General features: G+C 44.2%; 2 protein-coding genes across 2 annotated transcripts; one reads left to right on the forward strand and one right to left on the reverse strand.

Annotated features, from left to right (window-relative positions):
- Window positions 1-24751: 24751 nt before the first annotated feature.
- Window positions 24752-25373, forward strand: LOC123075313 (defensin Tk-AMP-D3). The gene is made up of 2 exons (XM_044497950.1): window positions 24752-24910; window positions 25033-25373. The coding sequence occupies exons 1-2, from the start codon at window positions 24856-24858 to the stop codon at window positions 25203-25205; spliced, it is 228 nt and encodes a 75-aa protein (XP_044353885.1). The 5' UTR covers window positions 24752-24855; the 3' UTR covers window positions 25206-25373.
- A 3505-nt stretch (window positions 25374-28878) lies between these two features.
- LOC123075314 (glutaminyl-peptide cyclotransferase) lies at window positions 28879-32046 on the reverse strand. The gene is made up of 11 exons (XM_044497951.1): window positions 31738-32046; window positions 31587-31643; window positions 31255-31290; window positions 31095-31159; window positions 30914-30977; window positions 30561-30678; window positions 30382-30479; window positions 29791-29861; window positions 29626-29653; window positions 29466-29520; window positions 28879-29379 (listed from the first exon to the last, which is right to left on the reverse strand). The coding sequence occupies exons 1-11, from the start codon at window positions 32023-32025 to the stop codon at window positions 29270-29272; spliced, it is 990 nt and encodes a 329-aa protein (XP_044353886.1). The 5' UTR covers window positions 32026-32046; the 3' UTR covers window positions 28879-29269.
- Window positions 32047-72089: the final 40043 nt, after the last annotated feature.

Raw genomic sequence — 72089 nt, forward strand, 5'->3', positions numbered from 1 at the left:
GTAATGCCAGGCCTTGTGTTTGATTGCAAAGTTGAGCTTGGAATGTTGTGGCATGCGGCATCACGAGCTGTTCACCGTGCCTCCTGAGAATAATGCTTCGTATTGTTTTGCATGTCGATCTAATGCCAGTGATTTGCTTGTTAAGGAGATCATCCTCTTCTGTTGTTTCCGTGCTTAAGAAGTTCATCGTCTGATGTTTCATTCATAGCCTATACGACAAGTCGGGTAGGTTAGACGTGAAACCATATGATCTTCCAACCAACTCATGATATTAGGCCGTGATTGGATCGTCGTTTTCCAACCAAAACCGCTTCTAAAACTGACGCTTGTAAATTAAAGCAGATGGTCACGGGCGAAGGCGCTTGATTGGTCGATTTCGACTAGTAAAATATCGGAAGTACTTCACACACGATAAAAACGCTGAACAACACTCGGACGATTGCTAATCCAGTCGTTAGCTGCTGTTTCAGCCTTGCCCATGGATGGCATGATACGCACATCGTGCATGTATCGTCTGGTAATGTCGTCCATATAGCAGTGCTCATAAAATATACACTGGTCTCTCAAATTACACGCGTAACCCGCCGGTTTTACTTACAGACCTCGGGCCCTCGGTTTCATTATGCCAGTATTTTACGCGTTGTTTCCGATGACGAGTAAATTACACTTGTATGTTAATACATGTTTGAAATAAACCAGAGCTCCCAAGCGCGGCCTTACCGTTTCATGCCGTCTCAGTTTCTCGAAGGTGCTCATAGGTGTCCGATGATCCTGGCTTCCTGAATGAGCAGCGAGCGTTGTATCAGGCCATCCATCGGGCCCGCGAGGCCCTCTCCGTTGTCCTTCGAGTTGTTGCGCTCGCCGTGGCACCGAGCATTGTTAACATCGTCAACGAACATGAGGATTCAGGAGATGACTTTATTTTGACTGGATGACACTAGGGACCCACTAGGGCCATAGCCGTACGTACGCAAGTGCCTCCTTATTATGTACAACTATATTTTTTTTGCTTTCTCCTGGTTTCCTGACATCACGGTCCCACACCATTGTCAACCTATGTAGTCAATATAAACGAGAGAATTGCACAAGGTGCGGCCGACAGCTGGGACCAAGCAGCTCGATCAGTATTTGTGTTTTTGAGGCGCACTACACCACGGTCAAGTTTTGGCGACACAACTACCTGTTGGCATAGGGTACCTTTGCCGACACATAAATTGTAGCTAACACATCTGCTGACAGAAGATAAAACAGTCGGAGGACTTGCTGTGGGGAAAGGTATTGCCGACAGAAGTGCACTTGCCGACACTTTTTTTGTCAGCATACACCCTACCTACACCGACAGATAATCTGTCAATGTACACCCTACCTATATATGCCGACACATGATGAGTCGACGTACACCCTACCTATGCTGACACATGGTAAGTCAATGTACACCCTACCTATGCCGACACTTAGTCTGTCTAAAGGCATTTAGTATTGCTGACACATGGTTTGTCTAGTTAGGGGTATAGTTTTGCCGACACTTTCTGCGTTGGAATGTTTTTGCCGACATATAAATTGTTGGTAAGATGGTGCACAGCCAAAACAACAATTGGATACTGCTCTAATTCAAATGTTATATACAATGCTCAACTGTTATCCACAAACAGTATCAAGATGAACACATTGCACAATCATTAATAAAATGGTAACAAAATTACACACACACACACATATATATTGTTCGCAGGTTCAAGCACAAGTCAATCTTCACAAAAGCAAAGCTTGGCCATCTTGGCAACCATCCAGAAAACACAAGTCACATAAAAGGACCCCTATTCACTGGTCTAAAATAGTTCAAACACTAGATGGTCCAAATAATTGAGTAACATCCATGAGCACAAGATTTCTACTCCATAACACTTGAGCACCAAATGGTCCAGAAAACACATAAGATTCACGATTACAATTAAGTTGGCTGGTCCAAAATACTGTAGACAGCCAAATGCTCCAGAACACTTCAAAGTCATCACATCCATGCGTACTAGGTTGCTGATTACCTGAAAATACTCCACAAGAATTTGGTAGAAAGTGGAGTCAGCTCAAGTGCTTTGAAGCTCATAGGGAGATTGGCAGCCGAGAGAAGCACAAGAATTAACTATTTATGACATATATCCATAACACACATAACATAGTTCGGTCATACATGAGGTCAAATATTTATAAAATGCTGAAACGAATCATCATGCAGACATATCTACATATGCATAGAATAAGTATTTCGCCATGGCAAGCATATCTACAAATTTTATTCAACGTCTTACATGCAAGAAAATGTAGTAGGATAAGCCAATGTGAAGTTGTATTTGTTCTAATACGAAGTTAGCTGATGTGATCTTCAAAGTTTGAAAATAATGGTACAAATAAGTGTTAGTACGTTATCTGATGAAGTAGAACTAAAATGTACAAGTTCTGACCAAAAAAATTGTAATATGTGAAGTTCAGTTTATGCCATGTGATTTTCAGATTGTGACCACCAAAGGGATAACACCAAACTAATGTGTGTATGTTTAACTCATAAGCAATATATGTGCGCTTCAAATCATGTTGTGTCATTTTCATATTTTTAATTATAAACTGCAGTATGTGGAGTTTTATCAACAAGATACAAAACATATCTAGTAATGCTATAAGTTCAGGCAGAAATCTGGCTCTCTAGTCAAGGCTCAAAATGATCTATGTATATTTCTAAGAGAGAAATAATAAACTTAATGTATGTCGTATGTTTAGTACCTGCACCTGGTACATTAGTTGCCTTCTTGTCATCCTTGATCTACAACAATAACCGTGAAATAGCAGGTGCCTTCTTATCAGTTTGAGGCTACTTCTTCCACTGCAAATTGCTCTGACAAAATGTGTAGACATGTATCAACCATCCTGGAAAAAAGGAAAAATGTGTTCAATATAGATAACTCGACTTCCCATAAATCAAATCATAAAGTAAAGGCCAAAGGTCTGCAAGTTATGTACTTGGTTAGTATAATGAATGAACTTGTCAAAAGAACAAATATTATGCCATCAACCAGAATGAACATTAACATCTCATAAAAGTACATTGAAAGTCTGAATTCTGAAACTATCTAGCCACTGCACTAAGGCGGCCTCTAAGGTTTGAATGTGATCGGAACTTGCAACTCCCCTCTGGAAACCATATCCAGCTTCAAGTAGTTGAAGGTATGTGGATGCAGAGGAAGATGAGATTATATGTTGAACCTAAGGTTTGAATGCTAATGCCATATTCATGAAAAAGGAAAACTTCACCGTGCTCACATAAAAAAATTATATCAAACGAAGACACCGTTATTCATAAATATCCAGTGTATTCAAAAGTGATGGAGAATAAAATTGGAATGTGCCTCCTCAAACGCTGACTGGACTCAGGGTCCACCTCGGCGCCCTCCGCTCGCCCACCTCCCGTCCTCGTTGACAGGTAGTACCACGGACTTGCTGCCCTGTAGGCTCAACATCATGTACAACCGCTCCTGCAGCACCAAGCACGTCGACCCAAAATTAAACCATGTAGCATCAGAAACTACAAGATGTTACAGCACAAACAACATTCAGTTCTACAACAAAGTTGAAGCCAACTCAATGGTTTGCACTATATAACTTAGTAATATGTATTGACAATCAAAAGTGCTTCAAGTAAAAAAAACACAGAGGTTATGCACCTACTTCCGTTTGACCACGACAACTCACCCACAGAATTGGAAGTCACACAATGGGTCACGGCTTTAAATAACAAAATTGAACCACCTAGAAATCAGGAAGTCACACAATGCTAACACTTTGTAATTTAAAGGAGATAAAGAGTTCAGAATCGTATGATGAATAGAAAAATGAAAATCAGCTATGAGACATGGATGTCAGATGGCTTGCTATGTTTTGTAGCACCAATCTATGTGTAAAAATTGAGATGCTGAGAAATAGGAATAAGAATTGTACAATAAACAAATCTTAGCAGAAAATATGAAAGTATTACCCTAATTTTCAGAGTTCAGCAATGACATATGGTTTAATGTTCAGCAATGCACAAGCACGCATCATGCAACAGTACAGAAAAGGATATCTCAGGAGGAGCCGATGCCTACCTATTGGAAAAGACGAGTCTGTGTGGATATCTGCAGCAACAGACGACTGGCTTCGGGAGGGACGCAGCAGGATGGAGAGCTCGTGGATGGATCTCTATCGGCGGCAGCAGGAACGGGGAGCACGGATGGAGAGCTCATGGTAGGGCTGGGGCCCGGGGAGCGGCAGGGGAGAAGCGCGAGGGAGATGACAGACGAAGTTGGGGGCTGGAGGACGGGGATCAGGGGAGGGGGTGGATCCATGAGCGCGAGGACGGCGGATGGATCTCAGGCAGAGCGCGGAGGACGGCGGCTCGATCTCGGGCAGAGCGCGACGACGGTTGCTGCATCATGGGCGGAGCGTGAGGATGGCGGCTGGATCTCGGAGAGAGCGCGAGGACGGCGGCGACGGCAGCAGGACCGTGGTGGAGAGCGAATACGGCGGCGACGGCGGCAGGGCCGTGGGTTGAGCGCGAGGACGAGGGGATAGGGATAAGGTGCAAGGGCGGTGATTGGCAGCCTGGCACGGGTAGGTTACCGACTTGGTTCAATTTGGGGGATAAAAATTTCCTGTCTCGCGCCTAAATGGCGCGCCAACTTTCCAAGTTTCAGGATTTTGAAAAGAAAAAATTCCAAATTTCAGTGGCTTGACACGTGTGCACCTACGCCGACACTTATTCCGTGTCCATACACCCTACATACGGCGACATATTGGATGTCACTAAGCATGTACCTACGCCGACACATAAATTGTTAGGGCCCACACATATGCCGACACACAACGTGTTGTTAGCCAGTTGCCGACAGCTAAGTTGTTGTTTCGTACTTGCTAACACATAGTGTGTCCACAATGATGTATCTACACCGACACATTGTCCGGGGACAAAACTTCATAGCTACCCCGACAGTTTTTTCGTGGAGACTAGTGGACCTTTGCCCACAGAAGTGTGTCACGTAAGCTCTACCGTGGTGTAGTGGCGTGAGCACTGCAGATTTTTTCTTGGCGATGATTTCGTTGTTGTTCAGAGGAGAGCAGGGTATTAACTGGGCGGGCTGTGCCCCGTCTAGCCCAGGCCAGATATCCAGCCCAGATACTAATTTTTTCAAGATGAAAATGGCTAGCCCAGCTATACGTCTTTTTGAGGAATACCCAGGCAAGGTCAACTTGTTATTCTCCGCCCCGCTGGGCTGCAAATCTTTCCTATGAGGGATGCATTAGGCTTAACAGGAAAATGGGCTTTAAAAAATAATAAATGGGATGTAATTATAAAAACTGGGCAGTAACTATAAAAAATGCACCAAACACGAAATTAGTTAACAAAATATTATTTATGGATTTTTAAAATCTTAAATTTTCATTGTTGCGCGCGCAATGTTTCCTTGGATTTTTACGTAATACAAATTTATATTTAATCTGACTAGAAATTTCGGGATAAAAATATTTCGGATCCCATCAAAATGTGGGAAATTTTATTGAATTCTGTCTTCAACGGTTGGTTGAAATTATTAATCGTTGTCCTAGCTAGAAAATGGGCTGTACTTTGAACAAACTGTAAATGGGCTGTTGTAAATTCCATTAGAAATCAAAAATGGGTTGTACATTCTTACAAAACGCAAATGGGCTATAAGTTCTCTGCCACACACTTGTGGGCCTACTAAGTGACGCGTCCCCTAAAAAAATAAGTTGACGCGTATGCAAGGCTTTGTCAACTTATTATAGTCAACACAAGGTTCTAGCAGTAGTGGCCGTTGGATGTCTATCCAACGGATGTCGTGCTTCTTCTTCAATCTCGGATATTCTTAGCTTCGGCCGCCCAAAAAATGATTCCTCCCCCTAACATCTGGGGCGCACCGTTTCAGAGGCTGACCTGTGGGCCTACTAAGTTGGAGCGTACCAAGGGCCTTGTCAACTTAGTCAATATAAACGATTCTAGCTTCAGTGACCGTACGATGTCCATCCAACGGCCGTAGTGCTTCTTCAACCTCTGGTCTTCTTGGTCCAGCCGCCCAAAGCAGCGCCGGTCGTGCCGCCTGCTCCTGCCTCCCGTGGCCGGCTGTGCTGCCGCGGAGGCCTCACCGCCCCCATACTACTCCCACCGCTGGCCAGGTCATCCCTCCACTCACCCACACCCCCTGTTATTCTGCGGCGACGGCAGCCTCACACCGCAGCCGAACCAGTGAACCCTCGTACTCCTCTCCGCGCGGGCTTCCACTGCTGCGTCTTCCCCGGCTCCTCGTCGTCCCCTTCCTAGGCCTCGCCGTCGTCCACCGCCCTGGTGCTCTCGGCGCGGTGTGGTCAACGACCGACTTCCATCGGAAGAGTACTGTACATGGAGAGGCTGACAGCTGGGTCCACGGCGGCCGCAAGGAAGTGCCTCCTTATTACGTGCAAAATAATTATTCCTCCACCTCACAGCGGGGACCCACCGGACGGGCCACCAGTATTTTGCGAAAAAAATCATTTCCCCCTGACTGCTGGGACCCACCGGACGGGCCACCGTATTTTGCGAAAAAAACGTTCCCCCCGATGTCAGCTCGGACCCACCGGAAGTGCCTCCTTATTAGGCACAAAAAATGAATACTCCTCTGGCTAGCTGGGACCCACCTTGGTGGGAGGCTAACTTGTGGGCCTACTAAGTTGACGGGGACGAAGGGCTTTGTCAACTTAGTCAATATGAACGATTCTAGCTCCAGTGACCGTATGATGTTCATCCAACGGCCGTAGTGCTTCTTCAACCTCTGGTCTTCTTGATCCAGCCGCCCAAAGCAGCGTCGGTCATGCCGCATGCTCCTGCCTCCCGTGGCCGGCTGTGCTGCCGCAGAGGCCTCACCGCCCCCAACTATTCCCACCGCTGGCAAGGTCCTGCGGCGACGGCAGCCTCACACCGCAGCCGAACCAGTGAACCCTCGTACTCCTCTCCGCGCGGGCTTCCACTGCCGCGTCTTCCCCGGCTCCGCGTCGTCCCCTTCCTAGGCCTCGCCGTCGTCCATCGCCGTGGTGCTCTCCGCGCGGCGTGGTCAACGTGGTCAAGGAACGACTTCCATCGAAAGAGTACTGTACGTGGAGAGGCTGACAGCTGGGTCCACGGCCACAACCCAGTTTTTTTGTGATTTGTCAAGTAAGTCGCTTTGTCAGGCCTGTTGGGCTGCAAATCTTTCAAGACGAGGAGAGCTTTCATTCGGCTGGCCGAGAAAATGGCCCATCAGTAATGAGAAATGGGTTGTACATTTTTAAAACACATCAAACCGGCAATTAGTTTCAAATATTATTTTTTTCATTTTGAGATTTTAAATTACATTAATTTTTATGCATGGAGAATTTGTTGGATTTTATATTGATATACATTTATTTTTAAAATCAGTTTGAATGTGAGTCGAAATTTCAGGATTAAAAACAGTTCGGACCGCACCGAAATATGCAAAATTTCGTATAATTTTTTAACCGTGGCCACAATATGGGCTGTAATGCTAACAAAAAGAATATGGGATCCAAAAAAACCTTAATAATTAGTAAATGGGCTGTAAATTATTAGAAATAATGGCAGATGGGCTGTATGCTGTTTTCCACAGATTTGAGGCTTTCCTAAAAAAAGGTTGACGCACAAGCAGTGACTGTTGGATGGCCATCCAACGGCCGTCGTGCTTCTTCAATCTCAGCTCTTCCTGCTCCAGCCGCTCAAACAAGCGCCGGCGGGACTGCCTGCTCCCTCCTCCCTGCGGCCGGCTCTGCTGCCGCGTAGGCACCGCCCCACCGTACTCCCATCGCTGGCCTAGCCATCCCTCTACTCACCCACACCTGCTGTTATTCTCCGGCTACGGCAGACGAACCAGTAAACCCTCGTACAGTCGTACTCCCCTCCACGTGGGAAACAACTGCCGAGTCTTCCCTGCCTCCGTGTCGTTCCCTTCCTAGGCCTCGCCGTCGTCCACCGCCCTGGTGCTCTCGGCGCGGCCTGGTCAACATGGTCAACGACCGACATGCATCTGAAGTGGACTGTACGTGGAGAGGCCGACAGCTGGGTCCATGCCGCACGCAAGGAAATGCCTCCTTATTACGCGCAAAATAATGATTCCTCCACCTGACATCAGGGACCCACCGAAAGGGCCTCTGTATTTCACGAAAAAAACGTTACTGCCGCTAACAGCTCGGACCCACCAGCTATATCTTCGCACGCAAGGAAGTGCCTCCTTATTACGCACAAACAAAATGAATACTCCCCCTGCTAGCTGGGAGCCACCATGGTGGGAGGCTGACATGTGGGCCTACTAAGTTGACTGGGACGGGGGCCTTTGTCAACTTTAGTCAATATGAACGATTCTAGCTCCAGTGACCGCACGATGTCCATCCAACGGCCGTAGTGCTTCTTCAACCTCTGGTCTTCTTGCTCCAACCGCCCAAAGCAGCGCCGGTCGTGCTGCATGCTCCTGCCTCCCGTGGCCGGCTGTGCTACCGCGGAGGCCTCACCGCCCCCTACTATTCCCACCGCTGGCCATGCCCTGCGGCGACGGCAGCCTCACACCGCAGCTGAACCAGTGAACCCTCGTACTCCTCTCCGCGCGGGCTTCCACTGCCGCGTCTTCCCCGGCTCCCCATCGTCCCCTTCCTAGGCCTCGCCGTCGTCCACCGCCCTGGTGCTCTCGGCGCGGCGTGGTCAATGTGGTCAAGGAACGACTTCCATCGGACGTGGATTGTACGTGGAGAGGCTGACAGCTGGGTCCACGGCCGCAGCAAGGAAGTGCCTCCTTATTACGCGGAAAATAATGATTCCTCCACCTGACAGCTGGGACCCACCGGACGGGCCACTGTATTTCGCGAAAAAACGTTTCCCCCTGACTGCTGGGACCCACCAGCTACATCTTCGCATGCAAGGAAGTGCGTCCGGGCAAAAAAACGATTCGCCCCCTGACTGCTGGGACCCACCAGCTACATCTTCGCAGGCAAGGAAGTGCCTGACAGTCGGGACCCACCTGGTCGAAGCGTACATAGCATTGTCATTCTGGTCGCGAACGTGTACGTACATACTGGTCGATGTAGAGGCGCGCACATGTCGTAGTAGAGGCGCACACGTAGCATGTACACGTGCGTACAGCGGCCAGTGTGCAAGAAAGAATATATGGCCACGTACGTACATACGGGCAGGGTCTCGAACGCCTACTCGCGCATACGTACGGCCAGGGCTCGTGTACATGGCTGGGTCGGAACAGAGAAATAGCGTCATCGTCGTGTTCATGGGGAGCCAACCGGCTGGGTCAGAACGGAATGCGTTGTCGTGTTCATCGGGAGGGCTTGGACGGAACAGCCGATGGAAACGAGGCCTGGCGTACCGCAGAACGGAGGAAACGGCCTTGTGTTTGACCGGCCACGTTTGAAACGGGATCCTGTTCATTGGGAGGGGTCTGGCGTACCGCAAAACGGAGGAAACGGACCTCCTACGGTCAAAACGGTGGTCCTGTTGATCGGGAGGGGTGTGGCGTACCGCAAAACGGAGGAAACGGACTTGTGTTGGAGCGCTACGGTCGAAACGGGGGTCCTGTTCATCGGGAGGGGTGTGGCGTACCGCAAAACGGGACTCCACGGGGCACTGTTCATCTCCACCGTCGACCCCCTCCCACCTCCACGGGCTACTATTCATCCACGGTCGACCTCCTCCAGCCTCCACCTGCGACTGTTCATCCACGGGCTCCTGTTCATCCAGCCTCCACCACGCGCTACTCCACCGGCTACTGTTCAACCAGCCCTCTCCACGGGCTCCTGTTCAACCACCCCTCCACAAGCTACTGTTCATCCAGCCCTCCACGGGGTGGTCCTGTTCATCCTGCCCTCCACGGGGTCCTGTTCATCCAGCCCCAACCGGCTCGATTGATCGGGGTCCTGTTCATCCAGAGGCAACACCACGGGGTCCTGTTCATCCACCCCCATCGGGAACTATTCAACCAAACCCCCCCAGCAACGCTCACTGTTCATCCAGAGGCAGCATCGATCGGCTTCAGTTAGCAGCAGTAGCGAAGGAATCGCTTGATCGGGTTCAGTTAACAGCCATCGATCGATCGCTCGGGTTCAGTAACGCGTAGCCTGCAGTGCAATCGCTCGGGTTCAGTTAGAGCCCAACGCCTCGCTCGGGTTCAGTTAGAGCCAACGCCTCGCACACACGCGCGTACGTGTACGAGAGAAACGCGCATCGCTCGGCCCCCGACCTCCCACCGTAACCGGGAACTCCCCGAAATTTTCCTCGCCCTCGCTTCTACCACGGTTTTTTCCGTCATGGACGGCCCAAAGAATGTCATGCAGCTGCGTCTCCGGCCCGCCCAGGACGAAAAGCCCATTTTCTGTCATGATTTTTTGTCATAGAAGTAGGAGCCCACCACATCTATGATGATACCGGGTTTTGTCACAATTATCGTCATAGAAGTGTCATATGTATGACAGAAAAAAAATTCCGTTCGGCCCAAAATGTCACGGATGTGTCTTTTTTTGTAGTGAAATGATGTAGAATTTTCTGGAAAGCATAAAGGAGTGTTTGAAAGGAGTTTTTCAAAGAAAGACCTCGGTGAAGCTGCTTACATATTGGGCATCAAGATCTAGAGATAGATCAAGACGCTTGATAAGACTTTCGATGAGTACATACCTTGATAAGATTTTAAAGGAATTCAAAATGTATCAGCCAAAGAAGGAGTTTTTGCCTGAGTTGTAAGGTATGAAGTTGAGTAAGACTCAAAACCCGACCACGCCAGAAGATAGAGAGAGAATGAAAGTCATTCCCTATGCCACAGCCATAGGTTCTATAAAGTATGCCACGCTGTATACCAGACCTATTGTGTACCTTGCTATGAATTTGGCAAAGGGGTACAATAGTGATCCAGGAGTAGATCACTGGACAACAGTCAAAATTATCCTTAGAAGACTAAGGAGATATTTCTCGGGTATGGAGTAGATAAAAAGTTCGTCGTAAAGAGTTACGTCGATGCAAGCTTTGACACTGATCTGGATGACTCTGAGTCTCGTGGGTGCAATTGGCTAGAGTAGCTCTGTGCCGAGCATTGTAGACATAGAAATTTGCAAAATACATACGGATCTGAATGTGGAAGACCCATTGACTAAACTTCTCTCACAAGCAAAACATGATCACACCTTAGTACTCTTTGGGTGTTACATAGCGATGTGAACTAGATTATTGACTCTAGTAAACCCTTTGGGTGTTGATCACATGGCGATGTGAATTATGGGTGTTAATCACATAAAGATGTGAACTAATAGTATTAAATCACATGGCGATGTGAACTAGATTATTGACTCTAGTACAAGTGGGAGACTGAAGGAAATATGCCCTAGAGGCAATAATAAAGTTGTTATTTTATATTTCCTTATATCATGATAAATGTTTATTATTCATGCTAGAATTGTATTAACCGGAAACTTGATACATTTGTGGATACATAGACAAAACACAGTGTCCCTAGTAAGCCTCTACTAGACTAGCTCGTTAATCAAAGATGGTTAAGTTTCCTAACCATAGACATGTGTTGTCATTTGATGAACGGGATCACATCATTATGAGAATGATGTGATGGACAAGACCCATCTGTTAGCTTAGCATAATGATCGTTAAGTTTTATTGCTATTGCTTTCTTCATGACTTATACATATTCCTTTGACTATGAGATTATGCAACTCCCGGATACCGGAGGAATACCTTGTGTGCTATCAAATGTCACAACGTAACTGGGTGATTATAAAGATGCTCTACAGGTATCTCCGAAAGTATTTGTTGGGTTGGCATAGATCGAGATTAGGATTTGTCACTCCGAATATCGTAGAGGTATCTCTAGGCCCTCTCGGTAATGCAAATCATAATAAGCCTTGCAACCAATGTAACTAATGAGTTAGTTATGAGATGATGCATTACAGAACGAGTAAAGAGACTTGCCGGTAACGAGATTGAACTAGGTATGAAGGTACCAACGATCAAATCTCGGGCAAGTAACATACCGATGACAAAGGGAATAACGTATGTTGTCATAACGGTTCGACCGATAAAGATCTTCGTAGAATATTTGGGAGCCAATATGAGCATCCAGGTTCCGCTATTGGTTATTGACCGGAGATGTGTCTCGGTCATGTCTACATAGTTCTCGAACCCATAGGGTCCGCACGCTTAACGTTTGATGACTATTTGTATTATATGAGTTATGTGATTTGGTGACCGAATGTTGTTCGGAGTCCCGGATGAGACCATGGACATGACGAGGAGTCTCGAACTGGTCGAGAGGTAAAGATTCATATATAGGACGATAGTATTCTGACACCGGAAGTGTTATGGGGTTACCGGGTACGTATCGGGTCACCGGAAGGGGTTCCGGGCTACCCCCGGCAAACTATATGGGCCTTATGGGCCAAGAGGGGAAACACACCAGCCACAAAGGGGCTGGTGCGCCCCCCCCCCCCCACATATGGGCTGGGCAAATTGGAGAAGGAAAGGGGAAGGAGGAAAGGAAAAAGGGAATAGGATTCCCCCTTCCCCCCTCTTCCCTTCCTACTCCGAATAGGAATAGGAAAGGGGGGGGCGAATTGGGAGGTGCCCAAGTAGGATTCCTCCTACTTGGGGCTTCCCCTTTGCTGCCTCTCCTCCCCTCCAACCTATATATATGAGGGGGTGCACCGCTAGAACACACAACAAACATTGTTAGCCGTGTGCAGCGCCCCCCCTCCACAGTTTACGCCTCCGGTCATATTCACGTAGTGCTTAGGCGAAGCCCTGCGCGGATCACTGCACCATCACCGTCACCACGCCGTCGTGCTGATGGAACTCTCCCTCGACACTTTGCTGGATCAAGAGTTCGAGGGACGTCATCGAGCTGAACGTGTGCAGAAATTGGAGGTGTCGTACGTTCGGTGCTTGATCGGTCGGAACGAGAAGAAGTTCGACTACATCAACCGCGTTGTCAAACGCTTCCGCTTTCGGTCTACGAGGGTACGTGGACATACTCTCCCCCTCTCGTTGCTATGCATCCCCTAGATAGATCTTGCATGAGCGTATGAAATTTTTGAAATTGCATGCTACGTTACCCTACACTTCTTGGCAAGACCTCCTAGATAAGTTTCCAGTTCGTCTCTCTTCCGAGTGAGAACATCAACTTTGTCAGCCAAAGCCACCTTCTCCTCCTTCAGTTGCACATCCTCTTTCTTCGCTTTGTCAACAGCAGTTTTCAGCTTGGCGTTCTCCTCTTCCAACTTTCCGACTGAAGCCAGCTTCTTGTCAGCAAGTTCAGTCCTCTCTCGCGCCGTCTTCTGCGCCGCTGCAAGGTCAAGATCCTTCTGCTCCAGAGCCTGCTTCATTTTGTCTAAAGAAATAGTATTCCTCGGACGAGCTTGGAGTTGACGGTTTTCATTACGCACATCTGTTCGAGTGGAGTCACTCGGTTCAAAGGATGGAAAGGAAAAAATAACAAGGCATGCAGTCGACGAGTCGTTACCTCCCATGATTGCCACCTCATCTTGAGCCTTCTTCAAGTTCTCCCTGGCCAGATCTAGGTCGAGCTTGAGTTGGATTTTCTCCTGTTCCAAGGCAGCATATTGAGTCCCAAGCTCACAAGATTTCTGCAAACAACAACAAGACAAGTCAATCGACAGTTACTTCCAAATGGAAAAGTGCAAGATCAAATTGTACAGTAAAAGAGTTCTAAGATAGCTACCGAATCAAACATCCAACAGCAGTCTCGGGGACTACACCTAGTGGGTGCACTCAGCGTGCCCCCACTAGTTACATTTCCCACTTAGCATGGTTAGCCCAGCCCGAGTGGAAGGAATCAAAAAAAACATCATCATCATTAGCTCTCAGACCACCGCCGATTGCCCGCAGTCGACCGAGGTCTCGGGGACTACACCCAGTGGGTGCACTTAGCGTGCCCCCACTGGTTCAGTTCCCACTCGGCACGACCTGTCTAGACCGAGTGGAAGTACTACAAGCAGACATTTTGCAAAGACCCCCGCCGAATAAAACATTCGACGGCAGTCTCGGGGACGACACCCAGTGGGTGCACTCAGCGTGCCCCCACTGGACCAAGGTCTCACTCGACACGACCTGGTCGACTCAAGTGAAAGAGCTACGAAGCAAAAGAGAAACACCCAGTGGGTGAACGGTTGCAAGGTGCAAACTCATGATAGATGCACATAAGGTTTCAAAACGCTCATCTACAGACATCTTACGAATAATAAAGCAGCAGTTTGCAGCAAACATATCCTAACAGAACAAGGGTCAAGCTAGAAAAACCAATCGGAAATCAACTTACAGTCCCACTTACTCGAACATTGGCTCGGAGAGTAGAGCTGGCGTCATAGGGGGCCTTGCTGGTGTCATAGACCACCTTCAGTCGGTCCATCATCAGACCTGCCTGGATCATGGCTTCCTTGGCAACTCCTACTTGGTCCTCCGGGACGTGATGCATAGCAAATAGAAGAGATGATGGAACTGATGATGTGGCTGGTGGAGTAGAAGCCTGAAGTTGCGCAATCGGATCAGGAGCTTGAGCAATCGACGTTGAGGGTTGTTCAGTCGACAGAGGATTGGCAAAAGAGACCGAAGCCCATACTAGATCATCAAGTTGTTGGACCACTTCAGATGCCGAGCGAGGTGTTCGGGCTCCAGGAACCCTCTTGCTCAAAGTTCTGCCTCTCCTCCCGGTATTCTTCGGAGGCACATCCTCATCATCATCGTCAGGAAGCTGGATAACATCTGTTGGTGCTGCAAACACTCGACAGTGCAATTTCAGTTGACCAGAAAGTCAATTGACAGAACATAGACACGGCTATGGAACCATACCTGCCCGAGAGGTGGCCGCATCCGTGGTTTCCGCATCACCACGCTCCTCGTCAATGTCCATGGATGTTGCAGAGGTAGCAGCACTGAAAGTTCCAGAATTCATTCGGTCAAGCAAGGGAACGAATCCACAATAACACAAAAGAACAAAAGAAAGAAACCCTAACGTTGAAGCCACAGGCACAACCACCTTGATCCTAGGCAGGGCCTTCCGAGGTTTGGGCGGGGCAACTTTGGCCTGCTTCGCGGCCTTCTCTGATGGCTCAGGAGTCGATGTCTGAGTGCGCTTTGGAATCTTTGCACTCGGCGCGACAACTTTGCCACGTCCCCCTGCAGGGTCATGCGACTTCTTGAACGACGCTCCGAGTGGGGCGGTGAGTCGACCTCTTCACTGCTCCCCGAGTCTTCATTGTCATCTTCACTGTCATCTGCATACTTAAAATCGCCACTCTCGCCATCACTTTCAACTCCTTCTTGGTACTGCCCTCCATTCGGCATCAAGTACATCTTGGTGAAAATCTGCAAGGCACAAGTTACAAGTATCAGTCGGATTCAAAAACAATCGTGGATCTAAAGGAAAAAACTCTCGGTAAATTAAGCCTGACCTCATCTCGAGCATTGTTCGCGTCGAATGGCAGAATCCTCCTGGACCCGCTGGGGTTGTCCTTGTTGCCAGTAATGCTCCTGAGAAATTGGGCCACCGTCTCCTCGGCAACCTCCTCCGGGTGGGTTCAAGTGGTGTCTTCTGGACCCGAGTACATCCACATAGGATGGTCACGGGCCTGCAAGGGCTGGATGCGTCGACTGAGGAATACCTCCGATAGATCCATGCCTGTCACTCCGCCCTGAACCAATGCGACGACCGCGTCGACTAGCATTTTCACCTCCCCCTTCTCCTCTGGCGCTACAACTAGTGAACGAGGGGTGTGATAACCCACAAGTATAGGGGATCGCAACAGTTTTCGAGGGTAGAGTATTCAACCCAAATTTATTGATTCGACACAAGGGGAGCCAAAGAATATTCTCAAGTATTAGCAGTTGAGTTGTCAATTCAACCACACCTGGATAACTTAATATCTGCAGCAAAGTATTTAGTAGCAAATTAGTATGATAGTAGTGGTAACAAAGATAACAGTAGCAAAAGTAATATTTTTGGTGTTTTGTAGTAATTGTAACAGTAGCAACGGAAAAGTAAATAAGTGAAGAACAATATGTGAAAAGCTCGTAGGCATTGGATCGGTGATGGAGAATTATGCCGGATGCGGTTCATCATGTAACAATCAAAACATAGGGTGACACAGAACTAGCTCCAATTCATCAATGTAATGTAGGCATGTATTCTGAATATAGTCATACGTGCTTATGGAAAAGAACTTGCATGACATCTTTTGTCCTACCCTCCCGTGGCAGCGGGGTCCTGGCGGAAACTAAGGGATATTAAGGCCTCCTTTTAATAGAGTACCGAAACAAGGCATTAACACATAGTGAATACATGAACTCCTCAAACTATGGTCATCACCGGGAGTGGTCCCGATTATTGTCACTTCGGGGTTGCCGGATCATAACACATAGTAGGTGACTATAGACTTGCAAGATAGGATCAAGAACTCACATATATTCATGAAAACATAATAGGTTCAGATCTGAAATCATGGCACTCGGGCCCTAGTGACAAGCATTAAGCATAGCAAAGTCATAGCAACATCAATCTCAGAACATAGTGGATACTAGGGATCAAACCCTAACAAAACTAACTCGATTACATGATAGATCTCATCCAACCCATCACCGTCCAGCAAGCCTACGATGGAATTACTCACGCACGGCGGTGAGCATCATGAAATTGGTGATGGAGGATGGTTGATGATGATGATGGCGACGAATCCCCCTCTCCGGAGCCCCGAACGGACTCCAGATCAGCCCTCCCGAGAGGTTTTAGGGCTTGGCGGTGGCTCTGTATCGTAAAACGCGATGAATTCTTCTCTCTGATTTTTTTCTCCCCGAAAGCAAATATATATAGTTGGAGTTGAGGTCGGAGGAGCTCCAGGGGGCCCACGAGGTAGGGGCGCGCCCTAGGTGGGGCCCACCCTCGTGGACAGGGTGTGGCCCCCCTGGTCTTCATCTTTTGCAAGGATTTTTTATTATTTCCAAATAGACGTTCCGTGGAGTTTCAGGTCATTCCGAGAACTTCTGTTTCTGCACATAAATAACACCATGGAAATTCTCCTGAAAACAGCGTCAGTCCGGGTTAGTTCCATTCAAATCATGCAAGTTAGAGTCCAAAACAAGGGCAAAAGTGTTTGGAAAAGTAGATACGACGGAGACGTATCAGGGTGCAGAGTCTCTCCAGAGAGAAAGGAGGAAGGCCAGTCGACTGACCAGGAGTCAGAATATCTTTGCAGTAGAACCAAGTCGACTGCCACCCTCTAACTGACTTGGGAAAAGTCATGGGAGGAAAAGTACTTTTACCCCTCATCTGGATTCCTAAACCCCCACACATCTAGATCACGTGTGTCTTCTCGTCGTCTGGATTGGCTTTCTTTATCGACTGGGATTGACAAGTGAAAACGTGCTTGAACAAGCCCTAGTGCGGCTGACACCCAAGGAAGTTCTAGCACATGGAAACGAATGCAACGAGGTACGAGATAGTGTTGGGAGGTAAGTGATGGATCTGAGCACCAAAGAAATTCAAAAAAACCCGAAAGAACAGATGTGGAGGCAGGGAGAAACCTCGATCGACGTGGGTGGTGAGAAGGACGCACTCACCCTCGCGCGGCTGGGGCTCGGATTCATTCCCCGCAGCCTCCAAGACCCATGAGCAATCAGGTCGTCATGGGCAAGATTCTCCAAGTCCTCCTTCACGACGGTGGAGCGGATCCAGTCCCCCTGGATCCAACCAGGCGGCAGACCGGACCGTGACGACGACCCCCTCGCCGTCTTCTTGCCATTCGCCGCCGCCATCGCCTTCTTTGCGTGCTCCAGGGCCGCAGTCTTCTCCTTCACCATGGCAACGGAGCGCGAGCAAGCCGGGTGGAAGCGTCGAGAGCAGAGAGAAGCAAGGTGGAGAAGCAGAGAGAAAGGGAATCGAATGGGGCGCACAGTGCATTGCATCGGCCTCGGAGCCTTTTATGGGCCTGCTTCCGAGTGGCTGACCCATGGGCCCGAGCGATCCTATCACATCCCGTAACAGGAGCTTGCTCGACATGTGGCGAAAAAGGCGGCACGGAGATTGAGGCGTCTCTGTCTACTCGTTCCCTTTACTGCGCCACGCTCCATCCCGCGTGCTTCTCCAAAATTTTGAATCTCGCGAGATCCGGGAACCGCGGAGCAATCAATCGCATCAAAGATATCATACTCTAATTCACTCGATGATTTGCGGCATAATTCACCCGGCGATCTCAGAAACCAGAATCGATGAAGGCGACTGATGTAGGGTTAAAGTACCAGTGTGCTTTCCAGACCTCGATGTAATGCCTCCGAAGCATAAAATCGAATCAGAACCAACTTCAACCCTTCTTCACTCGAACCTCAATCCATTCGGGGGCTAATGACGATAACATGTACCTAGGGTAGGGTCTTTGGCCTGACCTAGACACCCTACCCAAGGACACTGCCCTAGAGTTGAAGGCATTCAAAGTCCAACAGAAGGCACCGACTGAAATCACCATGAAGTGCCATCCACTTGACAACAGATTCCAGTCGCATACCTCAATTCCACTCGACCACAGTAGCGTCACTCGACCATACGAAGAACCACTCGGAATACAGAAGATTTAAAGCCACCCCAGGATGGCAACGGTCAGGCGTTCACTCCGTAGTCATAAAGATCATTAATAGCTAGCGTTACCAGTAACGCCCCTGTCTTAACTCACATTGAACCCTGTGTAACCGAGGGCTGGAGGGACTTGGCGCACTCTATATAAGCCACCCCCCTCCTCTGACACAAGGGTTTGCACCCCTGTAACTCTCACGGATAATCCAGTCGACAAACCTCCGAGGCACCGAGACGTAGGGCTGTTACCTCCTCCGAGAGGGGCCTGAACTCGTAAACTTGCGTGTACAACCTTGCTGTAGTTAGGGCCTTGCCTCCTCCTACGTACCCCCTACACTTACTGCCAGACTCACTCCCACAAGAGGGCGGTCACCTCAAACTCTAATACTTGTGGTGCTTTAACCTTATAATATACTTCCTCCGTCCCAAAATAAGTATTTTTGATTTGGTACCACTTTGTACTAAATCTAAGACACTTATTTTAGGACGAAGGGAGTATATGAATAAAATAAAAATAAATATAAACAAAATTGAAGTTTTTAAGGGAGAATGAATTAGTGGCATTGATCTTACCCATAAAAACAAAGAATATATAAAATAAATAAATCAAATAAGGACAAATTTTGCACACAATTTATATAGAAATTGCTTCTTTTATATTATGCAGGAATAAGCATATAATTGTGTAAGTTTCATAAAAATAAATTCTCTAAATAAATAAAATAATAAAAATTAAATCAACTATTGACAAAATTTGCACACAATGTACATAAAATTTGTACTTTTTTAGAATCTAAAAATATATAATAATGATTTTTTGTAAAAATAAGTTTTCTAACATGGAATGAATTAGTGGAATGGTATTACCTTAAAAGAAGAAGAAAATGAAATAAAAAAACAAAAAAGTCAAAATAATGGAATTTTAGAAGGGAAAATGAACTACTGGCATTGGTATTACTCATAAAGAAGAATAAATAAATAAATAAATACTATAAAATAAAAATAAAGTTTAAAAGGTTGAATGAATTAGTGGCGTCGATGTTAGCCTTTAAGTAGAAGGAAAATGAAAATAATAAAACAAATAATGAAAAAATTTGCACACAATTTACACAAAAATACACTTTCATAATATGACGAATAAGGATATAATAGTAGAAATTTCATAAAAAATGAAAGATTCCTAAGAAGGAATGAATTGGTGGCATTGATATTACCATTAAAGAAGAAATAAATAAAATAAAAAACTAAAAAAAATCAAAATAATGATGTATTCCAAGAAAGATTGAATTAGTGGCTTTGGTATTACCCTTTAAGAGGGAAGAAACTGAAATAAAAACAAAAAACAATCAAAATAATTAGATTTTTTTAAGCAAGAATGAATTGCTGGCATTCGTATTACCCTTTAAGTAGAAAAAAATGAAAAAAATCTAAATAAACAATGACAAAATTTTCATAGAAATTGCACTTTTTAATAATATGCAAGAATAAGCATACAATAGTGGAATTTCAATAAAAAGAAGTTCCCTAAGAAAGAATGAATTAGTGGCATTGCCATTGGTAATATCTTTAAAGAAAAAACATAATGAAATAAAAACTAAAACATAATCATAATGGGGAAGTTTCTAATAAAGAATGCGTTACTAACGTTGGTATTACCCTTTAATAAGAAATAAAATGTAAATAGTAAAATAAACCATAACAAAATTTGGTTAGAATTTTCACAGAAATTGCGCTTTTTATAATATGCAAGAATAAGCATATAATAGTGGAATTTTCGCAAAAAAAAAAATTAGTTTCCTAAGAAGAAATGAATTTGTGGCATTGTTTTACCAATAAGGAAGAAACAAAACAAAATAAAAGCAATAACAAAATCAAAATAATGAAGTATTATAGGACAAATGAATTAGTGGCTTTGGTATAACCCTTTGAGAAGAAACAAAATGAAATAGTAACTGAAAAAAATCAAAATAATGAAGTATTATAAAAATGAATGAATTAGTGCCTTAGTATTACCCTTTATGAAGAAAGAAAATGAAATAACAACTAAACCAAAATCAAAATAATGAGTGTTTCTAAGAAAAAATAAATTGTTGCCATTAGTATTAGCCTTTTCGAAGAAAGAAAATGAAAAAAAATCCTAAAACAAACAATTACAAAATTGGCGCACAATATGCACAAATTGCACCTTTTAAATATATGTAAGAATAAGCAAACTATAGTGGAATTTATGCACACAAAAAATCCGACAATGAATGAATTAGTGGCATCAGTATTACCCTTAAAGAATAAAGAAAACGAAATAACAACTAAATCAAAATCAAAATAATAAAGTTTTATAAGGAACAATGAATTAGTGACATTGGTATTACTCTGTAAGGAAAAAAAAATGATTTTAGAAAATTGCACACAACTTAAAATTGCATTTTTGTGGTAGTATGCAAAGAACAATCATGTAATAGTGTAATTTTCACACACATAACATAGTATTTGTGTGTATATATTTACACTCGCCCAACATCCCAAAATACCTAAACATAAAAAATAAAAACCAACTAATAAAAAAACAGAAGGAGAAACACATAAAAACAGAAAAAACAAAGGGAGAGAGGGACTGCTGGGCGGCATAGGTAATGGGCTTCAGCCCAATAGCAAATTAAATGACCCAAATATGCGGTGATTCAAAAAACAGCCCAACCAGCTCACAAAACAGCACAGGAAAAAAGGTATGAATCTCAAAGCAAAGATCATGGCTGAAAATTTGACTGATCCAAAATCAATTTTCAGATGACTTACAAATTGCTAAAGTGTAAAAAAGATGAATCTATAATATATTTTTGAGGGGAAGGCCTTCATGGCTAGCTTTATTAACTTAAATCACACTTACATCGTCTGCTAAGAAAGAAAAAATAAAACTTGGTGGTGTATGCAACATCGGTGGATTAGACTTCCCAAAACTAGCTAGCTCATGGGCAACCATGTTTGACTCCCTATTACAATGTTCAATAAGGACCTTCTCGAAATTGGCAAGTAGACTTCGACATTCATTGAGGATCGGTGCAGCCACCAACGAGTAGCCCTCGTTTCCATTCAGTGAATCAACAATAGTCACGTTATCAGTTGGACCACAACCTTCTCACATCCCTGACTCTGAAGGAGCAAAAGTCCTTGAAGCAGCACTTCTGATTCAAATGAACCTATAATATTATGTACAAGCTCGTAGAAGAATCGAAGCTAACACTTTTTTACTTCTGAAAATGAGCGTGGGCTTAGAAGGGATTTGACGGAGGAAGATAAGCGACAGTTCAAATCGGCTTCTAATGGGCCTGGTTACGTGGATCACCAAAGATAAAGCTTCCTCCTTGTTCTCGTCGAGAAAAAGAACACTCCACATCTTCCTCATCGAGAGGGGCCACCTAATCACACATATCGTCGGCCGACCGGTCTCCTCCGCCAGCGATGAGTGAGTGCTTCTTCTCCATCCATCAATGTTTTCATTCGATTGTCAAGAGGATAGATGTTTTATTACTATTTTGTTGCATTTCTTAGTCTGAAGCATGCGCTTTGCATAATGTTTTTTAGTCTGAATCATGCACCTCTCTCCGCATTTGTTTTCATTCGAAGTCAAGAGAATATTACTATATTGCACTTTGCCCTCATAAGTGTTGAAAACTTTAGTACCCATTTTCTCGATATTGCATTTGTTTAGTCCCAATCATACGCTTTGTAGAGCCAAATGAAGTTGGCAGTTCTCTCAGTAGTTAGAAACACATGCAACACTCACTAAATATATTTTTCGACCACACTTGCTAAGTATCCTAAAGATGTTGTATTTTGCCACATTAGTTATAATTAAATTTTTAATAGCTCCATTCTAGGATATAAGGGCCATTTAACTAAATAGCAAGATTTGCCCGAAAAAGAGTGTCATTCGCGCATGAATAGCATCCTTCAAACAAGCAAAAACACCGATGATTTGGATGTGAAATATTCATGTTCTGACTGCTGGCTTCTTATGTACAGATGATTGCACTTATTTTCCATCCTGTTGTTCAGTTTTATTCCTGCCACAATGGGATCATCCACTTGCCACTTGCTCTTGTTACTGCTATTGATCTGTGTTTGTGAGTAGCTACCTCCCTTTTTAATTGCAAGCGTCCTTTGTTTAATGGTGTAGCTTTCTTTTGCTTGAGAATAACAATCCTCCATAGTCGTCAGGTAGCATCATATAGATCCCCTGCCTTTTTCTGTTCTGATTTTTTTTTAAATTGCAGAGGCAATCAATATGTGTTGTTCCATTGTTCGTTCAAGGAACAACTCAAGCAATGGGTGTGTGTTCGTGCGATGTAAGCTGCCATGGATTGCTGAGAGCTGGGGCAAACCGAGAGCAGAAGCTAGGGTTGTGTTTACATACTCTTAAATGTAGGAGGATGATTCTTCACAAAAAGGAGTGCTTTGACAAAATTGACAGTCCTAATCAAAGTGGAAAACAAAATTGAAACAGTTCAATAACTTCCGTCTCGATTATTATACATTACAAGTATGCTCCTTGAACCTGCGTATCACTTGATTGGAGAACACAAAATTGGATCTTTATTGACTGATGCCTCTTATTCTACAATTTTCCCCAAGGATAAGGTGTAAAAAGATGGTGAATATGGGGACATGAAAGAGGGTGTGGAATACATGGATGATGACCATGAGTTGACTCGACCTCCCGCAGATGTTGCTTTGAACTTTTATCTTCTTTATTGAGGTGTGTTATGATTACTGGTTCGCTGGCTCCTTTGATTGTTGACCTGTAAGTATGGAATAAAATAGCCACACCCCACATGAAGTTTTTTTTTAAACGAGGCAAAAGATTTGTCATTTTTATTGATTAAGATGGAAATTTTAGAGGTTAAGGCCCAAGGCCAAGGCGAGGTTACAACAATCATTCTTGCAGCAATATGTTACTGAGGTGTTTAGCCCGTGCAAGGCTCCAAAGCGAGGCCGCCTATTTAATTCTATCAAACAAGACTCCCGCCGAGTTGGTGACGTTGCAGTCATAATAGATTTCGAGCAATGTTGTTGTAGTGATGGTAGACGCAATCATCCATTTGGAGAGTTCCATTGCCATCATCGCATAGTTTGACATAGCCGCAAGGATGGCCTGAACTGGCATGATGACAGACTAGCCTTCCTGCACTGAAGTCACCACAACCTTTTGTTGACATATAGCTGAAGGTCAGACTTTTTTAAGCAAGAAAGCACAAGAGGCAACCCCAAAAAAATTTACAGGGAAAAGAGCAAATCCATGCGGCACAGAGAATTAATGATTTTTCCTGGGATAATCATGACAACGAATCAATGTTGCGGTGCTCTTTAAAAAAAAAGATTGTGATGGTGGTGTCGATCTCGAGCAGATGGCCGGATGATCAAACCAACATCATCAGCGCACAGAGAAGATGCCTAATAGCTTGCTGCGATGAAAGGCCGTAGCAGATCTCTCTCCTCCGCAAGTGAGAAAGGCTTTCCTAAAACATCCACGACAATAACAAATAATAGAGGGTAGAGGGGATCGCCTTGACCTTGACACAAACCATTCACATGTCTTGTCTGATGAGAACTTGAGAACATGAAGAGTGCAACAGCCTGCAAACCCAACAACACCATTCGACACCCAAACCATGACGAGAACTTGTAGGGCACTTGAATCCATCGTGTAACCTTAACCGAGTGTCTAGTACAGTGTACAGTGGCTGATATGTGGACAAGACGTGACCAATTTTTCCACTTTCACGTGTTCTTTTACAGCCTTTAATTGTGTGTTTCCACAAGTTTGTCACACTGCCATACAAAAATAGGTTTGCTCATCCTTTCTATCATCTATTTTGGAACGGAGGGAGTATGTCAGTTACACTATCATACAAAAATTGGTTTGCTTAGCATGTCCATTTTCACATTGTCAGTTACACTACCCGACAAAAATCTATTTGCTTAGCCTGGAAGCCTGGAAGCAGCACAAAATTAATGCTAAAAAATAGAAGCAATGTATGCTGCCACGAGGGAAATACTCCTATATAACAAGCCCCCCTCCCCTCTCCTCTACACCCATCTACCATAGAACTCAGCTCCTCACATTCTACCATACAATCCTCTTCATCCTTCACAAGGAACCGCCATGGGTCTGTCCGCGAAGGTCTTCGTGGTCCTCCTGCTGCTGCTCGTCGCCACGGGTATGTATACATGCCTACCTTTGAAAATATTTGACATAACTGATGATGCATCCTACATACTGCTGCTAAAATTGTGTGAGATGATGACTGATCCGCACGCTTTGTTGATTTTGGCGGTGCAGAGGAGCAGGGGGGATCGGTGCAGGTGGCTCTGGCGAGGGATTGCAAGTCGGATAGCCACAAGTTCCATGGGGCGTGCTTCAGCGACACCAACTGCGCGAACGTCTGCCAGACCGAGGGCTTCACCCGCGGCAAGTGCGACGGCATCCACTGCCACTGCATCAAGGACTGCTAGATGCCTAGATAGCCCTGGCTAGTTTGTTCTCGCGTACTAGATGCATGATTCCATGTGATATTAGCTGAACGATGGTAGATCTATTATATGTCTATGTGCGTATGCGTGCGTTGATCTGCGAGTGCTGGTCCTCGGAGATTGCATGAATGAATAAGGGGAATTGCATCATCTTGTGAGTGAGCTCTGTTCCATGCTTTGTGAGATCATCGATCAATAATTTTTAGAGACTTGCTTCGGTAGACCCCCCCTCACAAACCGTATAAAGGATGGTCATTTGACCATAACGTACACCCATCTTTCGTATGTGACACGTACTGTACGTTGACGTACACAGCCGATCCGCCACACACACCCCTCTTCCTGGGCGGCGCATGGAGTAAGATTTGAACACCAGACCTTATGGTTTATTTCCACCTACTATAACCAACTAGGACAACTCACTTGTTATAAATAAATACTTCTTTTACTCTTATTATTGTTTATTTTCTCAGACTACTAATGAGAAAGCTTTGGCTGGTTGGATTTGACTTGAGAACGTGGCTTTCCATAGATAGTTTGCACAAACAAATGGAATTGGTTCCAATTTGTTCCCTAAAACTGTCCAGCGGAAATTAAGTGTGCTCCTAAAATCATGCGAGTATAATTGAGAGTCTGTTTACGTTCAATGAAATTTTGTATGCCATACATGCTACTAAAATCAGACGGATGTTAAATTATCTTCCGCCGGCATCACCTTGTGCTTCCTTTAGTTAATCAAATTGCTTCAAATTTAAAATATGTTCGAACTTAACCAAAATATGTTAAATTATCTTCCGCCGGCATCATCTCGAACGGGGAATTTGCTTGCTTCCGATGCATACCAAATTTTCTTTGAGGCAACACGCGTTTTCAACACAATGAAATCATGTTTCGGTCAATTCGAGAATTTACTCCTGGTGCAACTAAAATATGCTTCTATTTTTTGCAAGGAACTAAAATATGCATCGACTTAACACAAAATGTTATCCATATAATTATTATTTTCGTCCATCATAGCTAAGTTAGAGAATTTGCTTCCATGAGATAGATACATGATTCCAGTGTAATATAATATTCTCGTTTCCAATCACAGTAAAAATTGGGCACTCTAATTGTACATTTTGCTTCCATCATGGTTCAGATTTTAGAAATTTGGGTCACTTCATGGATGTCCAAAAAACACCATGTTCAACGGAGGGTGGTTGGCTAGGACAGAAATCTTCATTTGAGAGCACATTTTTTTGGCATCCATGAAATGACGCCAATATTTATTTCCAGGAGCTTATATGACCAATTAAAGGCACCGTGCCAAGTTGTTTTAGTTTTCGACAAATTTTGCATTTTCTGGAGTTTTCTCGGGCAAAAAAGTTCATAAATGGCCGAACGTGTCACAACTTGCGTACGATTTTGGAAATCGTTCAAATCTGGCCTGGATGCCTACCATGGGCATTCCCACCTACTTGCAAGATTTGGGATCATTTGAAGGATGTACAAACATAGACCATGTCCAACGGAGGGTGTCCGGCTAGGCCAGAAGGCTTCGTCTGAGAGCACGATGTTTCCCGATATCCTTCAAATGACCCCATTTTTTTTCTATGCCTTGTATGACCAATTCAAGGCACCATGCCAAATTATTTTGGTTTTTGACAAATTTTGCATTTCCTGGAGTTTTCCCGGTCAAAAAATGGTCAGACATGTCGCAACTTGCATAAGGTGTCAAAATTCGTTCAAACCTGGCACGGATGCCTACCATAGCCATGCCCTTGCAAATTTGGGGTCAATTCAAGAATTTCTAAAACTAAACGATGTTTAACGGAGGGTGTCTAGGTATGCTAGAAGGCTTCATCTGAGAGCATGTTGTTTCTCCACATCCTTGAAATGGCCTCAATTTTTTTCATGACCTTCTATGATCAATTCAAGACATCATGCCAAGTTGTTTTGGTTTTCGATAATTTTTGCATTTTCTGGCGTTTTCTCGGTCAAAAAAGGTCGATAAAATGACAGGACGTGTCACAACTTGCATACTGAGTCGGAAATCGTTCAAACCTGACATGGATTCCTACCATGGGTATCCCCACCTTCTTGCAAAAGGTTGGTTCATTTCAAGAATATCCAATACTAGACCATGTTTAACATAGGGTGTCCGGATAGGCAGAAGGCTCCGGTTTTGGGAACCTTTCAGAAGGTTCCGAAATCGCTTTTCTGGCTGGTTTCCCTTTTAGTATTTTATTTTATTTTTTATTTTTCTTGTTTTTCATGTTTATTTTTTATCCGCACTGTAAAAAAATTGTTTGTAGTTTTTTAAAATGTTCGTGTTTTCTGTTTTGTTCCTATTTTTCGAAATGTTCTACTTTTCAAATTTTTTTCTTTCTAAAAAATATGTTTGAGATTCCCAAAAATCACGTTTTCACAAATGTTTTATTTTCTTGAATCACAAATTTGAAAATGTCGCATTTCCCAAAAGTTTTTCACAATTTCAAAAAATGTTGCCATTTTCAATTTTGTTCATTTCCTATTCCCCAAAAAACGTTCACATTTTCACAAAATATCTCAGTTTCTTTTAATCACAGATTTTAAATGATTGCGTGTCTAAAAAATCCAAAAAGTAAATGAGATCGGATTTTTAAAAAAAATATCACGGCTTATGGTTCATATAGACCAGGCTACCTTTTTGGACACCAAATCTCATTTAGTATAGTGGCTACCGAAATGGTAGACTTGCGCGAGGTCCCAAGTTTGTTCCCTGTCGCACACTTTGGTTTATCTTAATTTTCTCAGCTCATGTTTTAAGTTTTACCGGGACATTAAGTTTCTTAAACTTTCGCGTTGATAATTGAACACCAAAGGTTTGAAGCAATAGTGACTAGCACAGCGCACTCATCACATAGAGGATGCAGGTTCGAATCCAAACGTCATCCTTTTTTGTAATGAATTTTCTCCCTGCACCAATAAATGGGACGGCCCAGGTGAGCCGCCCTTGCGCAAAACATACCAACAATAGCTTGTATGGTACGCAGGCTATGTATAGGAGGTCTTCATGTAGAAGATGTACTTAAAAAAAAGACCATCCTGCCCTTTATTATGAAGGGGTATGGATAATCTCAGCCATCGATGTGTTTAAGGAGGGTTTACTGAAGCAGAAGTGTAATTTTTATGTGGCGTCCCTCTGATGATTGATGGCCAACAAGATGATGGAAGGAAGACTCCTCCATCGGTTCGGTTCTCAGTGAATTCGATCGATTTGCTTCAGCCTCTCTCAAGCTCCCTCTAGCTTGCGTCAACCCATTTCTTTTGGATGTTCTTGCATCCATCAACCCATCAGTCGTCGTCATCGTCGTTGCTGCGATTTTCAAACCGCTGCAACAGCAAAGCTAGAAACGGCATGACCAGGAGTTCGATTCAAGCTCTATATCTATATCTATCTCTATCTGTTCTATCTATATCTAGGTCACGTTCAACAAATTACGGGGGGCTCAGTCAGTCAGGTGACGCTCAATTAGGAATTAATTACCTGGCGGCCCAGCGGAGGCAGGGGCTGGCGGCAGCGGCACTGTATATCACAACGTGCTGTTTCTCCATAAATATTGCTCACTGAACAGAGGTTAAGTAACTACTGTCACACCTAGAGATGAAGAAATCTTACTGTAACAGGATATGGAGCATGTTTGCGCACTGACCATTATTATTTTTTCCTCCCGAAACATCCATTTACAAATGCTCGGCTACTTCCAACATACTGATAATATATTTGATTTAAATCTATGTCTACATCACTTGTACTAATGTCTCTAAAAACAACCAACGAACCATCTTTGCAAGATACTCCTACAAGGAACCATCACTTGTAATCATTCTTTTGGTATGTTCGCAGCATGATTATACATACAACTACACGCCTTCGGCATGGAACTGACGACCAGCTAGCTCCCGCCAGTTCACTACCAAGTCACGACAACAATAATCCTATCTTCAAACCGCCAATTGCCTCGAATCGGCCAGGAGGCACATAATACATGTACATATCCTCGCCGAGGAGTCGACGCTTGTCAGCGATAAAAGCTTGCCCTTGGGCACAGTTTCTCCACGGACCCATCCGGTGGCCCATCCACCGGACGCAACTTGATCTCGTAAAGCTTTGGCCACAGTTTCCCGGTCACTGTGAGCAGAGTGGAAGGGTTAGTTGGCCAAGAACCTTAGAGGCTTTGATCCACGGACCGAAACTGCAAGTGCAGAAGGACTTACCGAACAGTCTGTCATTTTCTTCGTCCCAAGCTATGCCGTTCAAAACATCAATTTCCTGGAACATGGACCGGATTTTTAGTGCCATGTCACTCCCGATACTGGATTTGGATTATGTACGTCTAACAATGCAATTAGCCAATGAACCATAGGGGCTGCTCACCGTGTTGCCAGAATTCCACAACTGCTGCCTGCAAAATTAAGGACACAAGGATCGATTATTACTTCAAATGCAGACATTACAGAAAAACAGAGCAATCTTATGAAGAAACTCAGTGGTCAGGAAATAGGTATAGAACAACAGCAGTGATTTCTACTCAGAGCATACCTCAGCTCATGAAGAAGGATCCAGCTCGCCACTTGGCCATCTTCATGCGAAACTCTAGCTATGCAATCTGTCTGCACATCATAACTTTCGATACTGAGAGGCGCACTTCACAACATTCTAGCAAATTGGTAGGCAGTTCACATTGTATATGATACTTGAATATGATCAAACTTTGCATGGAAAACACAGCTAAGACACAAATGATATTAGCTAGCCATGCTAAGACCTCGGTTACCTAATCGCCAAGTCAAATGGCGTTAGCTAGTCATGTCTTGTAGAAGACATAAAAAAATCAGACCAGTTAATTGTACATCAATTGCCTATTTCAGAGTATCAAGTGTAACAAAGGACGACTCGCAAAAAAAAAGTGTAATAAAGGACAACACAGGATAAAACTTGGATACACTTCAGTACAAATTGAGTCAAACCTCATAGTTAATTGTTAAACTTAAACCTCATAAACGACACCAGGGAGCACTTTAACATCAACACTAAGGTATTACTAATGAAAATGTTCTGGTCCTTGAGATCTTGATCAATATAATAAAACATGAAAGCAATATGGTCAAGGTAGTGCATAACAACTCTAACCTGCCAGACATTTGCCCATACTTCACCATTTATATATTCCAGTTCATTAATATAGGAAACGTCATTGTCTTGATATTTCACAGTTACTGTCTTCGTTACTGTATCAACAGAGACATCAAACAAAAGAAATTATGTCTCAAAGCTAACAGAATATCAAGTGCGTGATTAACTTAATATACCTTCAAGTGATATTGGATCCAGCTGGTACAACTTTGAAGTACCATCACTGCCAAATAGGATTTTTCCATCTGTAGCCAACCCCCACCCGTCACGCATTTTATGGGTAAAACTTTCACGCTGCAGCAGAGAGCACAATAACTTGTTACCTCAGACATCAACAAGAAATGACTGAACAACTTGAGAAATGACCAGTAAAATGCGAAGTGAATGGTTGTAAACCCATATTTCAGAAGACCAGCAGACAATAGATATTGACAGGTCAGGGTTTGGAGATAATTAGCCGAGACTTTAAACAGAAATATCTGAATCATCTGTAAATGCACTAACATAGAAACAGGAGCAGCAGCATTACTTTGCTAAAGTTATGTCGGTCGTATATGAATCCATCATTCTTCAACCAAGTAACTTGAAACAATCTACAAAAGATAATTTTAAAGCAAATGAAATGAGATTTAACAGGACCGCGGAAGCAAACAGAGCCATCATGTTCAAGAAAGCAATTCTAATGCCGGGTATAGTTGAGGTTTATCTACCTGTCGTCGAGAAGTGTTAGGCCTTCTCCAAACATATGTCCATCCATTTGGTGCTGATCTAAAACCTGATAAATGACAAAGCAGTAACTAGTAATTTAGTGTAGGGTAGGTGAACAATGCTGTGCAATGTTAAATAAGGAAAGTAGAGTATTTGACGTACTTTGCCAGTTTGAAGATCAACCTTTCGGACCGACGACTGTTCAGAAACAGAATTAGAAGCATTTAGTGCTTTAGAAAAACCGCTTGACAGAAAGCAAGCAAACGAAACAAATGCAACTTGCAAACTCAAGTAACACTAGATTTTCAACAGCTCATAACAGTGATAGCCAGTCTGCTTGTTTGCACTAGGGAGGCATGAATCCCAAGGTTCATAATTCAAGTGAAACTAGAGGTAATTTGTTGTGGAAAAACCAATGAAGTATCCCTTAGCATATCATAATTACATCACCGTAATCCACGAGAAGAGATCCACATTGCATTGCAGTACATTACCTGGTGATAAAGGCCAGTGGACTCGAAGAGAGTGTCGTTTCCCGCGTACAGGAGACCCTGCCAAAGAAAGAAACCACGCGATATGAGGAAAAAAAATTCCCCATGTGAGAGGAGAGGAGCGAATGAGATCAGGAGGGAGCGGAGTGCGTGCCTGGGTGAAGGCCTCGGGATCGTGGGGGTACTCGCGGACAAGGTCGAAGGAGTAGAACCTGGCGGCGGCGGGCGCGGGGCGGCGGAGGAGCGCGGCGGGGAGGTAGTCCGGGCGCCAGACGGCGGCGGCCGCCGCGAGGAGGAGGAGCGCCGCGAGCGCGGCGCCGGCGGCCGCGATGGCCGGGCGGCGGAGGCGCCGCGGCGCCGGGGAAGCGTTGGGGGCGGGTACGGACAGGGCGATAGGCGCCATTGAGGAGGTCGGCCGCCTCCGTCGGGAGCCGGCGGTCATTTGGGTCTAGATTAGTCGAAGGAGAAAAGGTCAAATGTAATTCTCACTTTGGCACCTACTTCTCCAGTGATTTGTAGGAGTATTTAAGGTTGTCTTCCAAATTTCTTGACTGAAAATGTGGACTTTGGAATGAATCTCTACTATGAAATCTTTTTGAATTTTTTTCATGCAACATCGTGATTTGATTTTGCGAAATGTGTCTTCGTGCCAATGTTTCGTCACTTAAGCCATCGTGTGAATATAAGAATGTGCGATGATTATATATTAAAACCAGCGGAGTAACCCGCGCATTTGCGTGGCTAGATTATGGCTTGTTATTTATTTTTTGGACGTGGCTAGCGGGCGCACGCGCGCCCAGCAGTCTAGCCGAGCGCACCTTCCTAATATAGAAGGGACCATTGCGCGTGCTGTCCGATCGCTGAAAAAGGAAAGAACCGGTCCCCCACTCTGCTGTTCCCCGCGTGATTAGAAAGATGCTCTGCCACGTCAGTTCGCATGCATTAATTTGAGTTTCAAAAAATTTAAAAAGCCATAACTTTTGATTCGAGTATCGAAATTCAGATCCGTTTTCACCACTGGGTTTCTTGCGACGAGTTCTTGAAAACTAGATCCCATATGGATAGGTTTCGATGAACTTTTTTTGAGCAACTCTGTGTGGTATATATGCAACTTTAGTGTTATCAGTAAGCAACTCTTCTTGTTTGTCTAATATGACTTCCTATCATCTTGGTTTGTGTAAAAACCAAGCAACTGACCTAACAAACCAAGCATCTGTCCTAGTAAACCAAGCAACTGTCCTAGTAAACCAAGCAACTGTCATAACAAAACCAATCGATTGTCCAAATAAATCAAGCAACTGTCCTAACAAAACTAAGCAACTATCCTAACAAAACCAAGCAACTGTCCTGGCAAATCCATGCAACTACATTATCAGAACACATAATGCATAATGTCTAAGCAAACCAAGCAACTGACCTAACAAACCAAGCAACCATCTTAACAAAAAACAAACAATTTCAATAACAAAACCAAGCAACTGTCCTGGCAAATCCATGCAATTATCCTATCAAAATATGTTGTCATCACCAAAGTTGGCTACCGAAGATGCTTAGTTGCCCATATACGGTCAAAAATATTATTTGCCGTGATTTCTAAGTGGTATATGACATACTTGCTTGATAAATTCATTAGTACATATAATTTAATAAAAGTTGCTTATGTTTAAAACTAAAGTTGCCTCGTTTAGGATCAAAGTTGCTTTTTTTTAAAATTATCAAAATGTGCTCATATGAGATCTAGTTTTGAAGATCTCGTCGCGAGAAACCTGACGGTGAAAACGGATCTTTGTTTCGACGCTCGGTTGAAAAGTTATTACTTTTTTTTAAATGAAACGGAATAAAGAGTGTGTCAGCACATGCATGCGCGTTAGTATCTTTTCCGTAATTATGGGACGCGGTCCCCTTAGCTGTCGCTATCATCAATAAATGTTGAATTATCATTTAGTGCATGCGAGTAAAATGTGCGACCGGTCGCGGCAAACGAGCTGCGCTGCGGTGCGTGCGCTCGCGCCAGCGAACCAGCGCAGCTGCACTAGAAAGTATTTAGGTTATTTTTTATATTTATACTTGTTTGACATCTAAAATATGTATTTAGATGTTAAATACACATTGTATATTAGGAAGCTTATTTAATCACATGTCAAGGAAACATGAGATTCAAAGATAAGTTAAATTTAAAATGTATACCATTATCTTATAAAAACTACCACATAGATATAGTACAATATAGGACCTATGATCTCTTTGTTTGCAACATAAGTCTACTATTTTTGTGTGTAACATATATCTTTCCTTTAATTGTAATTGTTAAAGTTAAGACGAATGGGACATATATTTTTGGACTGTTTTCCTCTAGTTATGGTTCTTTTTAGGTATTTCCTCGAGCTATGCATATGTACATGAGATTATTGTTTTTACAATATTACGTGACATTGGATTATTATGTGTAGCGTGCCTTGCTTTAATTGTTTTCTCCTAGTAGAATTTGAACCCGAATCAAACTTGCCGCGTCTTCTCATGCATGTGAATTTCTTTAGGCTTCTCATATGCACGTTATTTGTGATTGCGCTTTCCAATCATACATACATGTACGTGGCAAACTTTACATGGCAAAATAGCGCATACACATAATATTTGTATGTATCGTTTACATTTTAAATCTTAACCGTTTGTATCTAAAATTAATTGTTGAGAAATTTTTTTATCTGTCTGGACAAACGTGATGGCTTGTTTGCCTGTATATAGTAGTTAGATAGATAGATTGTTATGTTGTACATGACGGCAATTTTATGGTTTATGTCATGTCAACTTTTGTTCGTTTCATCGTGCTATGATATCATATCTTTCTTGGAACTTGCCAGGCTTTCATAAAGTTAGTAATGGTAACATTTTTATGGATGAAAATTTTATTCTACAAGTCATGGCAAACTATTTGTATTTTAGCTTTATACATTATTATTTTCTAGATGTCTGGCAATTTTATGTTCTATATCATGGTAATATTTGTGTGTGTGTTTTGCTTTTTTTAATGTGTATTTGATGTGGTTTATATCATGGCAATTTTATGCTTTATATCATGGCAAAATGTTGTACGTCTAAGCATGCTACGACCATACATCTACAAAATTCCATATTTTTTATATCATGGGCAATTTTCTCTGGTTTTTTTTTTCTAGTCTCAACAGGGTTTCAAATGTGTTTTTGTATCTAGTTGCCATGTCATAATAGTAAATTTAGATGTGTTTTTGTATCTACTCCCTCCGTTCCTAAATATAAGTCTTTGTAGAGATTTCAATATGAACCACATACGGATGTATATAGATGCATTTCAAGTTTAGATTCATTCATTTTGCTCCGTATGTCGTCCATTTAATGGAATATCTACAAAAACTTATATTTAGGAACGGAGGGAGTAGTTGCCATGTCATATGGTATTCTTGTAAAAAATGACAAAATCAAAGCTAATTCAAAAAACACTGTTTGGAGGAATGGTAAGGTCAGATTGTATTTTCCGAGCGAGCGAACGTTGCCCAACCTACCCAACCCATGTTTCTCCTCTATATGTGTATACTGGGGGGGGGGGGGGGGGGGGGGGGGGATGAATGTACACTAGGATACACACAAGAGTACCTTAAAAAACGGATACACGCAAGAGTGTTTGTTGTGCTGGTGTGGTGTGTTGAGACGAGATCATGGACAAGTGTCACCTCCTCCATGTATTTTTCCGTCTCTCTTTCTTGTTCTGTTGTGATTTCTGGATACAGTACCTTAATTAGCGGTGAGGTGTGTATCTTGTGGCAAAAATACAGGTGCAATAAGACAAGTGCAGGAAGGTGACATGAAGGTGACTCGGGAGACCAGGGCATTAAACAACACCGCCGATGCTGCAGAGGCTGACAAAGCAGTGCCTGTGAGGTGGCAGCGGCCGGCCGTAGGTATCCAAGGAGAGGGAGGTTGTTCTTCTTCAGTTTCAGTAACCTTGCTTTGCCTTGGTAATTTGATTTGGCTGCGTGCGTCTGGAAATGCATGCTTTGATAATTACCACGATTGTCTTGTCTAATGCAGACATTGGTGGTCAAATCTGCATTTCAGAAACAACTGTGCCCACTGCCCAGTGCCAGCCATTTCTCTAGGACGCAGCGCTGGCTGGCTAGTGCCTAGTGCAGAGTGCAGAGTGCAGAGTGCAGATGCAAGTCAGAGTGCAGATACAGCTATACAAGTGTACTTGCCCTTTTGAGTTTCGAGGATTCAAAAACCCCAAACCAACTGCAGCTCCGTCACTCAATGCGAGGGCACCAACTCAGAGCCAAGAGCACTTTATGAGCCATTTTTTTTTCACCTGGTGATTTGACCCATCATATACATTCTCCACCATGCATGGACACATTTTGTCACAGATTGTTCTTTCTTAGAGATGTCACAGGCACATACTCATCTGTCAAGGTGCTAGTAATACACATTGAGGTCACCCATGCATGGACACCCAGCCCAAACGCCAAAAATAGCATTACTTTTGTCAAGGTGCTAGTCATATGTACTCATCTGTATCTGTATTAACAAAGCAGAACAAAATCAAACCTTGTCTGATGATCACAACAAGAGACAAGATAGAGGCACCAACTTAAAAGAATCTCCTAACCTTCATGCGTGTCTTCCTATCACCGCACAATATATTCTTTGTCTCATCGTCTCTTCTCAGAAAACACGTTTAGTTGGCCTTCTCTTCTTATAAGCGCCCCACCACACACCCATCTCCAACCCTACCTCCTCTTCTCCTCCTAGCTCATTGTTCAAAGTTCAAACACATATTTTCTGTCTCTACTTCCTCATTGCCCGTAAGCTCCTGTGAATGGCGTGCCTGTCCCAGTCGCCGTCCGGCCGGCGCCTGTCGGAGCTGCTGGAGGAGAGGCAGGAGCCCTTCTTCCTCGACCTCCACCTCCTGGAGAAGGGCTGCTCGGGCCGGCTCCTCGACGGCTATGACACCGCCCTGTGCTGGCCAGCCGCAGCCGCCGGCAACGACGCGGCGTCCGTGCTCAAGCGACTCACCAGCAAGAAGAAGAAGAAGGCGGCAGCGAGCACCCGTGGGAAGAAGTGGCAGCAGCAGCCGGCGGCGGGCTCCGGGCTCCTCCGGCTGCTGCTCTCCAAGATCCTCCACGGCAAGGCGGCCAACCAGAAGCCCGCCGCCCTGCAGTGCTCCGAGTCCTTCAAGAGGGTCGCGCCGTCGCCGCTGCCTTGCTCCTCCAAGCATCTCGACGCCGTGAAGCTCAGGGCCGACGCAGGGGTCGGCGGCGGCCACGAGACGGAGTACTCCGACTCCGAATACGACAACGAGAAGCAGCAGAGCCCGGTCTCCGTTCTGGAGCACCCGTTCGACAGCTCTCCTGTCCACGGCCAGAGCAGGTTCTCCTGCGTGCAAGACTCGCCCAAGAACGCCATGGCCATCGTCCGGGAGCTCCTCATGGAGATGGAGACCGCGTACACGCCTGCGCTGCGCACCCAGTTGTTCGACAAGTCTGAGGACCTCGTCAATGACACCAACGATCTTGTCGACCACGACGGCGACGACGACTACTACTATCGCACGAGCCCTAAGAACTTCCATGAGGACGACGAGACCGCGGCCGCCGGCAGCCCCGCCACGAGCGCCGCCTACTGGGCGACGCACCGAGCGGAGCTGGCGAGGGTGTCCGAGCTAGTCTCCTCGGAGGTGCCAAGGTCGAGACTAGACGCCGCCAGCGTGCAGCCGGAGCGACGGGACGTCGGCGCCGACATAGAGACCGCCTTGCTCGATGCTTTGGTGCTGGAGCTCGTCATGGATCTCGGTGGCTGCTGATCGATGGCGCCCAATCCGCCGGTGTAGGTGCAGGAGGAAGAACATAGCGGCGACCTCTACGTTGCTCTGCTTTTGTTGGGTAGTTGCTCATAGGCCGGGCCCTAGTACTCAGTGCCAAGTGGAGGCTGTAGACTGATAAGCAGGAAGTAATTGAGAAAAATATACATTAATGAATTCCTTTGTTCTTTATGGCTTAACTAAACAGAGAGAACAAGCTCTGTACTTTTTTCCCTACATAAACTAGCTCTGGGTTTGCACACGAAGACGTCATCGTGTACGATCGACGTTGAGCGTGCTACGCAAGATATGTTGGAGGAGGAGCCTCGTCGGGAGCGCTATACGCAAGACACACCATGGAGATTTTTTGAAGACCCGAAGCCCCACACGCCGAGGAGTGCCGCGTCAATGCGAGCAGCGGCTATGGGCTGCCCCAGGTCGACCATAGAGCCTCAAGGTTCACTGTCGTCGAACACGAAGAACAACGAAGAACGAGAAAGAATAAACACAAAGGAGAGATAAATAAAAATGGTGAAGGTAAAAAGTGGTAGATTGTATGTGAGGCGGCTAGACTTGCCGTATAAGAAAATGACTACAATTCTTGTCCAAAGTGTCAAAAAAATCGACCTAACTCGGAATCACCCGCGGGCACCCGGTCGGATTGTCTAGCCAAAATTTGGCCGGATAGTCCAGCCATCTCGAGATCTGCAAACAACAGCACTGTTTGCGGGGTTTACAGGTCACATATGACCACAAATGACCCCCCCACCCACCCCAAAAAGTATTTGTCTCGATGAAATGAACAACTTTCGTATTGAATGTTCTAGGATTCAAGGTCATATTGAGAATGTTTCGTCTCGTTTTCTGACTAGTTGAGCTAAAAAAGCACGAAACCTTGTGAAAGTGCTCTAATCCCCAAGGTAAATCTTGATAATTCATGTAAACATATCTTGAAGAATTAATGAGACTTCCATGTATATTTCAGGAAAAATTCTTTTAGGTACAACATTGGAATGAAAGGTGACCCCTAAAAAAGCTTAAAGATAGGTGTTGGACAAGCCAGCGGAATCTATATTTTTATTTTACTCATCCAAGATGTGATTGAGTCCATAGGCATGTCGATACTATTAAAAGCGGATGAGGATTTGACAATGAGCCTTTTGCTCCATGTGCTTCAAGATGATCAAACTCCAAACCTCCTCAAAATCCTTCAAGATTTTTCAATATATCTACCTACTCTCGGTGTTGCCGAAGCACTTTCACTCAGAGCCACCGATACAACCAGATATAGTCATTGTTCCAAACCCTAGTTCAATCGGAGCCTCCAACGTTCCATTTGGAGTCACCAAAGCGACTTAGCAAACCTTCTATTCTCATGTCTAAATTTTCGGGCAAATTCAATCAACAATTTCGACGTTAACAGAGAGTGTGCCAATGCCAAGGTACCCACCTCAGGGCCACCGACTGAAATAAGTCATACCCACTGATGCATCTAAAAGTTGACACTATTGTTCAACTCGGGGCCACTCAGCACAACTAGTCGGAGCCTCCGAGCTGTGCATAAAGTGTCTAACGGTTAGATTTTTGGTCCAGTCTATTTATACCCCACATATCCCACCAGTTCAACTAGAGAGAGAACTCCACCTGCATGTGTTGATTTGAAAGGGAAATCCACCCCAAGCATCCAATCAACCATTTGAGATCTAACCCCCTCTTTCTTTCCATTCCTACCTTCTCCAAATCCATGACCAATTCTTGAGAGCGTTTTAGTCTTGAGGAGATTATCTTTAGCACAAGAGCAAGGGATCCACTATTAAGCAATCTCTATTCTGTTACTTTTGCAAGGTGTGTACCTCCTAGATAGCCTAGGTGTGCTTGGAAGTCTTCTAGTTTGTGAAGAAGCCGTGAACTTTGTATGTGCCCGGAGGTTGCCTACTCACTAGAAAACAAGGGACTTTTAGCGGCGGTAGACTTGTCTCACATAAAACCGTTTTTCGTCACCGCAAATGTTCTGTTTATGGTCACCCCCACCATCACTGAATCACCATCACGAAAGTAAATCTCGGCGGTACCACTTTTTTCGTCACCTAAGATCGCATCTTAAGAGACGGTTCATGTTACTGGGGGTGGAGAAAATTAGCACGACAATTAAAACAGTAGGCGGGAAGGAAAAAATACATTTGGTTGTATTTAGTTACCATTCAGATTTTCTTTGCATTTTTCATAAAAAAAGAATGCAACACAAATGTTGGTCAAAAAATGTGGAATTTCTTGAGTGGTCTTACTATAGGTGTATTAGTGAGGTGAACAAGTCTCGCAACCAATGGCAAGTGTTTGGTTGACCTTTGATTTGAAAAGGTTTGATCCACCACGATCTGTGTGTTACGCACAATTCAACAGGAGAGGATTACGATGAACAAAACTTGTCATTGTCCATGTTACATGGACAATAATGGGCATGGGTCATGTCATGTAGAATTGATGATCACAAGTTGAACCTCACATTTGAACTTGCCAACTGATGATGCTGACTCGTGTCTACTCTTTAAACATCTCAAATGTAGGATCTTCTTGAAGCACCTTGTGATATTAGCATTCCAACGCCGTGTACACTAGTTATACATGATGTAGGCAATACATTATAGATGATTTGCAGACTTATGTGTTATATCTCATCTAGTTTTATTTAGTCACCATTCGAGTTTCTTTGCATTTTTCATCAAAAATGAATCCAATACAAATGTTGGTAAAAAAGCGAAATTTGTAAGTGGTCTTACTATAGGCGTATGACTGAGGTGAAAAAGTCTCGCAACCAATGGCAACTGTTTGTTTGACTTTTTCTTTGAAAAGGTTTGATCCACCACCATGTGTTTGTTACACACAATTAAGCGGGAAAGCTTTACGAGTTAGTAAGGCTCCAGGGAAGATGATCAAACTCCAAACCTCCTCAAAATCCTTCAAAAAAATTCAATATATCTACCTACTCATTTCCATTCAGTGTTGCCGAAGCACTTTCACTCAGAGCCACCGATACAACCAGATATAGTCTTTGTTCCAAACCCTAGTTCAATCGGAGCCTCCAACGTTCCATTTGGAGTCACCAAAGCGACTTGGCAAACCTTCTATTCTAATGTTCGAATTTCCGGGCAAATTCAATAAAAAAAATTGACGTTAACAGAGAGTGTGCCAATTCCAAGATACCCACCTCAGAGCCACCGACTAAAATAAGTCATACCCACTGATGCATCTAAAAGTTGACACTATTGTTCAACTCGGGGCCACTCAGCACAACTAGTCGGAGCCTCCGAGCTGTGCATAAAGTGTCTAACAGTTAGATTTTTGGTCCAGTCTATTTATACCCCGCATATCCCACCAGTTCAACTAGAGAGAGAACTCCACCTCCATGTGTTGATTTGAAAGGGCAATCCACCCCAAGCATCCAATCAACCCTTTGAGATCTAACCCCCTCTTTCTTTCCACTCCTACCTTCTCCAAATCCATGACCAATTCTTGAGAGCGTTTTAGTCTCGAGGAGATTATCTTTTGAAGCACAAGAGCAAGGGATCCACTATTAAGCAATCTCTATCTTGTTACTTTTGCAGGGTGTGTGCCTCCTATAGAGCCTAGGTGTGCTTGAAAGTCTTCTAGTTTGTGAAGAAGCCATGAACTTTGTACGTGCCCGGAGGTTGCCTACTCACTAGAAACCAAGGGACTTTTAGTGGTGGTTGACTTGTCTCACGTAAAACCGTTTTTCATCACTGCAAATGTTCTGTTTATGGTCACCCCCACCATCACTGAATCACCATCGGGAAAGTAAATCTTGCGGTACCACTTTTCTCGTCACCTAAGATCACATCTTAGGAGACGGTTCATGTTACTGGGGGTGGAGAAAATTAGCACGACAATTAGAACAGTAGGCGGGAAGGAAAAAATACATTTGGTTGTATTTAGTTACCATTCGGACTTTCTTTGCATTTTTCATATAAAAAATGAATGCAACACAAATGTTGGTCAAAAACATGGAATTTCTTGAGTGGTCTTACTGTAGGTGTATTAGTGAGGTGAACAAGTCTCGCAACCAATGGCAAGTGTTTGGTTGACCTTTGATTTTAAAAGGTTTGATCCACCACGATCTGTGTGTCACGCACAATTCAACAGGAGAGGAGGATTATGATGAACAAAACTTGTCATTGTCCATGTTACATGGACAATAATGGGCATGGTCACAAGTTTAACCTCACATTTGAACTTGTCAACTGATGATGCTGACTCGTGTCTGCTCTTTGTACATCTCAAATGTAGGATCTTTTTGAAGCACCTTGTGATATTAGCATTCCAACGCCGTGTACACTAGTTATACATGATGTAGGCAATACATTATAGATGATTTGCAGACTTATGTGTTATATCTCATCTAGTTTTATTTAGTCACCATTCAAGTTTCTTTGCATTTTTCATCAAAAAAGAATCCAACACAAATGTTGGTAAAAAAAGTGAAATTTGTAAGTGGTCTTACTGTAGGCGTATGACTGAGTGAAAAAGTCTCGCAACCAATGGCAACTGTTTGTTTGACTTTTGCTTTGAAAAGGTTTGATCCACCACCATGTGTTTGTTACACACGATTCAGCGGGAAAGCTTTACGGGTTAGTAAGGCTCCAGGGAATCTGAAAATTGTCCTTTGGAAAATTGCACATGTCTGTCTTCCCACTGGTTTCCAACTGCAGTAGCGCCGTATTGTTAATTCAGATGGCTGTATTTTCTCTGGTTGGGTGGAGAGAGCGGAGCATCTACTTCTCTTTTTGCCCGTTTGCTCGTGATATCTCGAAGTTAGAGCTATCCCCTCCAAGTTTGCAGAAAGAAACTTGTCAATGCCAAACCGTGGATTTTTTTACTTTCTTGACCAAGGGTCGTCCCTTTTGGATAAGGATTGTCGCAACAATGATGTAACGGCTTGGCATATTTGAAAGGCTGGAAATGATGCTCGCAACAACGCTGTTGTGTTGCATTGATGTAGGATGGCTAAGAAGATTAAAGGTTATGTGAATATGATTGTGCAACATCTTTCCCAAACTGATTCGACCTCTAGATGTGATTCTTCTTCGTCAGTTGCTCAAAGGACTACACCGCCGAAAGGATCCGTCATTATTAATGTGGATGTTGCACTATTCTTGATCTGCCAAAGGATGGTGGTCGGCGTTGCGATCCGGAATCACAACAAGAATTGCTTGTTGGCATGTAACATGGATATTGAGGGGATCATGAAGCCTGAACTTGTTGAGGCTTTGGCTTGCCGCCATGCCCCGGCCCTCGACTGCGATGAAGGTTTTTCTAAGCTAATCCTAGCCTTTGGAAGTCTCTCTTTAGTTCATATACTCGATGTTGCATGCAAGAGTCGATCTAAGCATATTTGGCAAAGCGTGAACCAAATATTAGGAGGGGCCAAAATAAGTGTATGTAGTAAAAAAAGCCTAGGATGATCGAAGACACTAGAGAATTAGTAGAGAGATTAAGTGGAATCTAAGCATATGTGGTTTCCTCTGGGAAGGGGGGCCAAGGCTCGGTAATGTCCCGCCTACGCTCCGCCACTAATTGTAGGCACGGTGGTTGTTGGCATTAAGTCCCTGGTAGTAGGTTTTCAAGCTTAGTCTTTTATTGAGGTAAGACGTTTGTGAAGGAAATATGCCCTATAGGCAATAATAAAGTTATTATTTATTTCCTTATATCATGATAAATGTTTATTATTCATGCTAGAATTGTATTAACCGGAAACATAATACTTGTGTGAATACATAGACAAACAGAGTGTCACTAGTATGCCTCTACTTGACTAGCTCGTTGATCAAAGATGGTTATGTTTCCTAGCCATAGACATGAGTTGTCATTTGATTAACGGGATCACATCATTAGGAGAATGATGTGATTGACTTGACCCATTCCGTTAGCTTGGCACACGATCGTTTAGTATTCTGCTATTGCTTTCTTCATGACTTATACATGTTCCTATGACTATGAGATTATGCAACTCCCGTTTACCGAAGGAACACTTTGTGTGCTACCAAACGTCACAACGTAACTGGGTGATTATAAAGGTGCTCTACAGGTGTCTCCAAAGGTACTTGTTGGGTTGGCGTATTTCGAGATTAGGATTTGTCACTCCGATTGTCGGAGAGGTATCTCTGGGCCCACTCGGTAATGCACATCACTTAAGCCTTGCAAGCATTGCAACTAATGACTTAGTTGCGGGATGATGTATTACGGGACGAGTAAAGAGACTTGCCGGTAACGAGATTGAACTAGGTATTGAGATACCGACGATCGAATCTCGGGCAAGTAACATACCGATGACAAAGGGAACAACGTATGTTGTTATGCGGTTTGACCGATAAAGATCTTCGTAGAATATGTGGGAGCCAATATGAGCATCCAGGTTCCGCTATTGGTTATTGACCGGAGACATGTCTCGGTCATGTCTACATAGTTCTTGAACCCGTATGGTCCGCACGCTTAAAGTTTCGATGACAGTTATATTATGAGTTTATATGTTTTGATGTACCGAAGGTAGTTCGGAGTCCCGGATGTGATCACGGACATGACGAGGAGTCTCGAAATGGTCGAGACATGAATATTGATATATTGGACGACTATATTCGGACACCAGAATGGTTCCGGGGGTTATCGGATATATACCGGAGTACCGGGAGGTTACCGGAACCTCCCGGGGGTTTAATGGGCCTACATGGGCCTTAGTGGAGAAGAGGAGAGGCGGCTAGGGCAGGCCGCGCGCCCCCTCCCCCTCTAGTCCGAATTGGACAAGGAGGGGGGGGCGGCGCCCCCCTTTCCTTCCTCTCTCTCTCTCCGCTTTCCCCCTTCTCCTAATCCAACAAGGAAGGGAGGGAGTCCTACTCCCGGTGGGAGTAGGACTCCTCCTGGCGCGCCCCTCTCCTGGCCGGCCGCCTCTCCCCCCTTGCTCCTTTATATACGGGGGCAGGGGGCACCCCAAAGACACAACAATTGATCATTGATCTTTTAGCCGTGTGCGGTGCCCCCCTCCACCATAGTCCACCTCGATAATATCGTAGCGGTGCTTAGGCGAAGCCCTGCGTCGGTAGAACATCATCATCGTCACCACGTCGTCGTGCTGACGAAACTGTCCCTCAACACTCGGCTGGATCGGAGTTCGAGGGGCGTCATCGGGCTGAACGTGTGCTGAACTCGGAGGTGCCGTGCGTTCGGTACTTGATCGGTCGGATCATGAAGACGTACGACTACATCAACCGCGTTGTGTTAACGCTTCCGCTATCGATCTACGAGGGTACGTGGACATACTCTCCCCTCTCGTTGCTATGCATCACCATGATCTTGCGTGTGCGTAGGAATTTTTTTGAAATTACTACATTCCCCAACAGTGGTATCAGAGCCTGGTTTTATGCGTAGATGTAATATGCACGAGTAGAACACAAGTGAGTTGTGGGCGATACAAGTCATACTGCTTACCAGCATGTCATACTTTGGTTCGGCGGTATTGTTGGATGAAGCGGCCCAGACCGACATTACGCGTACGCTTACGCGAGACTGGTTCTACCGACGTGCTTTGCACACAGGTGGCTGGCGGGTGTCAGTTTCTCCAACTGTAGCTGAACCGAGTGTGGCTACGCTCGGTCCTTGAGAAGGTTGAAACAGCACTAACTTGAAGAACTATCGTTGTGGTTTTGATGCGTAGGTAAGAACGGTTCTTGCTCAGCCCATAGCAGCCACGCAAAACTTGCAACAACAAAGTAGAGGACGTCTAACTTGTTTTTGCAGGGCATGTTGTGATGTGATATGGTCAAGGCATGATGCTAAATTTTATTGTATGAGATGATCATGTTTTGTAACTGAGTTATCGGCAACTGGCAGGAGCCATATGGTTGTCACTTTATTGTATGCAATGCAATCGCCCTGTAATGCTTTACTTTATCACTAAGTGGTAGTGATAGTCATAGAAGCATAAGATTGGCGAGACGACAACGATGCTACGATGGAGATCAAGGTGTCGCGCCGGTGACGATGGTGATCATGACGGTGCTTCGAAGATGGAGATCACAAGCACAAGATGATGATGGCCATATCATATCACTTATATTGATTGCATGTGATGTTTATCTTTTATGAATCTTATCTTGCTTTGATTGACGACAACATTATAAGATGATCTCTCACTAAATTATCAAGGTATAAGTGTTCTCCCTGAGTATGCACCGTTGCGAAAGTTCTTCGTGCTGAGACACCACATGATGATCGGGTGTGATAGGCTCTACGTTCAAATACAACGGGTGCAAAACAGTTGCACACGCGGAATACTCAGGTTAAACTTGACGAGCCTAGCATATAACAGATATGGCCTCGGAACACGGAGACCGAAAGGTCGAGCGTGAATCATATAGTAGATATGATCAACATAGTGATGTTCACCATTGAAACTACTCCATCTCACGTGATGATCGGACATGGTTTAGTTGATTTGGATCACGTGATCACTTAGAGGATTAGAGGGATGTCTATCTAAGTGGGAGTTCTTAAGTAATATGATTAATTGAACTTAAATTTATCATGAACTTAGTACCTGATAGTATTTTGCTTGTCTATGTTGATTGTAGATAGATGGCCCGTGCTGTTGTTCCGTTGAATTTTAATGCGTTCCTTGAGAAAGCAAAGTTGAAAGATGATGGTAGCAATTACACGGACTGGGTCCGTAACTTGAGGATTATCCTCATTGCTGCACAGAAGAATTACGTCCTGGAAGCACCGCTAGGTGCCAGACCTGCTGCAGGAGCAACACCAGATGTTATGAACGTCTGGCAGAGCAAAGCTGATGACTACTCAATAGTTCAGTGTGCCATGCTTTACGGCTTAGAACCGGGACTTCAACGACGTTTTGAACGTCATGGAGCATATGAGATGTTCCAGGAGTTGAAGTTAATATTTCAAGCAAATGCCCGGATTGAGAGATATGAAGTCTCCAATAAGTTCTACAGCTGCAAGATGGAGGAGAATAGTTCTGTCAGTGAGCATATACTCAAAATGTCTGGGTATAACAATCACTTGATTCAACTGGGAGTTAATCTTCCGGATGATAGCGTCATTGACAGAATTCTTCAATCACTGCCACCAAGCTACAAGAGCTTCGTGATGAACTATAACATGCAAGGGATGGATAAGACGATTCCCGAGCTCTTCGCAATGCTAAAGGCTGCGGAGGTAGAAATCAAGAAGGAGCATCAAGTGTTGATGGTCAACAAGACCACCAGTTTCAAGAAAAAGGGCAAAGGGAAGAAGAAGGGGAACTTCAAGAAGAACAGCAAACAAGTTGCTGCTCAGGAGAAGAAACCCAAGTCTGGACCTAAGCCTGAGACTGAGTGCTTCTACTGCAAACAGACTGGTCACTGGAAGCGGAACTGCCCCAAGTATTTGGCGGATAAGAAGGATGGCAAGGTGAACAAAGGTATATGTGATATACATGTTATTGATGTGTACCTTACTAATGCTCGCAGTAGCACCTGGGTATTTGATACTGGTTCTGTTGCTAATATTTGCAACTCGAAACAGGGACTACGGATTAAGCGAAGATTGGCTAAGGACGAGGTGACGATGCGCGTGGGAAATGGTTCCAAAGTCGATGTGATCGCGGTCGGCACGCTACCTCTACATCTACCTTCGGGATTAGTTTTAGACCTAAATAATTGTTATTTGGTGCCAGCGTTGAGCATGAACATTATATCTGGATCTTGTTTGATGCGAGACGGTTATTCATTTAAATCAGAGAATAATGGTTGTTCTATTTATATGAGTAATATCTTTTATGGTCATGCACCCTTGAAGAGTGGTCTATTTTTGTTGAATCTCGATAGTAGTGATACACATATTCATAATATTGAAGCCAAAAGATGCAGAGTTGATAATGATAGTGCAACTTATTTGTGGCACTGCCGTTTAGGTCATATCGGTGTAAAGCGCATGAAGAAACTCCACACTGATGGACTTTTGGAACCACTTGATTATGAATCACTTGGTACTTGCGAACCGTGCCTCATGGGCAAGATGACTTAAACGCTGTTCTCCGGAACTATGGAGCGAGCAACAGATTTGTTGGAAATCATACATACAGATGTATGTGGTCCGATGAATGTTGAGGCTCGCGGCAGATATCGTTATTTTCTCACCTTCACAAACGATTTGAGCAGATATGGGTATATCTACTTAATGAAACATAAGTCTGAAACATTTGAAAAGTTCAAAGAATTTCAGAGTGAAGTTGAAAATCATCGTAACAAGAAAATAAAGTTTCTACGATCGGATCGTGGAGGAGAATATTTGAGTTACGAGTTTGGTCTTCATTTGAAACAATGCGGAATAGTTTCGCAACTCACGCCACCCGGAACACCACATCGTAATGGTGTGTCCGAACGTCGTAATCGTACTTTACTAGATATGGTGCGATCTATGATGTCTCTTACTGATTTACCGCTATCGTTTTGGGGTTATGCTTTAGAGACGGCTGCATTCACGTTAAATAGGACACCATCGAAATCCGTTGAGACGACGCCTTATGAACTGTGGTTTGGCAAGAAACCAAAGTTGTCATTTCTTAAAGTTTGAGGCTGCGATGCTTATGTGAAAAAGCTTCAACCTGATAAGCTCGAACCCAAATCGGAGAAATGTGTCTTCATAGGATACCCAAAAGAGACTGTTGGGTACACCTTCTATCACAGATCCGAAGGCAAGACTTTTGTTGCTAAATTTGGAATCTTTCTAGAGAAGGAGTTTCTCTCGAAAGAAGTGAGTGGGAGGAAAGTAGAACTTGATGAGGTAACTGTACCTGCTCCCTTATTGGAAAGTAGTTCATCACAGAAACCGGTTCCTGTGACACCTACACCAATTAGTGAGGAAGTTAATGATGATGATCATGAAACTTCAGATCAAGTTGTTACTGAACCTCGTAGGTCAACCAGAGTAAGATCCGCACCAGAGTGGTACGGTAATCCTGTTCTGGAGGTTATGTTACTGGACCATGACGAACCTACGAACTATGAAGAAGCGATGGTGAGCCCAGATTCCGCAAAATGGCTTGAGGCCATGAAATCTGAGATGGGATCCATGTATGAGAACAAAGTGTGGACTTTGGTTGACTTGCCCGATGATCAGCAAGCCATTGAGAATAAATGGATCTTCAAGAAGAAGACTGACGCTGACGGTAATGTTACTGTCTATAAAGCTCGACTTGTTGCAAAAGGTTTTCGACAAGTTCAAGGGATTGACTACGATGAGACTTTCTCACCTGTAGCGATGCTTAAGTCTCTCCGAATCATGTTAGCAATTGCCGCATTTTATGATTATGAAATTTGGCAAATGGATGTCAAAACTGCATTCCTGAATGGATTTCTGGAAGAAGAGTTGTATATGATGCAACCGGAAGGTTTTGTCGATCCAAAAGGAGCTAACAAAGTGTGCAAGCTCCAGCGATCCATTTATGGACTGGTGCAAGCCTCTCGGAGTTGGAATAAACGTTTTGATAGTGTGATCAAAGCATTCGGTTTTATACAGACTTTTGGAGAAGCCTGTATTTACAAGAAAGTGAGTGGGAGCTCTGTAGCATTTCTGATATTATATGTGGATGACATATTACTGATTGGAAATGATATAGAATTTCTGGATAGCATAAAGGGATACTTGAATAAGAGTTTTTCAATGAAAGACCTCGGTGAAGCTGCTTATATATTGGGCATCAAGATCTATAGAGATAGATCAAGACGCTTAATTGGACTTTCACAAAGCACATACCTTGACAAAGTTTTGAAGAAGTTCAAAATGGATCAAGCAAAGAAAGGGTTCTTGCCTGTGTTACAAGGTGTGAAGTTGAGTAAGACTCAATGCCCGACCACTGCAGAAGATAGAGAGAAGATGAAAGATGTTCCCTATGCTTCAGCCATAGGCTCTATCATGTATGCAATGCTGTGTACCAGACCTGATGTGTGCCTTGCTATAAGTTTAGCAGGGAGGTACCAAAGTAATCCAGGAGTGGATCACTGGACAGCGGTCAAGAACATCCTGAAATACCTGAAAAGGACTAAGGATATGTTTCTCATTTATGGAGGTGACAAAGAGCTAGTCGTAAATGGTTACGTCGATGCAAGCTTTGACACTGATCCGGACGATTCTAAATCGCAAACCGGATACGTGTTTACATTGAACGGTGGAGCTGTCAGTTGGTGCAGTTCTAAACAAAGCGTTGTGGCGGGATCTACATGTGAAGCGGAGTACATAGCTGCTTCGGAAGCAGCAAATGAAGGAGTCTGGATGAAGGAGTTCATATCCGATCTAGGTGTCATACCTAGTGCATCGGGTCCAATGAAAATCTTTTGTGACAATACTGGTGCAATTGCCTTGGCGAAGGAATCCAGATTTCACAAGAGAACCAAGCACATCAAGAGACGCTTCAATTCCATCCGGGATCTAGTCCAGGTGGGAGACATAGAAATTTGCAAGATACATACGGATCTGAATGTTGCAGACCCGTTGACTAAGCCTCTTCCACGAGCAAAACATGATCAGCACCAAGGCTCCATGGGTGTTAGAATCATTACTGTGTAATCTAGATTATTGACTCTAGTGCAAGTGGGAGACTGAAGGAAATATGCCCTAGAGGCAATAATAAAGTTATTATTTATTTCCTTATATCATGATAAATGTTTATTATTCATGCTAGAATTGTATTAACCGGAAACATAATACTTGTGTGAATACATAGACAAACAGAGTGTCACTAGTATGCCTCTACTTGACTAGCTCGTTGATCAAAGATGGTTATGTTTCCTAGCCATAGACATGAGTTGTCATTTGATTAACGGGATCACATCATTAGGAGAATGATGTGATTGACTTGACCCATTCCGTTAGCTTAGCACACGATCGTTTAGTATTCTGCTATTGCTTTCTTCATGACTTATACATGTTCCTATGACTATGAGATTATGCAACTCCCGTTTACCGGAGGAACACTTTGTGTGCTACCAAACGTCACAACGTAACTGGGTGATTATAAAGGTACTCTACAGGTGTCTCCATAGGTACTTGTTGGGTTGGCGTATTTCGAGATTAGGATTTGTCACTCCGATTGTCGGAGAGGTATCTCTGGGCCCACTCGGTAATGCACATCACTTAAGCCTTGCAAGCATTGCAACAAATGAGTTACTTGCGGGATGATGTATTACGGGACGAGTAAAGAGACTTGCCGGTAACGAGATTGAACTAGGTATTGAGATACCGACAATCGAATCTCGGGCAAGTAACATACCGATGACAAAGGGAACAACGTATGTTGTTATGCGGTTTGACCGATAAAGATCTTCGTAAAATATGTGGGAGCCAATATGAGCATCCAGGTTCCGCTATTGGTTATTGACCAGAGACGTGTCTCGGTCATGTCTACATAGTTCTCGAACCCGTAGGGTCCGCACGCTTAAATTTTCGATGACAGTTATATTATGAGTTTATATGTTTTGATGTACCAAAGGTGGTTCGGAGTCCCGGATGTGATCACGGACATGACGAGGAGTCTCGAAATGGTCGAGACATGAAGATTGATATATTGGACGACTATATTCGGACACCGGAATGGTTCTGGGGGTTATCGGATATATACCGGAGTACCGGGAGGTTACCGGAACCCCCCGGGGGTTTAATGGGCCTACATGGGCCTTAGTGGAGAAGAGGAGAGGCGGCTAGGGCAGGCCGCGCGCCCCCTCCCCCTCTAGTCCGAATTGGACAAGGAGGGGGGGCCCCTTTCCTCCCTCTCTCTCTCCTCTTTCCCCCTTCTCCTAATAGGACTCCCGGTGGGAGTAGGACTCCTCCTGGCGCGCCCCTCTCCTGGCCGGCCGCCTCTCCCCCCTTGCTCCTTTATATACGGGGGCAGGGGGCACCCCAAAGACACAACAATTGATCATTGATCTTTTAGCCGTGTGCGGTGCCCCCCTCCACCATAGTCCACCTCGATAATATCGTAGCGGTGCTTAGGCGAAGCCCTGCGTCGGTAGAACATCATCATCGTCACCACGCCGTCGTGCTGACGAAACTCTCCCTCAACACTCGGCTGGATCGGAGTTCGAGGGACGTCATCGGGCTGAACGTGTGCTGAACTCGGAGGTGTCGTGCGTTCGGTACTTGATCGGTCGGATCGTGAAGACGTACGACTACATCAACCGCATTGTGTTAACACTTCCGCTATCGGTCTACGAGGGTACGTGGACATACTCTCCCCTCTCGTTGCTATGCATCACCATGATCTTGCGTGTGCGTAGGATTTTTTTGAAATTACTACGTTCCCAACAGTTTGTTGAATGTACGAGCATACAAACTTGCTCATAGTAGTGAGCATACTCCTAGTTAGATCTACCGTGGTGTAATCCCTAGTCTTATCAGGAAAATATGTGTACTGATGTTTCTATCTAAATAAAGTGTTGTTATTCTAAAAAAGTGGATGGAGAAAATCACATACTTAGTCCTAGAACTTGCTGCCGCATGACACAAAGGTCTTGGTAATTGATATGGAGCATCCTACGGACATCATCATGTAAAGAGCCCGTTTGACAAGTGACACGTGCGACATCTACTTCAAATACACAAAGGTCAATCATCTCCTTTACGCATGTTCACTTGACCACTTCGAGGATGGTATACTACCTGACATTTCTCTCGTGTGCATGCATAGGTATTGCCGGAGCTTCACGGATGAGGAGGAGGAGTGTAAGCTCCAAGGATCATCTACACCATCCGCGAGGGAAGCATGGAAGCGAAGACGGAAGAAACGGAGCTGCTGCAAGCTACATCCACCGGACGTGCGGACGACACCGGGCATCCGGTACCTGATGCGGAAGACCCAGCCAGAAGAACCGCAGAAGAAGACGCTACAGCGGCCGGACGACCGATGACCACCGGACGATCGACAAGTCTCAGCCACCAGACGTCCGACGTCTACCGGACTTCAAGTGCCACCTGTCCAGAAGCAAATCGTCGGACTTCCGACGCGCGCCAGATGACCGGTCCCTTGCGAGCCACCGGACGTCCGGCACCGACCGGACTTCCGGTACCTGCCTATGCACAGCGAGGCCTTTGTCCTTGTATCTCTCTCCCACTTACCCCTTCGTGGCTTAGACTATAGATAGACCTTCCCTCCTCATTTCTATGGATAGCAAATAGGATAACTCATTTGTATGTGAGCTTTGCTCCTACTACTCTTCTCTTGAGAGAGAGAGAGAGAGAGAGAGAGACCACTCCCATGGAGTTCAAGACCTCCAAGTAAGAAGATCCCTAGTGTATTCAAGACCCCATCTAGGGAAGATCCATATTGGATTCAAGACCTCAACTCCTCATGGGTTGGGATGAACTAGCTACCGTTTGTGTCGTTCTTTGTTGGATTTGGACCGTGTATCTCTCCGTGTGTATGTGGATCTAGCACATGTGTAACCGTTTCTCGTTGATTTGAATGTTTCCTCTCGTGTGTTCATCGTGTTCTTCCAGAATCCCCCTCCAAATCGTGAAAGATCGGCCCCTAGGGTTCCACCCTACATCAGAAATGCTCCAATACGATACATATATAGTTGCAAATATAATATCTACGGCCCCGTCTATGGTAGAGCACTACGATGCCACCACGTGGCCATGCATTTTTGCTGAAAGGTCCCTTGTTTTTTTTGGAATGGACCCGCACCCCACGCCTTGTCATGAGAGCGTTCTGCTCCTGGGTTCCAGCTATCAGCGTCCGGTCATGCCCCACGGCTCGTCGTCACCGGAAGAATACACCATGGGAAACATTTAGTTAACTGATTAGAACAATGCCCGTGCGTTGCAACGGGATATAAATATTCTAGTACATTAACTTGTGATTTACCTGCCCATAATATGCGCTTGTGTAAAAAAATGTTCGTCAAATTTTGCCCGTAATTTACCTTATATTTTGACAAAAGTGATTTACCTGCTCATAGTATGCGATTGTGTAAATAAATGTATGTCAAATTCAGCCCGTAATTTACCTTATATTTTTTTATCAGAAGTGACTTACCCGCTCATAGTATGCGATTTTGTAAATAAATGTTCATCAAATTATGCCCGTAATTTACCTTATATTCTGATAAGAAGTGATTTACTTGCTCATAGTATGCGATTATTTAAATAAATGTTCGTCAAATTCTGCCCGTAATTTACCTTGTGTTTTGATCAGAAGTGATTTACCTGCTCATAGTACGCGATTGTGTAAATAAATGTTTGTCAAATTATGCCTGTAATTTACCATATATTTTGATCAGAAGTGATTTACCAGCTCATAGTATGCGGTTGTGTAAATAAATGTTCATCAAATTCTGCCCGTAATTTACCATATATTTTGATCAAAAGTGATTTACCTGCTCATAGTATGCGGTTGTGTAAATAAATGTTCGTCAAATTCTGCCCGTAATTTACCTTATATTTTGATCAAAAGTGATTTACCTGCTCATAGTATGCGATTGTGTAAATAAATGTTCATCAAATTTTGTCTGTGATTTATCTTCTATTTTGTTCAAAAGTTTGGTAAATAAATTAAAATGGAATTGGTTCAGAAGGTAATTAAATTAAGGTTACTGATTATTATACGAAGAAGGTTGGACAAAGTGGGTGATGGGAAGAAAGGTGAAACGGAAACCTTACATTCTTTTTATGTTGTAAAGATATTTTGACCAGAAGTGATTTACTTGCTCATAGTATGCGATTGTGTAAATAAATGTTTATCAAATTATGTCCATGACTTATTTTCTATTTTGATCAGAAGTTTGGTAAATAAATTAAAATGGAATTGGTTCAGAAGATAGGTAAATTAAAATGATTAATTATTATACAGAAAGGTTGGACGAAGGGGTGGTGGGAAGAAAGGTAAAACGAAACCTTACATTCTTTTTAAGTATAGTAGAAAAAATAAACATAAATTCAGTTAATTGAATGTTTAGGTATTCACCAGTAACTAGGTCCACCCACCCCATGTTTCTCCTGTATATGAGTCTGGGGGGATGAACGCACACTAGGATACACACAAGAATACCTAAAAAAAATACGTACACACGAGTGTTTGTTGGGACGAGATTGATGGACAAGTGTCGGTGTCGCCTCCCCCATATAATTTCTTTTTGTTCTGTTGTGATTTGTGGATACCTGCATTGGCGGTAAGGTGTGTCAGGTGTGCGTATCTTGTGGCAGAAATAAGACAAGTGCAGGAAGGTGAGACGAAGGTGATTTGGGAGACCAGGGCATTAAACAACATGGCCGATGCGGCAGAGGCTGACAAAGGAGTGCCTGTGAGGTGGCAGTGGCCATAGGTATCCAAGAGAAGGGAAGCTTTGCCTTGTAAATTGATCTGGCTGCGTTTGGAAATGCTTTGATAATTACCACGATAATGTTGTTCCAATGCCAGACTTTGGTGGTCAAATTTGCATTTCAGTAACAACTGTGCCCACTGCCAGCCTTTCCCTTTTCTCTAGGACGCAGTGCTGGCTAGTGCAGAGTGCAGATACAGGGGTACAGGTACTCGCCCTTTGGAGTTTTGAGGATTCAAAAAAACCCACAGCAACCGCAGCCCCGTCAGTCAATGCCACCAGGGTCATTGGACACGGACACGGCCCTCCCCACAAACACAGAGCCAAGAGTATAGCCATGTTTTCACCTGGTGATTTGACCCATCATATACATTCTTCATATCTTTCCGCACAAATCACTCCACGTACACCATGGTGGACACATTTTGTATCCAGAGTATAGCCATGTTTTCACCAGCTTAGTCATTAAAGCGGGTCTGTATCGATCCGCCAACCGGTCTGAACACACTTTTTCCCGCAAATCCGAGACAAACTGAGGGGGTTTGTGTCAGTCTGGACATCAACCATGTAGGACTCCGACACCCCGACCAACCCAAAACACCACCAAAACCTCTCACGGACCCCGCGCCTTCATCCTCCTCTCTTTTTCCTGCATCCGTTTTCTCTCTTGCCTTCGTGCCGCTCCACCATCCCGGCCGCCTCGCCACATCCTTGCTGGAACTCGACGACTCCGTCACCATCAAAGCTACACCCGGGCTCCACGCCGCTTGTCCTCCGCCGCCGTTCCACACCTCTCCTTCATCCGCCGCACAGGTACCACCGCTCCTATGGTACTCACCATGCACGGCAAGTGTTTGGTGAAATGCCCGTGCGAATATTTTTGTCCCTTCTTCTTTGAAGCGATGGATTCAGATATGGAGTACAAGTACAAGCACTGTGTGAAGGAAATATGCCCTAGAGGCAATAATAAAGTTGTTATCTATATTTCCTTATATCATGATAAATGTTTATTATTCATGCTAGAATTGTATTAACCGGAAACTTAGTACATGTGTGAATACATAGACAAACAGAGTGTCACTAGTATGCCTCTACTTGACTAGCTCGTTGAATCAAAGATGGTTAAGTTTCCTAGCCATAGACATGAGTTGTCATTTAATTAACGGGATCACATCATTAGAGAATGATGTGATTGACTTGACCCATTCCGTTAGCTTAGCACTTGATCGTTTAGTATGTTGCTATTCCTTTCTTCATGACTTATACATGTTCCTATGACTACGAGATTATGCAACTCACGAATACCAGAGGAACACCTTGTGTGCTACATAACGTCACAACGTAACTGGGTGATTATAAAGATGCTCTACAGGTGTCTCCGAAGGTGTTTGTTGGGTTGGCATAGATCGTGATTAGGATTTGTCACTCCGAGTATCGGAGAGGTATCTCTGGGCCCTCTCGGTAATGCACATCACTATAAGCCTTGCAAGCAATGTAACTAATGAGTTAGTTGCGGGATGATGCATTACGGAACGAGTAAAGAGACTTGCCGGTAACGAGATTGAACTAGGTATTGAGATACCGACAATCGAATCTCGGGCAAGTAAAATACCGATGACAAAGGGAACAACGTATGTTGTTATGCGGTTTGACCGATAAAGATCTTCGTAGAATATGTAGGAGCCAATATGAGCATCCAGGTTCCGCTGTTGGTTATTGACCGGAGATGACTCTTGGCCATGTCTACATATTCCTCGAACCCGTAGGGTCCGCATGCTTAACGTTCGGTGACGATCGGTATTATGAGTTTATGTGTTTTGATGTACCGAAGGTTGTTCGGAGTCCCGGATGAGATCAAGGACATGATGAGGAGTCTCAAAATGTTCGAGACGTAAAGATTGATATATTGGAAGGCTATATTCGGACATCGGAAAGGTTCTGAGTGGTTCGGGTATTTATCGGAGTACCGGAGAGTTACGGGAATTCACCGGGGAGTATATGGGCCTTATTGAGCTTTAGGGGAAAGAGAGAGGGGCTGCCTAGGGCAGGCCGCGCGCCCCCCAAGGCCTAGTCCGAATTGGACTAAGGGGAGGGGCACTCCTTCTCTTCTCTCTTCCCCTTCCTTCTCTCCTACTCCTACTACTTGGAAAGGGGGGAATCCTACTCCCGGTGGGAGTAGCACTCCCCAGGGCGCGCCATAGTAGAGGGCCGGCCCTCCCCCTCCTCCACTCCTTTATATACGGGGGAGGGGGCACCCCATAGACACACAAGTTGATCATTGATCTCTTAGCCGTGTGCGGTGCCCCCCTCCACCATAATCCATCTCGGTCATATCGTCGTAGTGCTTAGGCGAAGCCCTGCGCCGGTAGCTTCATCATCACCGTCATCACGCCGTCGCGCTGACGAAGATCTCCCTCGAAGCTCTACTGGATCGTGAGTTCGTGGGACGTCATCGAGCTGAACGTGTGCAGATCGCGGAGGTGCCGTACATTCGGTACTAGGATCGGTCGGTCGTGAAGACGTATAACTACATCAACCGCGTTGTCATAACGCTTCCGCTATCGGTCTATGAGGGTACGTGGACAACACTCTCCCCTCTCGTTGCTATGCATCACCATGATCTTGCGTGTGCGTAGGAATTTTTTTGAAATTACTACGTTCCCCAACACTGGCATCCGAGCCAGGTTTATGCGTAGATGTTATATGCACGAGTAGAACACAAGTGAGTTGTGGGCGATACTAGTCATATTGCTTACCGGCATGTCATACTTTGATTCGGCGGTATTGTTGGATGAAGCGGCCCGGACCGACATTACGCGTACACTTACGCGAGACTGGTTCTACCGACGTGCTTCGCACACAGGTGGCTGGCGGGTGTTAGTTTCTCCAACTTTAGTTGAATCGAGTATGGCTACGCCCGGTCCTTGTTGAAGGTTAAAACAACACATACTTGACGAAAAATCATTATGGTTTTGATGCATAGGTAAGAACGGTTCTTGCTCAGCCCGTAGCAGCCACGTAAAACTTGCAACAACAAAGTAGAGGACGTCTAACTTGTTTTTGCAGGGCATGTTGTGATATGATATGGTCAAGACATGATGCTAAATTTTATTGTATGAGATGATCATGTTTTGTAACAGATTTATCGGCAACTGGCAGGAGCCATATGGTTGTCGCTTTATTGTATGAAATGCAATCACCATGTAATTGCTTTACTTTATCACTAAGCGGTAGCGATAGTCGTAGAAGCAATAGTTGGCGAGATGACAACGATGCTACGATGGAGATCAAGGTGTCGCGCCGGTGACGATGGTCATCATGACGGTGCTTTGGAGATGGAGATCAAAGGCACAAGATGATGATGGCCATATCATATCACTTATATTGATTGCATGTGATGTTTATCCTTTATGCATCTTATTTTGCTTAGATCGACGGTAGCATTATAAGATGATCTCTCACTAAATTTCAAGGTATAAGCGTTCTCCCCGAGTATGCACCGTTGCGACAGTTCGTCGTGCCGAGACACCACGTGATGATCGGGTGTGATAAGCTCTACGTTCACATACAACGGGTGCAAGCCAGTTTTGCACACGCAGAATACTCGGGTTAAACTTGACGAGCCTAGCATATGCAGATATGGCCTTGGAACACTGAGACCGAAAGGTCGAGCGTGAATCATATAGAAGATATGATCAACATAGTGATGTTCACCATTGAAAACTACTCCATCTCACGTGATGATCGGACATGGTTTAGTTGATATGGATCACGTGATCACTTAGATGATTAGAGGGATGTCTATCTAAGTGGGAGTTCTTAAGTAATATGATTAATTGAACTTTAATTTATCATGAACTTAGTCCTGGTAGTATTAGCATATCTATGTTGTAGATCAATAGCTCACGTTTAGCTCCCCTGTTTTATTTTTTATATGTTCCTAGAGAAAACTAAGTTGAAAGATGTTAGTAGCAATGATATGGATTGGATCCATGATCCGAGGATTATCCTCATTGCTGCACAGAAGAATTATGTCCTTGATGCACCGCTAGGTGACAGACCGATTGCAGGAGCAAATGCAGACGTTATGAACGTTTGGCAAGCTCGATATGATGACTACTTGATAGTTTAGTGCACCATGCTTTACGGCTTAGAATCGGGTCTTCAAAGATGTTTTTGAACGCCACGGAGCATATAAGATGTTCCAAGAGTTGAAATTGGTATTTCATACTCATGCCCGTGTCGAGAGGTATGAGACCTCTAACAGTACTTTGCCTACAGGATGGAGGAGAATAGCTCAATTAGTTAGCATGTGCTCAGATTGTCTGGGTACTGCAATTGCTTGAATCAAGTGGGAGTTAATCTTCCAGATAAGATAGTAATTGACGAAGTTCTCTAGTCATTATCACCAAGTTACTAGAACTTCGTGATGAACTATAATATGCAAGGGATGATGAAAACAATTCCCAAGCTCTTCGTGATGCTCAAATCGGTGAAGGTAGAGATCAAGAAAAACACCAAGTGTTGATGGTTGACGAGAGCACTAGTTTCAAGAAAAAGGGCAAAGGGAAGAAGGGGAACTTCAAGAAGAACGGCAAGCAAGTTGCTGCTCAAGTGAAGAAGCCCAAGTCTGGACCTAAGCCTGAGACTTAGTGCTTCTACTCCAAAGGGATTGGTCACTGGAAGCAGAACTGCCCCAAGTATTTGGCGGATAAGAAGGATGGCAAAGTGAACAAAGCTATATTTGATATACATGTTATTGATGTGTACTTTACTAGTGTTTATAGCAACCCCTCGGTATTTGATACTGGTTCAGTTGCTAAGAGTATTAACTCGAAACGGGAGTTGCAGAATGAACAGAGACTAGTTAAGGGTTAAGTGACGATGTGTGTTGGAAGTGGTTCCAAGATTGATATGATCATCATCGCACACTACCTATACTTTCGGGATTAGTGTTGAACCTAAATAAATGTTATTTGGTGTTTGCGTTAAGCATGAATATGATTTGGTCATGTTTATTGCAATATGTTTATTCATTTAAAATCAGAGAATAATTGTTATTCTGTTTACATGAATAAAACCTTCGATGGTCATACACCCAATGAAAATAGTTTGTTGGATCTCGATCGTAGTGATACACATATTCATAATATTGAAGCCAAAAGATGCAAAGTTAATAATGATAGTGCAACTTATTTGTGGCACTGCCGTTTAGGTCATATTAGTGTAAAGCGCATGAAGAAACTCCATGCTGATGGGCTTTTGGAATCACTTGATTATGAATCATTTGATGCTTGCGAACCATGCCTCATGGGCCATATGACTAAAACTCCGTTCTCCAGAACAATGGAACGAGCTACTGACTTATTGGAAATATTACATACCGATGTATGCGGTCCGATGAGTATCAAGGCTCGTGGCGGATATCATTATTTTCTGACCTTCACAGATGATTTGAGCAGATATGGGTATATCTTCTTGATGAAACATAAGTCTGAAACATTTGAAAGTTCAAAGAATTTCAGAGTGAAGTGGAAAATCATCGTAGCAAGAAAATAAAGTTTCTATGATCTGATCGTGGAGTTGAATATTTGAGTTACGAGTTTGGTCTTCATTTGAAACAATGCGGAATAGTTTCGCAACTCATGCCACCTCGAACACCAAAGCATAATTGTGTGTCCGAACGTCGTAACCGCACTTTATTAGATATGGTGCGATCTATGATGTCTCTTACTGATTTACCGCTATCGTTTTGGGATTGTACATTAGAGATAGCTGCATTCACGTTAAATAGGGCACCATCAAAATCTGTTGAGGCGACACCGAATGAACTGTGGTTTGGCAAGAAACCTAAGCTGTCGTTTCTTAAAAGTTTGGGGCAGCGATGCTTATGTGAAAAAGGTTTCAACCTAATAAGCTCGAACCCAAATCGGAGAAATGTGTCTTCATAGGATACCCAAAGGAAACTGTTGGCTACACCTTCTATCACAGATCCAAAGGCAAGATATTCGTTGCTCAAAATGGATACTTTCTAGAGAAGGAGTTTCTTTCGAAAGAAGTGAGTGGGAGGAAAGTAGAACTTGATGAGGTAATATTGTACCTTCTCCCGAATTGGAAAATAGTTCATCACAGAAATCAGTTCCAGTGATGCGTACACCAATTAGTGAGGAAGATTAATGATGATGATCATGAAACTTCAGATCAAGTTACTACAGAACCTCGTAGGTCAACCAGAGTACGGTCTGCACCAGAGTGGTGTGGTAATCCTATTCCGGGAGTCATGTTACTAGACCATGACAAACCTACGAACTATGAGGAAGCGATGATGAGCCCAGATTCCGCGAAATGGCTTGAGGCCATGAAATCTGAGATGGGATCCATGTATGAGAACAAAGTGTGGACTTTGGTAGACTTATCCGATGATCGGCAAGCCATAGAAAATAAATGGATCTTCAAGAGGAAGACGGGCGCTGATAGTAGTGTTACTATCTACAAAGCTAGACTTGTCGAAAAAGGTTTTTGACAAAGTTCAAGGTGTTGACTACGATGAGATTTTCTCACTCATAGCGATGCTTAAGTCTGTCCGAATCATGTTAGCAAATTGCCACATTTTATGAAATCTGGCAAATGGATGTCAAAACTACATTCCTTAATGGATTTCTTAAAGAAGAGTTGTATATGATGCAACCAGAAGGTTTTGTCGATCCTAAAGGTGCTAACAAAATGTGCAAGCTCCAGTGATCCATCTATGGACTGGTGCAAGCATCTCGGATTTGGAATATACGCTTTGATGAGTTGATCAAAGCATATAGTTTTATACAGACTTGCGGTGAAGCCTGTATTTACAAGAAAGTGAGTGGGAGCACTACAGCATTTCTGATAAATATATGTGAATGACATATTGTTGATCAGGAATAATGTAGAATTTTCTGGAAAGCATAAAGGAGTATTTGAAAGGAGTTTTTCAAAGAAAGGCCTCGGTGAAGCTGCTTACATATTGAGCATCAAGATCTATAGAGATAGATCAAGACGCTTGATAAGTTTTTTCAATGAGTACATACCTTGACAAGATTTTGAAGTATTTCAAAATGGAACAGTCAAAGAAAGAGTTCTTGCCTGTGTTACAAGGTGTGAAATTGAGTAAGACTCAAAGCCCGACCACGGCAGAAGATAGAAAGAGAATGAAAGTCATTCCCTATGCCTCAGCCATAGGTTCTATAAAGTATGCCATGCTGTGTACCAGATCTATTGTATACCCTACACTGAGTTTGGCAAGGGAGTACAATAGTGATCTAGGAGTAGATGACTGAACAACGGTCAAAATTATCCTTAGTGGAATAAGGATATGTTTCTCGATTATGGAGGTGACAAAAGGTTCGTTGTAAAGGGTTACGTCGATGCAAGTTTTGACACTGATCCAGATGACTCTAAGTCTCAATCTGGATACATACTGAAAGTAGGAGCAATTAGCTAAAGTAGCTCCATGCAGAGCATTGTAGACATAGAAATTTGCAAAATACATACGGATCTGAATTTGGCAGACCCGTTGACTAAACTTCTCTCACAAGCAAAACATGATCACACCTTGGTACTCTTTGGGTGTTAATCACATGGCGATGTGAACTAGATTACTGACTCTAGTAAACCCTTTGAGTGTTGGCCACATGGCGATGTGAACTATGGATATTAATCACATGGTGATGTGAACTATTGGTGTTAAACCACATGGCGATGTGAACTAGATTATTGACTCTAGTGCAAGTGGGAGACTGAAGGAAATATGCCCTAGAGGCAATAATAAAGTTGTTATCTATATTTCCTTATATCATGATAAATGTTTATTATTCATGCTAGAATTGTATCAACCAGAAACTTAGTACATGTGTGAATACATAGACAAACATAGTGTCACTAGTATGCCTCTACTTGAATAGCTCGTTGAATCAAAGATGGTTAAGTTTCCTAGCCATAGACATGAGTTGTCATTTTATTAACGGGGTCACATCATTAGAGAATGATGTGATTGCCTTGACCCATTCCGTTAGCTTAGCACTTGATCGTTTAGTATGTTGCTATTGCTTTCTTCATGACTTATACATGTTCCTATGACTATGAGATTATGCAACTCCCGAATACTGGAGAACACCTTGTGTGCTATCAAATGTCACAACGTAACTGGGTGATTATAAAGATTCTCTACAGGTGTCTCCGAAGGTGTTTGTTGGGTTGGCATAGATCGAGATTAGGATTTGTCACTCCGAGTATTGGAGAGGTATCTCTGGGCCCTCTCGGTAATGCACATCACTATAAGCCTTGCAAGCAATGTAACTGATGAGTTAGTTGCGGTATGATGCATTGCGGAATGAGTAAAGATACTTGCCGTAACGAGATTGAACTAGGTATTGAGATACCGACAATTGAATCTTGGGCAAGTAACATACCAATGACAAAGGGAACAACGTATGTTGTTATGCGGTTTGACCTATAAAGATCTTTGTAGAATATGTAGGAGCCAATATGAGCATCCAAGTTCCGCTGTTGGTTATTGACCGGAGATGAGTCTCGGTCATGTCTACATAGTTCTCGAACCCGTAGGGTCCGCAGCTTAACGTTCGCTGACGATCGGTATTATGAGTTTATGTGTTTTGATGTACCGAAGGTTGTTCGGAGTCCCGGATGAGATTAGGGACATGACGAGGAGTCTCGAAATGTTCGAGACATAAAGATCGATATATTGGAAGGCTATATTCGGACATCGGAAAGGTTCTGAGTGGTTCGGGTATTTATCAGAGTACCGGAGAGTTACGGGAATTCGCCGGTGAGTATATGGGCCTTACACTATAAAAAAAAACACTTCCGTGATGATACGTGTTTGTCACAGTAGGTCGCATTTTTTGTCATGCATGTACATCCATGACAAATTTATGACAGAATCAAGATAGTCATACCTGTGCTATCGTAGAAGTGTTCCATGACATTACCAAAATTATCATCACGGAAGTGTCCACTTCCATGACGATAAATCGCGCGTCACAGAAGTGCTTTCGTCAAGGGTGACCGACACATGGCATCCACCGTAACGGAACGCCGTTAAGCTATCGGGTCGGGTTTTGGATCCGATAACCCGTTAACAGCCCCGACCAATGGGGATTTTCCACGTGTAAAATCATCATTGGCTGGAGGAGACACGTGTCAGGTCCGCGTTGGCACATGTGTCACTCATCCAATGGGCGAGACGCGCCTATGATATGTTGACACGTGGACCGGCCCATCAAGTTTAAATGGGCCGGCCCAACTAAAGGCCCACAAGATTTTGCGGACCATAATGGGCCGGCCCAGCTAAAGGCCCACGAGATTTTGTAGACCATAATGGGTTGGCCCAGCTAAAGGCCCACAAGATTTTGTGGGCCATAATGGGCCGGCCCAGGTAAAGGCCCACAAGATTCTTGCGGATCATAATGGGCTGACCCAGCTAAAGGCCCACGAGATTTCGCCGACATTAATGGGCCGGCCCAGCTGTAGGCCCACAAGATTTTGAGGACCCTAGTAGGCTGGCCCATTAACTGGCTGCCATGTTTTGGGCCAAATGCCGGCCCATATTTGATCCGGTCCATTAATGGCCTGCCACGCTCCGGGCCTAATAGTGGCCCATATGAGATCCGGCCCGTTAAAAGCCTACCACGTTCTGGGCCAAATTACGGCCCAGATCAGGTCCGGCCCTTTAAGAGGCTTTGGGCTCAATTATGGCCCATATCAGATTCGGCCCGTCAATTGGACACTATGCTTTTGGGCCCACTTGCTAAAGGCCCACTTAGTAATTCGGCCTGATATTAGTTTTGGCCTGTTAAGGGCCCGTTTAACATTTCGGCCCTATATTAATTTCGGCCTGTTAAAAGCCCGTCATATAGTTGGGCCTAACTACGGCCCGGTTTGCATCCGGCCTGCTCGCAGCCGATATCTGATTGGGCCAAACAAGGACCGAGACAATTTTGGCCTGTTAAAAGCCCGTGATTTGATTCGCACAATCATGGGCCGGGGTTCATTTCGGGCTGCTGCCGGCCCGTGAGCTGTTCGGCACGTTTCAGGCCCAACCTACATCGTGATTGCATGACGGCCCGATTATGTACCGTAATTTTACGGTTTGGCCGGTTTACTGCGAAGACAGGATATATATACAGTAAAATAACTGCAGCATCGTGAATAAGAAAAAACCTAGACTATACAATAAAGAAATTACGGCATATTACATCCACTGGGCATCAAAGTTCGCCACTATGATAATAAAGCACAAGCAGACAGCAGATTACATACACTGGGCATCAAAGATCGCCACCAGTGCAAATAAACACGCCGACAAAATAATATACAAAACCGACAACACTTCAATAGAGTTCAAGAAAGGTTAGCCCTGCTGGGGAGCTGCAGCGCAAGCAGCTGAGCAAGATGATGAGACTGCGCTTGTTCAACACTTATATCTTCCTCACTCTGAAAGATAAACAAGCAGACAGATGACAGGTTTTGCACATAAAAGTATCAGTGCTGACAATTCATCACATTTCTTACTGACGAATAAAGTGACACAGTTTAAAATTGCATTAACACAATATGGTATTGTTCAGGTCAAGACATGGCAGGAAATGACATTGTGAAGGAGTTGGCAGCTTCACGACACCACTGGATTACAGATCAAGAACTCATAAGTATCAATGGTTAGTGTGCTGTCAATTTATACCATTTCAGATTGGCAAATAAAGAGACGGTTTAAATAATAGTAGAATGATATGACATTGTTCATAGTTAAGACATTGCAGAATATGACATTGTGCTGTAGTGGGTAGGTTCACCACACCACTGGATTACGGATGAAGAACAGAAGCATACATGCAGTGCAAAAGAAGATCACTTGCTCTGTATAGTTTAATTTACATGGTATGAAGAAGGAACTTGGTTGTACAACTGAAAACTTAAATTGAGAAAGGACAAACTTTTGTTTATGAACTACATAATAAACTTTAAACAAGCAATTTGATGCAAACACCAAAAATAAACAGCTGTTGCAGTCATGCCTAACCAAATATATACAACAAAGTTTGAAGGCTTGAGATGGACAAACTTACATTATTGGTGAAGACAGGCTCTATAAAGGCCTTGTCCATGCTGATGGGGGGGGGGCAATTCAAGAAGTTTACCACAGAATCTTCTTCAAAAGCATTGCCTTTATTCTACATTTTGTTAAGAGTAAATATAGATGTGATAATATACGAAAAAATGGAGAATATTTAAGATAAGATGAAGAGTGATGCTACATAACCAAGTAGCTATAAATGTAAGTGCAGCGATACAGGCAAAAGGTACAGCCAAGAGCAATGCACAGCTAAACTTCTTCAGTACCAACCTTATGGTAAGAGTAAATATAGATCTGATGTGTAGAAAATGGAGGGCAAAGGAAAATAAGCTGCAGAGTGATGGTACATGAACAACTACCTGTCATTATAAGTACACTGATAAAGGACAACATGTACTTACAAGAACAATGCAGAGCTAAAAAAACATTGGCATTGGATATATTCTACACTAATGTAACCATTCATACAGATCAGATAATTTGGAGCGAACAATTGATAAGCAAGCTATCATGCATACTGCTGTCACATAATGAACCAGGTATGTATGCAAGTACAGTGATACAGGACAACAGGTACTAACAAGAGCAAAGCAGCGGGCAGCATATTTGCGATATCCTGTCGTTCTTGTCAAACCGGAATTCTTCTTCGAGCAGATTTCCTGCAAAAAAGATCCGTAAGGCACATGCGGAAAAGTAGAAGTTCAAATTGTCATGTGATTTCATAGACAGTACCTCATCCTGGGAACGAGACCAGTGCATAACAAGGTTTTTCCATTCAATGTCTTCTAAATTTAGCACAGGAGACTTCACCGGAAATTCGTTTATAGACTTGCCATCAAAGTGTGATTTCCTCAGGTAACACCGATACTGCTGCAATGCTTCCTTGAAAAGCACAAGCAAGCTTTGCTCGTCATGACTATCCAGATTGACCCTCGCCTAGTTACAACAATGTAATGTAAATCATTGATGTGTTCAATCAGCAGAAAACAGGAAAATAATAACCATGAATAATAGCACTTACACGTAAGTTGGACAGGAAGATGTGAAAATGGTGTTTGTCTTCACAATAATCTTCCCATGATGGGAATATATGCACGTAGTCCCTAACAACATTGAAAGCATTGTCTTTTAAACTGGGAATAAATGGAATGGGGTTCCAATCTGCAGGAATTGGCCGTCTCTGCAGTTGGGATAGGTCTTCGGCCGGTGGACTTGCTGTACTTTTTGCTGGAGTGGGATTTTTCTGTGGTACAGCTGGTGCTATGGCAAATGAAATCGGTATACCTTTTGCTGGAGTGCAGGTCCTGTGTGGTGGGGCTAGTGGTGTGGCCAGTGAAGTATGGGTACAGTCTGCTGGAGTCGGTCCTACGTTTTGTGTCACTGGTTGTACAACCAATATAAGTGGGGTGCTGTCTGATTTCTCCGGCACCACCACGTTTTTCAAGGACTTTGCTGGTGCTCCTTCAGGTTCGGCAATCACCCTCTTCCTTTTTGATGTCTGATGCACAAGAACAACATTTGAGTGGAAAAACATGGTATGATGACAGATGGAATATGTATTGATAATGGATGGGCATGGCATCTCGACATATATGATGAGTAAACTAAGCAGATGGCGGTGCAACAAAGTAGAAGAAATGCAAGACAACATATGCAAGATACCCGCAATCAATAAAACATTGCCAAATTAGAACAGGCACCTTGATGGGTGAACAGGACAGGCCATCTGCCTTTGACTCCTCGAGGTTAGAATAGTCATTAGGATCATATTCTGAACAAGAATCAACAGGTGGGGAGCGTATGAGTTTCATTGCATCCAGAATGGCACTCAATGCCTTGGTGCCAATTTTGTAAGTCATTGCAGTGTTTAGCTTCAAGAGTGGACTGCTGCTAGTGCGACACAAAGCAGCTACACAGATCATAGTGTAGATATAACGGGAAAACCTTAAGCATCAGAGTAAAATCAGCAAAGTGGAACTTGCTGGAATATATGTGCTAGTATTGCCGGTACGGCTAGAAAGGCTTCGGATACCAGCTCTCTTCAAGTGAAGGTGCGGTACTGTTAATATCAGTGTAACTCTCAAAGGCGACACAGCTCCCCGCATTTCCTTGCTATTCTTATAGGATTCAAGTGGGCAGGCCACTACAAATCCTATTCCTATGTTTACAAGATCCTACGAATCAAAGAGGCTCAAAGTGTCCATCACAACCGACCGTATAGACCTCTACACTGCAAATGTCCCTGCTCATCTTCAGTACAAGGAACATACTGTACTACTATCATACTCCCTCCGTTCCAAAATATAAGTCTTGGTAGAGATTTCCACTATGGATCACATACAGATGTATCCAGATACATTTTAGAGTGTAGATTCACTCATTTTGCTCCATATGTAGTCCATGGTGGAATCTATACAAAGACTTGTATTTAGGAACGGAGAGAGTACATATTAAAGAAGAACGGAAGAGGAACATGGTAAAGAAGAGCAAGCAGATTTTGGATAATAAAATGTTGGTTGCGCAGTGCCCACACATGATGAACCAGAGCGCATTAAGAATGCAACTCCCAGCTGTCTCTCGACCATTTCAGGCGGTTGGATGAAGATCCTACGTCTCCTAACCCTTCTTCTTCCTCGTCTCTGATTCTTCCCATACAGAACACCGCACGGGCCGCCGGCCGGACCACCGGCCCCCACCGCCTGTGTTCCTCCGCCACCCCCACCCCCACCCCCGCCCCAACCCCCACCCGCGTCGAGTTTTCTTCGTTCGGCGAGGCCCCACAACCACCCGAGCCCCTTCGATCGCACCGGCGAACTCCGGCGAGCTCTGAAAAATCGACTGACCCAATTTTGAAATTTAGTCTACTGTGATTTAACTAGTGTGGAATATAAAAGGGGAAAACCATAAGCATTGGGAGTATAGTGTTGAGCGTGCCATGGCGGATCTGAAGGTGCAAACCGGACAAAGGCAACTTCGCAACCAAGACAAGAAATCAGAGTAAAGCAGTGGCGATCTATTTTCTTGCTGCGATAAATAAGTTGAGCAGATACGAAAGAGTACCGCCTCTGGTGCGGCGCCGTGTACGCATCTGCTGAGAATTTGACGGTGCTGCGGTAGCGATGGCTGTCGGCGGCGTGGAAGCAGATCTAGGAGGGTAGACGGTGGCGGCGGGGCGCGGTGGACGAGACGGTCGTAGGAGCGGCGCCGGCAAGGTGGACGACGGCGGGGATGAAGCGAGAGGACGGGATGCAAGGATCCCGGTCCGAAGCCGTGGATGAGAGAGGTCGATCTCTTGTAATGGACGGCGGCGTCGGGGTATCAGCTCCGGCATGGTGGAGGAGGACGGCGGTGGATGGGGTGGCGGACGGCGGCGGACGGAGGAGGGTGGGGTGGAGAGGGTGTTTTGGCGCCCACGGAGTACGAATGGGGAAAAGGGAGGTAGAGAGGAAGGGGGAACCATGTATTCAGGGCGCGCTTGTCTCAAATGCGAGGAAATTTACAAACTTAGCCCCCGTTTCAAATTTCTACTACATCACAGCAACATTAGTCGGTTGGGGATAGGACGGTAATCTCGCATACACCGAATATTTGCCGACGAGAGTTTGTTTTTGGCGCCCACCGTGTATGAATATGAATCGGGGAGGGAGTCGATTTCGGCCGAGGACACACTGTGTTTTGGCGCCCACCGTGTATGAATCCGGGTGAGAGGCGGTTACGTCACGTTTGGGTGAAATTACAAACCTACCCCTATCGAAACCTATAGAAATCCAGCAGATAGGCTTTGCGTGGCAGGGATAGGCAGTAGTGATTTCCATCTCGCAGATTTTGGTTTCGGGCGGTTACTGCGACTTTCCCCGCTTCGTTCAAATTTTGCAGAGTGCACGTTTACCGTGCCAACTCAATTCGAATCCCGTTTGTATTCTATTTTTTTCGGGCGGGATCCATTTTCAATTGGAATTACATTCTATATACATCATTTTTTATATATACTTTCAAAAGCACAACAAAGAATTCTGCTCCTTTATATGTATAATATGATTTACAAATACAACGATCTCGAAATCTTAAGGTTGAATTCGAAAAATTTAACCAAATTATGTTCTACTAAAATGTATGGATCAGTAATATCTACATATTAAATAACATAGATGTGCGTGAATTCATATGAGTATGCATGTTTGATAGATCAATTTTGGTTCGAGTATGGATTACATGTATCATCATCTCGAATTCAAATATTTGAATCCCTTTTTTGTTCACTCCTTTCACGCCCATCTCTCTCGCATGCATGCTCCTTCAGGTAGCTATCACTCTCTTTTCTCCAGCTCACCCGCACGCTCACTTCATGTTTCTCCTATCCTCGCAAACATGGTCTCTCGACGTCTCCCTTGAGAAGTGTCACACTCTCCCTATCATTATACATTACACGGTTTTCATTATCTCTCACGTCTCTACTGTTCTCTGGTATCACTCGGTACCTAAGCTTTCTTTTTCACCGCCACACACACAGTCTCCACTCGTCTTTCACTTTGTCTTTCTCTCTATGGGATTCTCTCACACACCCTATATGTCTCTACATATGACTCATACCACTAAAATTACTCTCTCTCTCTCTCTCCTGTAGACACAACATTTGTTGCGGTCTCCTTTTCGTCTCCATCCCAGACTGACATTATTCATTTGTTTACCGATCAGACAACCCCGACTACCGTCTCCTCTCTCTCTCTCACAGACACACACACACAACTCCTGCTTCCACTCCCCTTCCCGACTACCGTCTCTCTCTCACACACACAAAACTCTCGCTTTCGCACCCCGACTCGTATTTCTCTCACAAACATTTATCGACTAGCTAGCCTCTAGATAGGTTTATACACCCGCACACTCGTGCTTCCACCATCGCATACATGTCTCTCTCCCGCTCCTTGTATCTATGTAGATTTTTCTTCCCTTCTTGAGACACGCCCTCTCGATCGTGCACACACACACTATCGCCTCATTTTAAGCTGATACCTATCGCACACACACTCCTTGTGTCTTTGTCACACATGCACTCCGTCCTCCTCCACTCTCCCTCTCTCTCACACACACATGGGCTTTTTGCAACAACTAGCAAGATGCCCATGCGTTGCACGGAACATCAAGATGCATTTGTATGAGTAGTTTATCTTGTGGGGGAAAAGGATGAACGAGGGAAGGCCTTATTTGCAAATGTGGAGAGGGGTGTGGGTATCTTTTTGCAAAATTGCCATAGTTTCCTTCCTATCCGTCAGATATAGATCGGACGGCCTATATTGCAGGATGGCAGGCACACGATCATCACCGACAATGCTTTTTATAAGAGTAGGGATAAAAAATAGAGTTGGTGATGATGGTGGGCCTGCCATCCTGCAATGTAGGTCGTCCGATTTATATCTGACGGATAGGAAGGAAAATATGGCAATTTACCCGCACTCTTCACCACATTTGCAGATAAGGCCTTCCCTCGTTCATCCTTTTCTCCCACAAGATCTTGATGTTCCGTGCAACGCACGGGCATCTTGCTAGTAAGAGTAGAAATTAGACATATACCACTTCTCGAATCTTGAAACCAACAACATTCCTCCCTTATCTCATCAAAACCGCCAAAGGAATATATTTTGAGTGAAACATAACATATTTTTAGTGATATACGTATTTCAAAACTAGACTTTTTTTCTATCAAATCGGTGAATATGTATTAATCTACTTTGATCGTGTGGCAACGCATTGGCACATTGCTAGTAGTTATTATAATTTTTTGGACACCAGACAAACGGTGGAGTACATATACGAAGAGAAGAGGCGCACGCACGCAGTCGGCCTCTCGCTGTCTCGCACACATGAGTGTTACGTAAAGGCGACGTTAACAAATAAACCCTAAAACCCTAGGTGCACGATTGCTGCATTCGCGGGTACCGGGTACGTGGTGGAGCACCTTTGTAGGAATAGTCAGCTCGCGTGATAATTTGATCCGTAGGAGTTGATGGTCGGGACTCGGGACCACAGGTGAACGACTTGGAGCGCGGTGGCTCGCCAGTTGCCACAGATCGAGTAGCCACGTTTAAAATATCGTTTTTTAGCGGGGTTAAGAGTTCCGATTTTCAATGGCGCGTTATAAGTAGTAAGTAGTTTTTAGAACGATTGGTATGGAGCGA

Source organism: Triticum aestivum, chromosome 3D (genome assembly GCF_018294505.1).
Source record: "Triticum aestivum cultivar Chinese Spring chromosome 3D, IWGSC CS RefSeq v2.1, whole genome shotgun sequence".
Taxonomy (NCBI): domain Eukaryota; kingdom Viridiplantae; phylum Streptophyta; class Magnoliopsida; order Poales; family Poaceae; genus Triticum; species Triticum aestivum.

Excerpts from the sequence above, each read along its gene's own strand:
- LOC123075313 (XM_044497950.1), top strand. The coding sequence starts at position 24,856 with ATGGGTCTGTCCGCGAAGGTCTTCGTGGTCCTCCTGCTGCTGCTCGTC. Across the intron at positions 24,911-25,032 it reads GCTGCTGCTCGTCGCCACGG|AGGAGCAGGGGGGATCGGTG; the intron begins GTATGTATACAT and ends TTGGCGGTGCAG.
- LOC123075314 (XM_044497951.1), bottom strand. The coding sequence starts at position 32,025 with ATGACCGCCGGCTCCCGACGGAGGCGGCCGACCTCCTCAATGGCGCCT. Across the intron at positions 31,160-31,254 it reads TTGATCTTCAAACTGGCAAA|GTTTTAGATCAGCACCAAAT; the intron begins GTACGTCAAATA and ends GTCATTTATCAG. Across the intron at positions 29,380-29,465 it reads AGAAAATGACAGACTGTTCG|TGACCGGGAAACTGTGGCCA; the intron begins GTAAGTCCTTCT and ends CTCTGCTCACAG.